This window comes from Perognathus longimembris, chromosome 13 (assembly GCF_023159225.1).
Source record: "Perognathus longimembris pacificus isolate PPM17 chromosome 13, ASM2315922v1, whole genome shotgun sequence".
NCBI classification, from domain to species: Eukaryota; Metazoa; Chordata; class Mammalia; order Rodentia; family Heteromyidae; genus Perognathus; species Perognathus longimembris.
In genome coordinates this window covers 43,531,944-43,604,032 of record NC_063173.1, presented here as the reverse complement: position 1 = coordinate 43,604,032, position 72,089 = coordinate 43,531,944, and the positions used below count along the sequence as shown (strand labels likewise).

At 37.5% G+C, this 72,089-nt stretch overlaps 1 protein-coding gene across 1 annotated transcript; it reads right to left on the bottom strand.

Annotated features, from left to right (window-relative positions):
* Positions 1-39,637: 39,637 nt before the first annotated feature.
* Positions 39,638-40,276, bottom strand: LOC125362472 (zinc finger protein 490-like). The gene has a single exon (XM_048361312.1). It carries the CDS (start codon positions 40,274-40,276, stop codon positions 39,638-39,640), a length of 639 nt encoding a protein of 212 aa, XP_048217269.1.
* Positions 40,277-72,089: the final 31,813 nt, after the last annotated feature.

Genomic DNA, 72,089 nt, shown 5'->3' with positions numbered 1-72,089 from the left:
AGGAGAATTGTCCCATTAATGATAAAACTATTGATACAAATATTGAAAGAATAGAATTATTATAACCCCAATTTACAAAGGAAAAAAGAAAGTTCATAGAAATATAAAGAAATATTTTCATAAGTGAAAACTAACAAATGAAATGGATAAATGACTTCTCTTTCTCCTTCTATTTAGATTTTGTTTGTTTCACAAAAATATCTCATAGATTCATAGAATTATAAAGTGGAGAGAAGTGTCATTAATAGTCTTTTGTTATAAGCAGCCCATTTTAACCTGAGCATGTTCAGAGAATTGGAACTAAAAATGTATGGTAAAATCAGCTCTAAAAATACCAACAGGACAATCTGCACCTTACTATGGTGCTCTTTCAAATGCATAAATAATCAAACCTTTCAGATGAAAAGGTTATTTCTTTTTGCTTTTTTTTTTTTTTTTTTTTTTTTTTTGGCCAGTCCTACCGTGAACTCAGGGCCTGAGCACTGTCCCTGGCTTCTTTTTTGCTCAAGGCTAGCACTCTGCCACTTGAGCCACAGGGCCACTTCTGGCCATTTTCTGTATATGTGGTGCTGAGGAATCAAACCCAGGGCCTCATGTATACGAGGCAAACACTCTTGCCACTAGGCCATATTACCAGCCCTCTTTTTGCTTTTTAATTTTTTTACTTTTAGCTTTCTTATTTTAAACTACAGGTGATCTGCAATTGATCCATGACTCTAGCCTTATTGTGCATTGGTTATTTCTGAGATCATCACTTCTTTCCCAGCCACCCACAAAGCTAGGATGAGGGACACATACCACTTTGTCTAATTATTGATGTAGAAGGATCTAATATACATATTTCTTCCCAAGGCTAGCCTTGAATTGTTATCTTCTTTATCTCAGACTCCAAATACCTGTGATTTAAAAGGCATATGCCACTAGCACCTTGCTAGAATCAAGGTCTGTGAGGAAACAGATCATGATAGAGGGGAAGAAGGATCTTGAACTAGATAGGGTAGAAAGTTAATATAGTACATATATTCTGACTATAGACCACCCCATGCATCTCTTCGTCTGATTGCCTGTCTCTCAGACTCTTTTTAAAAACTGTGTTTCCAAGTTCAACTTCATGCATAGCACATGGCAGGCAGAGTCCCCTATGTCAAGCGGTTAGTACAGATACTAATAAGCAATGGTTGATCTCCTTTGTCTAGTGTTTGCTATGTTTCCAGCATCCTTCCAAGAGACCCTCAGGAACCAACAGGGTAAATAGGAGGTGACGAAAATGTCATGGTAAAGTCACATGTTATGTGTAAGATCGAATGTATCATGTGGTTCTCTCTGGAATATATAATCCTCACTGGGATCCTGTCTTCTCTCCTTTTGTAAGATAGGACAGTTCCAAAATTTGTTCTCAATGAATGTAGAAGTCACTGAGAAAATTCTATGATTCAGAATTTATTCTTATAACTATCTTTATCAGTAAACTGCTTTGGTGGGATGATGTCTACTCTAAAGCATCATATTTTTATACTGTCTAATTTGAGAGCTGTGGGAATATAAGCGGGATTTTTTTTAATCTTCAGGTGTGACCTTTTATCATGCAATGTCTAGGTTTGAAATCTGATATTTCAGAACACATTCCAAGTGATGACCTCCATAAACCTAAGCAACATTCTAGTGGTAAGTTTTCATTTAGATCCAGTGTGTTAAATATCAGAAGTCACTGCTTTTGCAATATTGTTTCAGGTGCCTTTTTGAAGTATAAAGAAATTTTATGTTCCATGAAATGGGTCTGGATTTTGCAAATGAGCTTGAAAGAAAATAACCAAAAGGTTAGGGCATGGACAGGTATCACTGCTGGCCAAATTTTTGGTTGATGGTACACCCTTTGGCACAACTAAACTTTGTCTTGATGAGTTGGTGTCTTTATTTCTACACCATGCCCTCATGTCCTGAGCTACTTCTAACACTGAGAGTGAGTAAATAAACAAGACTAATGCATGAAAAGAAGCAATGCAGTAACACACAGAAATACAACTTTTTTCTGAGAAAAATTATTACCAAGCATGAGTGGCCAGAGGCCTAAGGCCATTCACTTTTTAGGTATGATTCAAATATTGTCCTCAAAGTTAAAAAAATGACTATTTTAATGCCTATTAAAAAGCCTAAAGTTTGATATAAGAATACATTGCTTTGGCCTCAAGGGCTTTTCTGCCTTCAAATGTTTTCTGTTAAATTACAAATATCTCTGGGATTTCTCTGAGATATATTAAACTTGAAGCTATAATCACCTTGATCCTCAGTAGGCGCAAGGAGAGTTGGTGGCTGGTTGTTGAGAAAATATATGCCAAGAAAGAGAAAGAAATAAAGGAACAGCAATGGATCTACATTTATTGAAAAGTTTAATACATTAAGAGTTTTACCTAAGATATCCTCTTTAATCCTGAAACAAGTAAACCATTGCCCTGGTAGCTGTACTATATCCATCTTTACAGAGTTGAATGGACTTTATATTGGTTAAATTACTAGCCTCAGATAATTCCAGCAGTGTAAACCAGAGCTGAAATTTGAATCAAGATTTGTCAGACTACTTCCTCCCATTACCAGAACAGAGGAAGAGACCAAGGATAGCCCCTCACTTTTCCATTTTTCCAAAGAAGTTAAGATCCATAATGAAGAGGAAGGGTATGCAAATGTAGTCATTATATTCAATTTAAAAGAAAAGAAAACCATTAAAACTAATGTGCACAAAAGTGTGTCTTCCATGGGAAGCCTCTAACAAGAAATTATACTAGCAAAACAAGATTAAAGGAGGAGAATCAGAAAGATATAAAGAGAGAGGGATAAACAAATCCTTCTTGAAATGCAGAAATTGGAGTTAAACTCTAGAACAGCAGATTTTTTTTTGGGGGGGAGGGGGTTATTATATTCTCTATGCTAGGGGTTTCCATGAGGTCAGAGCCACCTGTTCATTAGAAATAATGGGTTTTAGGTTTCCTATACACCAAGTAACTAATATGTGTACTCTTTATTATTTTGAAAACATGGGGCTATACCTAGCTTTACCCAAAACACAAGAACAATAGGTGAGTTCTATAACTTCTCCATGCCAGACAAGGCAGATGTTATCTTCTGTCCCTCACCACTTAAAGTTTGGAGCTTCTATACATTTCAAAGAAGATGGATGGCAGGTACAGAGATCTTCTTTATACTTCCCTATTATTGTGATGTAACAACTAAAAGTAAATGATAGGAGGGAAGCTTGTTGTTCTGGTTGTAAAATTGTACTTCTTATTTCCTGCATTTAGTCCTTTGGATATTAATTAGCTTTAATTTCCCTGTCATCTTATCTGTCTGTCTACCTATCTATCTACCTATGCATTCATCTATCTACCATCTATCTACCTATCTATCTACCCACCTATCTATCTATCTATCTTGACTCTCTTTCACCAGGCAGTGAACACTCCCAGAGGACAGAAGGAAATTTTAGGTCTTGACAACCATCACCTATAGTCCATTCTAGAAACATTATGGCACATCCCTGCTTCTTTTCCTAAAAGGCAACTAGCCACATATGTTAGTTTACTTAGTCTGGCCTTCAAAAGTGCCACAAACTGGGTGGCTTATAAGAATATCTTATATCACAGTTTGAAAGCTAGATATTAAAATGAAGGTGTTGTCAGGTACATGTCCTTCTGCATTCTGCAAGGAGAGGACTCTAGCTGTCTCTTCCAGCTTCCCAGAGATCCAGGGAGCCTTGACCTGTAGCATCATAGGTCCAATATCTGCTACTGTTTTCACCTGGTCAATTCCTCCTGACTGCAGGATTCTGGCTCTTCACAAGGTGTTCTCTTCCCCAGGTGTTTTCTCTTTGTATAAAAACATAACCCTTTTTAGATTGAGATACATCATTAATCAAATATACCCTCATCTTAACCAGATTACATTCACAAAGAATGTGTTTCCAAATCAGGTCACATCACAAAGTATTAGGGTTAAGACTTCAACATATCTTTTTGAAGAATACTATTTATCTCACAGCATCATTTCTCTCAATTTATCCAATGAAAGGAATATGAAGAGATATGCTTTCAGCAAGGGAATCTCTTTCAATGGAAAGAGAGTTACTGAGCAGGAACTAATGCAGAAATGTGAGTAGCAATTTGTTTCTTCAGAGAAAGCTGTCTTCTTGTTGCACTGGAGAGGTCTCCTGCATTTGTATTTTAGGTATAGAGTTCCAGAGGGATTCGTGCCTCTGAAAAGCTTGGCTGTGTTTATGGTATAAATAAAATGTTGAGCAAAGCCTTGCAGGCTTTATTTCCAGGCTAAGCTACTCAGTGTAGTGCCATTCTGGAGATGAGAGTGCTCCAAATGTGATTACCTCTGTGCTGAGTCTAGCTGGTGGTTGGAAGGAGATTGTCCTTTCAAATGCCCATCACATTGGCAAGATCCTTTAAAGTGAGTAATTTTCAGGTTCACATCCATTGTTTTCTTTATGACAATGACAGAGATTGACTCTAAGGATTTCCAATTTTGTATGGCAAAGATTTTCTTAAGAAAGGGCTGAGGCTACTTAAAATATTTTTGAGAGGTGTTTGAATGTTTAGTTTTGCATTTGTGCAGATAGTTCAGTGACTGTCAATTCTAGCTTTATTATTTCAGGAACCTATAATTTATACTCAATACTTCAGAGGATAAGTCATAGAGTGGGTATTGGCTTCATGATCCTTTAGATATGTAATTAGTCTTAGTAACCAATTGTTGGCAACAGCCTCATTCAGAGAAAGACAACTTATAACAAATTTCCCTGTACTAGTCTGATTTCAAAGGCTGATATTTGAGAAGATTTTGAAGGCTCTCTCCTAAGTGAAGTGTGCTCTTCTGTTTCCATCCAAATTGCCTCACTTCACACCTTTTAACAAAGCCTTTCAGTGAAAAAGTAACATTTACTTGCAGAAAAATGTCAAAAAAGTGGACAATTAGCATAGATTGTCAGTGTAGTTTTGGAGAAGGAGAACAAGTTCTTCAAGTAATGATAGATTCCAGTCTCCATGATTTAGAAAGCAAGTAAGCTCTTCAGAAAGGGAAGTAGGGGTGCTGGCAATATGGCCTAGTGGCAAGACTTCTTTCCTCCCATACATGAAGCCCTGGGTTTGATTCCCCAGCACTACATATATAGAAAACAACCAGAAGTGGTACTGTGGCTCAAGAGGTAGAGTGCTATCCTTGAGCAAAACGAAGCCAGGGACAGGCCCTGAGTCCAAGGCCCATTACTGGCCAAAAAATAAATTACAGTAGGTGGATTTATTCAGACATAATCCTCTTTCTTACACACTCCCAGTTAGCAGCACTTAGACTTAGGTTCCATTTGTACTCTCTTTTAATTGTATTGCTCCCTTCAAGACATATGAAACAATAGGAAGGTACATTTCAGACACACATTCATGAAACCACCAATGCACTAAAGTAATAATGATAGATATATGAATGTCACAAGAGTAGACAATGCATTAACAGAGATGGCTTCAGCATGTGTAAATGGTATTCAGGATTATTCCCACTTCTAGAACACTGCCGTAGGTTTCACATCACCTTCTATAGAATTCAGATGATCTAACATTTACTTGACAAACTCATAGTGAATTCTTCTAGTTCTATGAGATGTAAATCTTTTAAAAGACGTCCATTTTTACAGCATTGTATTATTTTTCTGAGGCACTGGAGTCATCCATTAGAAATGTAATCATTAAGATTTTGACTTTTACAGGCTCATGGCTGAATGAGTTTGCCCCAAGTTTCCTAGGAAAGGTTGGATTTGGACTTTTGATTGGTGTTAGAGGAAGTTCAGACTTTGGGAAACAATAATGGTTTTATTTTTCATCACAAAAGAGATATGAACTTTGAGAACTTGCAATGGAATTCTATGGTTTAAATGTGGTTAGAATATGTCCTTCAAGCATTTCTGTGTTGGAGCTTGGTCTATAAGGTTGAGATGTTGGACTTTTAGGAGCAAATCCTGGTGAGAAGTATAGGCAGGCCCCTCTTCTTACTGTTGTCCTAGTCACCATGTGATTTCTCCTCTTCACATGGCCTCCTGCCACTGTGATGCCATCCACCAGAAAGTGTTGGAGACAAGGGGATATTTGACAGAGATGGCACCATGATTTTTTTGGTTTCAGCTCCTAAAATTATGAACTAAGTAAATATATTTTCTTTACAAGTGCTTAAGCTCAATATTTATTTATATTAAAAACAGTAGACTAATACAGATGACTTTTTTTAGTATTGCTTTCTTTCTTTCATCATTACTGTTACCTGCCAGTTTCGGACCTTACTTTACATGCATTTTCTAGTCTTTGTGGTAAAAACTTTAAAATGTATTTTAAACCAGTGTAGTTTTTTGGGTTTTTTTTGTGTTTATGCCTTTAGCTTATAAGTGGGGGTGGGGAAGGGGGTAGCAAAGAACTTGGCAAGGTGGATACCATTTTAATCATTCAGTGGTTATTCTTTGGTGGAAGAAGCCTTCCTTAAATAGAGAGCCTTCCTAGACGTTGTAATATGAAAAGAACTGGTGTACATCTATAAATTCTAGAAATTATCGTAGCTTTATGAGTGTGTGCATACATGTGGGTGCATGCAAACTGAGATATGGCATGATAAAAGGGCGTTTTCATATGAATCAATGAGACCGAATTTACGAAGAGCTTATAAAATGTGACCTTATTAATGATAGTAGCCTTTAACCACAGCAGTGATCTGATGAGATATTTGAATAAATATACATATGCATATGTTTTAAACTGTGAAATCTAGACAGTGTCTGTTACCACTGTTATAAATTGATAGATGCCAAGGAAAAATCAGTGTACTTATCATTGCTGAGACAGGTTCTTTTGAAGGATCCCAGGATTTCAGTATCATGACCAAAATAAGGCAAATAAATGGGTCATTATAGACAGCTCTAGACATAGCAGGTGAGCTTTGAAACATGCAAGATGATTAATGGCACAGTTCCTGGGATTAGTGGAAAATGTCACGATTAAGGGACTGTCCAGAGACAGAGATCAGACCATATGCATATTTTCACGTTCTTTGACAATGCCATCTAGAAACACACCTTGCAGAATAAAAGCAATTTTGTTAGAAGCAAATGAGCAAGAAAAGTACAGAATAATTGTGGTGAGATTTCTCATCAGAGACAAAGGTCTTAACATCATTGCTATCTTTTCTAATGCTAAGGCACCAAGCGAGTACGTTTATTCCAGTAATTATGAAGAACCTATTTATTTCACAGACTTTTTGTACTAAGAATTGGAAACGTGAAATAAAACAGATTAACACACGGGAACATGTGTTCTCATGAAACATAAAAATATGGAAAAAAGATTAAAATATCAAAAAATGACAAATCTGCATTGTGGTAAGTATTACTTAAGATTGCATTAATTCATCAGACTTTATCTATAAAATAGGGACAATGTTGATAAACATCATTTAGAACTTCTGCTTTATCAATTGTTTTGCAAGCAACTCAATACAAAGTATGAATTTGCAGATAAGTTTCCTCTATATCACAACATTCTGAACAATTGTTAATGGTTTTAATGTGAAGAAATGCTAATAGCCATATTTGACATATATATGCATATATTTGTATATATTCTTCACATTTTCCAAGGTTGATATATGCATATTCCTCCCTTTCACTCTCAAAAGCTATTATTTTAAAAGTAATTAGTCAAGATGGGCATCATTTTGTAAACTGACTTTCCCATTCTCTGCTTTCGCAGAATTTAAATCTTGCCATCTGTAACAAAAGAATAAAAGTAATCTTGAACAAAAATGCTCACAAGTGAATTTTTGTAACACAATACCCAAGGAACCAACAAACATTATAATCACTTCATGTGTAAAAAGGAGGTAAATTGTAACCATGTGGAAAATTAGGAATGGAATTGTGAAAAATGAAGTGAAACTCAGTGGTAAAAGAAATCTCATTTAGGGGCTGGGAATATGGCCTAGTGGCAAGAGTGTTTGCCTTGTATACATGAAGCCCTGGGTTCGATTCCCCAGCACCACATATATAGAAAACGTCCAGAAGTGGAGCTGTGGCTCAAGTGGAGGAGTCCTAGCCTTGAGCAAAAGGAAGCCAGGGACAGTGCTCAGGTCCTGAGTTCAAGGCCCAGGACTGACCACAAAAAAAAAAAAAAGAAATCTCATTTAGGTTTTCTCTACTTACCTTTAAGGGGATTGACTAATGGAACAGGACCAAATGAAAAGTTTTAATAACTCATTTTTCAAGAACTCATGTATTGGGTAGCCTACCAGAAGAAGAAAAAAAAAACCTGTCTTGTTTTTTCATTTCCAATTTTTGGAATAAGGTAGTTAGGAGTCATATACATTGATCTAATACACATCACATAAAAATATAGATGAATGCAGATGAGAATCTGCTTGATAGGGTGGTGTTGGGGAAACATAAAGCAATTATTTTCACTTGCTATAAGAAGAAGTCAACACTAAGCACCTAAACATCATAACGTGCTGCCAATTGTATGCTGTTTTCTGTGGATTTTGGAATTGAACCTGAAATGCACATGTCCTACACAGCTTGCTCAACTGAACTCAACACACTCTGAATCTTAAGGCCTAAGTCAAACAAAATGTCATAAGCTTCTGATGAACCTTAGACACTTAGAATGTCTTTTTATTTGCTAGTGGGAAGACATTTCAGCAAATACAGAAAAGCTCTAGACAAAGATTTTCATTGTCTACATCAGTGTTCCTAAAGTGTGGCATGCCTTAGGGAAGGATGTAAAACATAAAGCAGGAAAAAAATCTTTGAGGAACATATGGTTAAAACACTGAACCTCTTAAGGGAATCTAATGGTTGGCATATAGGAAAAATTCAGGCAAAAAAAAAACCCCAAAAAAAACAAAAAAAAATTTGAGAAGGTTTTGTGTCATTTGTTGTCATCCACTCATTACTCTCTGTCCTTCAGACAAGAGTGTATCCTCTAAGATGGTAGATGAAAATGAGGTTCAAAGAAAATATTAGAGGAGGGATAAAATCCTAGAGGAACTAAGTTCATTGTTTGACCAAGATTCAAGAGACGGTAATCCATTACACAGATAGATCTATAGAACTGGAAATTAGTGTCTCATGCCTTCCAATGGGTAGGAAGGGACATGGAGGAAGAGAAAGGCCAGATCTACCTTGAGCCAGAGTTGCTGAAAATATTCTTTCATCCCATGGACAGCTTCCAACAACTGATATCCAAGAGATGTCATACTGCTGAGAACTAATGTTTTTATTTATGCATTGATTTATTGTTTTTTTTTTTCCTGAATGCATTAAGAATCCTGGTCTGCCTTGAGAATACGAGAAAGGTTCAAACTAGATAGCATATTAATTTCCTTAAAACTCTCTGTTATAACTTGCTGATCCTCTCAGCATGAAATTGATTAAGAAATTCATATCACATAATTCTTTTCATAATCACCTAGTGTGAAACTTGCAAGAAAGATCTTTACCAAAAAAAATGGGTAATGACCCAACTGAGGCAGGCAGAAGAATAGATTTGAACATTCAAGTTTTTATTTTCTTATGAAATGCTCAGATAAGCAGTCTTCATTGCTGAGCTCTACAGATTGATGAGAATTCTGAGATTCGCGTAAAGACAGTGGGTTCAAAGAATACAGCAGTTCAAAGGAACTAACATGGTGGCAGAAAGAAAACTAAGCAAAACTAAAATATGTTTTTCTAGATGGCTTTTAAAGAAAACAGGGAGAGCTCCAGGAAAAGATGCAGAGCCCTAGCTGAGCTCCCTCCAACATCGCAGTTTTCTCACCCCATAGAAACTTTTACTCCTAGAAAGACAGCCAGAGTAAGTTCTAACAGTACAGGGATTCTGGCCAGAAAGGAAAAATAGACTTTGCTCATCTGAAAACACAGATTTGAGCTCCGGGCACCTCCCGCCGCCGCGCCAGTGCCGGCGCTGGCACAGCACCCAGCACAGCGACCCATACTCCACGTGGCTAAAGCACACAGCGTAAACCAGGGAGAAATCCTCCAGACGGCAGCTGAGCACGGACAACCTGAAAACGCAGAGAAAGTGTGAGTACCCCACGAAAGATATTCTCACTCACACCCACAGAGAAGCTTCTGGAAGGTAGCCCTTCCCCCACCACCAGAGCAAAGTGCCATCTTTGCCACTGGCATAGGGTCAGACCAGATTGGAACTAAAGTGTACCAGGGGAAAGCAAGGACAAAGGAGCCATCTTTGAAAAGGGCAAGAGGGCCCGACCAGTGAGAGCCAGCTCCACCCAGGAGAACGCCCCCTGCTCAGGCTGGAGGTGCATCCTGGGCTGCGGCTTAGCCAGAAGTGCCCCGCTCTGCCCACCAGAACTTCTAAATTTAAAGCGAAAGTGGCAAGCAGCTACCAGCGGCACAGAAACTCCAGATGGGGGAACAAACAGTTCCTGAGACAGTTAAACGTTCCCATCGCAGAGGAAGCCCAATTCCCAGCCCTAAACAAAGCTGCATTCCATAGCCACGTCCGCCAAGGAGGCCGCCCCGCCCAAGAGGGAGGAACCTCCCCAAGGCAAGCAACTCTCAGCCAGGTAAACCAGGCTAGAGGCTCCCCACCCTGCTGAGTCCACAACCTATTCAAAGCCAGGCGTTAAAGGCCATGGTCCCACAGCAGACAGAGGAGCCACAGTTCCCAAGACTGCTCAAGTCCCCATCTACAGAGGATGCCCAAGACCTACCTGCAAACTGTGCAAACCACAGAGATCCAGGATTGCACCAACAGAGGAGAAGGGTCAGAACAGATCCACCCCCTGCAAACTTAAAGCAAGTCAAACCAGCCAATCATGAAAATAGATTGCAGACCATCTCAAGGAAACCAGAGACTGGGGAAAGACCACCCAAACAAGGAGGACTCCATTTTTTTTCTTCTCTTTTCAAACATTTTTTAAACTTAAAAAAATATATTTTTTTAAATTTTTTCACTTCTGAAACGTCGTTAGTTTTTTTGTTTTCCATTTTTACCTGTTTGTTTCATAAAGTCGTTTTTTGTTTGTTTGTTTTGGTTGTTTGTTTTTCTGGTTTTTTCCTTTTTATTTTTTCTTTTTTAAATAATTTTTCTCTGTTTTGTGCATATGTCTTCCAGTATTTTTACTTTCTCTCTTTGCATTCTCTTTCTTTAAAAATTACTTTCCTATGAATAACACCTCCACTCTTTTCCGCTAACTCTCCATTGTCTATCATTTTAACCTTGTTGTCTCTACTGCTTCTACTCCTCTCTACATTTCCTCGTCACTGAAACTAAACCAAAACACCTCCCCCCCAATACATTTTATTCTATTCTCTTTACTACCTCTAACTTACCCTCCTGAATTACTGCCTGGACCTCCAGTTTCCATTGACACCTGGTTATTGGATAGAGAGTATTCCTGCTTAATCCAAGTGAATCAAAGGGGTTCATTGAGAAAGTCAGTCCTAAAAGAAATTAATATAAGAACAAGAACTGCTTATAAGGTTGTAATAGTAAATAAGTAACTACTGAATACAGGGCCCAGGATTGGTTGTTATATTGAAATTGTATTCTTTAGGAACACCAAATCTAATTTTATATACAGGCATACAAGGTATCTGTATATAATTGTGAACTTCTAAGATTTACACAACAGTGCTTGGTAAGGGCTGCTTTGGGTCTTAAACGGTGCTCACAGGTGCTTGTAGATTGGCATTCCCAATCCAAATGGGCAGAAGAAACACAAGAAAGATGGAAAAAAATGGAGTCTTTTCTCCCACTCAAAACAAGCAGCAAACAGAGCAGTCAATCAAAGACATAGAAGAGAACACCCAAAAAGCTCTACAAAGTCTATTGATAAACATGATAAATGAAAAGTTTGAATCTCTTCAGTCAATTATTCTAGAGTGTGAGGAGGCAAAGCCAAACTTAATGGAGAATTTCATGGCCTCAACAAATCGAAAGATAAATGAACTTCAAGAGTCAAATGAAAAGATAGCTACTCAGGTAAAAGATTTGAGAGACAGCACTCAAAAACCAATTAAAGAAGTAAAGAAGTCCATGCAAGACCTAAGAGATGACATGCAAATCATCAGGAAAGAACAGTCAGAAGGAAAAGAGATTTGAAATCAAGTAGCTAGCCTACAGTCCCAACTAACTAAAGCAGATAATTGAATCTCAGGAGCTGAAGATTCCCTAGATTCTATGGAGAAAGATCAAAAATCAATACAAATCCAGTCTAATCCACAAAACAGATCGCTACAGGAGATTCAAGACACGATCAGGAAGCCCAATTTTAGGATAATAGGTATTGAGGAAAACTTGGAGAAAGAAGTTAATGGGATAGGCAACCTATTTAACAGAATATTAGCTGAGAACTTCCCAAATATCTAGAAGGAAAGGCCTATACAGATACAAGAAGTATTTAGAACCCCAAACCGACCAGACCAGAATAGGACATCCCACCGACACATTGTGATCAAAACAGGATCAGTAGAGTACAATGAAAGAATCCTTAAAGCTGTTAGGGAGAAGAAAACAATCACATATAAAGGAAAAGCAATCCGAATTACTCCAGACTTCTCAGCAGAGACCATGAAAGCAAGGAGTGCCTAGAATGAAGTATACCAAACACTAAATAAAAATAACTACCAACCAAGAATTCTGTACCCAGCCAAACTCTCATTCATAGCCAAAGGTCAAATAAAAGTTGTCTACAGTAAGGAAAAACTGAAACAATATATCTCCACCAAACCAGCTTTACAGAAAATCTGCAAATATGTATTATACAGGGAAAATAATCAAGATCCCAATACAGACGGAGAAACGAACCCTAAATAGTTAACATCAGATCAAGAAACGGGAAGACACAGCTTTTAACAAGATAGTGATAATGAAAGGAACAAATGATCATCTACGAATCCTAACTCTCAACATTAATGGACTTAATTCTCCAATCAAACGACGTATGCTCATAAGTTGGATCAAAAATCAAGATCCATCTTTCTGCTGCCTCCAAGAGACACATCTATCCAGCAAAAGTAAATATCTTCTAAAAGTGAAAGCCTGGAATCAAATCTATCAAGCAAATGGCCCCCATAAGCAGGCTGGAGTTGCAATCCTAGTATCAGAGAAAATTGACTTCAAATTAAAAAAGATGACATGATCCTATACCTAAAGAACCCCATAGACTCTACCCCCAAGCTACTAGAGGTGATCCAAAACTTTGGCAAAGTTACAGGATATAAAGTAAACCCTCACAAATCAATGGCCTTTCTCTATGCTAACGACCCAAAGACCGAGGCTGAAATCTGGAAAGCAATTCCTTTTGCAATAGCCCCCCAAAACATAAAATACCTAGGAATAACCTTCACCAAAGAAATGAAAGAACTCTTTGATGAGAACTTTAAAAGCTTGAAAAACGAAATTAAGTCAGAACTAAGGAAATAGAAAAACCTCCCATGCTCCTGGATTGGGAGGATTAATATAATCAAAATGGCAATATTGCCAAAGGCTATCTATAAATTCAATGCAATACCCATTAATATCCCAACACCATTTTTTAATGAAATAGAGGAAGCACTCCAGAAATTCATATGGAACAATAAAAGACCTAGAATAGCAGAAACAATCATAAGCAGAAAGAACAGTGCTGGAGGAATTACAATACCCAACTTCAAGCTTTATTATAAAGCTATAGTAATGAAAACAGCTTGGTATTGGCACCGGAACAGGCCTGAAGACCAATGGAACAGAATTGAAGACCCAGAAATGAGCCCACAGAACTACGCCTACTTAATCTTTGATAAAGGGGCTAAGACAATAGTTTGGAAGAAAGATATCCTCTTTAACAAAGTGTGCTGGCAAAACTGGCTCAACACATGCAACAAACTAAAACTAGATCCTTATATATCACCCTGCACCAAAATCAATTCCAAATGGGTTAAAGACCTCGAAATCAAAACAGACACCCTGAAAACACTAAAGGAAGGAGTAGGAGAAACACTTGGGCTCCTTGGCGCAGGACGAAACTTCCTTAACAAAGACGCAGAAAGGCTACAAATCAAAGAAAGGATGGACAAATGGGACTGCATCAAACTGCAGAGCTTCTGCATGGCAAAGGACATAGCAGGCAAGATAAACAGAAAGCCTACAGACTGGGAGAAGATATTTACCGGACATTCAACGGAAAAAGGCCTCATATCTAAAATATATGCCGAACTAAAAAAAATTACCTTCCTCCAAAACAAAACCGCAAAGAACCAATAGCCCCTTCATCAAGTGGGCTAAAGACTTACAAAGAGACTTCTCTGATGAGGAAATGAGAATGGCCAAGAGACATATGAAAAAGTGCTGTACATCACTGGCCATAAAAGAAATGCAAATCAAAACAACATTGAGATTCCATCTCACCCGAGTAAGTATGTCATATATCAAGAAAACTAACAATAACAATTGTTGGAGGGGATGTGACCAAAAAGGGCACCCTACATTGTTGGTGGGAATGTAAACTGGTTCAGCCACTGTGGCAAGCAGTATGGAGATTCCTCAGAAGGCGAAACGTAGTACTCCCCTACGACCCAGCAGCCCCACTTTTGGGTATCTATCCAAAAGACCACAAACAAAATCACAATAAAGCCACCCGCACAACAATATTCATCGCAGCGCAATTTGTGATAGCTAGAATCTGGAACCAAGCCAGATGCCCCTCAGTAGATGAATGGATCAGGAAAATGTGGTACATATACACAATGGAATTTTATGCCTCTATCAGAAAGAATGACATTGCCCCATTTGTAAGGAAATGGAAGGCCTTGGAAAAAATCATACTAAGTGAAGTGAGCCAGACCCAAAGAAACATGGACTCTATGGTCTCCCTTATTGGGAATAATTAGCACAGGTTTAGGCAAGTCATAGCAGAGGATCACAAGAGCCCAACAGCTATACCCTTATGAACACATAAGATGATGCTTAGTGAAATGAATTCTATGTTATGGAAATGATTGTTATATCACAGTTGTAACTACTTTCAATGTCCCATGTGCATTTGTAGCTTCTATTATTGATGATGTTCTTGTATCACCTTCCTGTGGTTGTACCTACACTATCTCTGTAATCTTATCTGAGTATATTGGAAACCGTGTATACTGGTATTTGAACTAGGAAATTGAAAGTGAATACCAAAATCGAAAGAAACAGGGTACAAAAAGACAAACAATTAGAAAAGCAATACTTGCAAAACTGTTTGGTGTAAGTGAACTGAACACCCCATGAGGGGAAAGGGAAAGGGGGAGGAGGGAGGGGGGTATGAGGGACAAGGTAACAAACAGCACAAGAAATGTATCCAATGCCTAACATATGAAACTGTAACCTTCTGTACATAAGTTTGATAATAAAAATTTGAAAATAAGAAAACAGGGAGAAAGTACTAGAGAATTCATAGAAGAGGCTTACCTTGTAAAAGAAGCCTTTCGAGCAATTTTGTAAGAAAACAAAGAACAAAAGGATCCAAGCAAATTTCTATTATAAAAGTTAGTTTCCAGTGAGTGGAAAGAACACCAAGTTAGCAAGATGGGTGTGAACCAATCTCTTCCACTTACTAATAGTGTGCTTTCTGGCACTCACTGTCTTATCTGTTGTTAGGTATGCTATTCCTTACTTTCAGATTGTAGGGTGAAAGGACATTTCCCCTCTCCCCTTCCAAGATCAGCTGGAATAAACTGGTGAAGATTAAGTCAGAGTAAATACATACAAATTTCTATACCAGTCTAGAGGAGAAAATCACAGAGGTGTGGCTGCTTGCTTCACATTATTCACAAACTTGTATAATCTTTTCTATCACGTATTCTGACAATGAGGATTTAAAACAATCTTGAGAGATTCTAAATGATTATCAAGAAAAAGAATAATCTTAGAAACAGTCTCTTTGTAATTTGAATGTACTCAAGGGACAGACACTCTTTGGGAGTGAATACCATCAAGATATGTCACATTTCTGACTTTAGAAATAGAAAAGTATTTCAGGTAAGGGTTAGAGGATTTTAAGTTCCTTTTCACATGCTAGATTTAATGAAAATCAAAGAAATTCCAGGTGAAAGTCTTTTTCTTTATATCAAATTGCTCAGCATGCATGACACTCCAAAATTTGGGAGAGTTCTTTTCTCAGTCACATTATGATAATTTAATAATTGTCTTCCTGTACTCTCTAAGTGTTTGATTACTGTATTACATTTGTTTGGAGTACAGGCATGTGTACCTATCCATTCTACTTGACAGGGCTTATTATGTTCATGGCAACAATTTCTGTATTTCCAATGCATTAGTGCTTGCACTTGAATAGTGTTTGGTTAATATTTTTACCCCTGTATTTTTCCTAGAAACTGAACCGGGTTATACAGTAGCGCTACTGAGCTGGTATCTCCTCTTGGTACATAGAGACCAATGCTATGACACAAGAGTTTGATACAAGGAAAACGCTTTGAGGTAAAGAGGTCAAATAACAAGTAGGACAGATTTCAGAGTTGATTTCCATGACTTTGGAAGGTAAAAATCATAGGGAAAGAAATAACAGTATTCCTCTTTATAGATGACATGATCCTGTATTTAAAAACCCTATAGAAAATCAGGAGCAAGGTAAGGTTGTCCACACTCCCCTCTCCTCTTCAACATAGTACTAGAATTCCTAGCCAGACCAATAAGGGAAGAGGAAGACATAAAGGGGATCCCCATAGGCAAAGATGAAGTCAAATTCTCTCTCTTTGTTGATGACATGATCCTGTATCTAAAGAACCCTGTAGAATCTACTCCCAATTTACTTGAGCTGATCCAAAACTTTGGGAAAGTAGCAGGACATAAAATAAACCATCAAAAAATCAATGGTTTTTCTATATGCAATGACTGAGGTTGAAATCAGGAAAGCAACTCCTTTTGCAATAGCCTCAAAAAACATAAAATACCTAGGAATAACCTTAACCAAAGAAGTGAAAGACCTCTATGATGAGAACTTTAAAAACATGAAAAACAAATTAAGGCAGAACTAAAGAAATGGAAAAATCTCCCATGCTCCTAGATTAGGAGGATTAATATTGTCAAAATGGTAATATTGCCAAAGGCTATCTACAAATTCAATACAATACCCATTAATATCCCAACACCATGTTTTAATGAAATAGAGGATGCAATCCAGAAATTCATATGGAACAATAAAAGATCCTGAATAGCAAAAACAATTCTGAATAGAAAGAACAGTGCTGGAGGAAATACAATGCCAAACTTCAAGCTGTATTACAAAGCTAGAAAAATAAAAACAGCTTGGTATTAGCACAAGAACAGGCCTGAGGGCCAATGAAACAGAACTGAAGGCCCAGAAATGAACACCCAGAACTATGCCTACTTAATCTTTGATAAAGGAGCTAAAAAAAATAGTCTGGAAGAAAGATAGCCTCTTTAACAAATGGTGCTGGCAAAACTGGTTCAACATCTGCAACAAATTTAAACTAGAACCTTTTATATCACTCTGCACCAAAATCAATTCCAAATGGATCAAAGACCTCGAAATAAAAACAGATACCCTGAAAACACTATAAGAAGGAGGAAGAGAAACACTTGGGCTCCTTGGCACAGGATGAATCTTACTTAACAAAGACCCAGAATTGCTACAAATCAAAGAAAGGATGTTCAAATGGGACTGCGTCAAACTGCAGAGCTTCTGCAGGGCAAAGGCCATAGCTCTCAAGATAAACAGAAAGCCCACAGATTAGGGAAAGATCTTTACTGGCCATACAATGGACAAAGGCCTCATATCTAAAATATATGCAGAACTAAAAAAATTACATTTCTCCAAAACAAAACTGGAAAGAACAAACAGCCCCCTCAACAAGTGGGCTAAAGACTTAAAAAGAGACTTCTCTGATGAGGAAATGAGAATGGCCAAGAGACATACGAAAAAGTGCTTTACATCACGGGCCATAAAAGAAATGCAAATCAAAACAACATTGAGATTCTACCTCAAACCAGTAAGAATGTCCTTTATCAAAAAAACTGACAATAATGAATGTTGGAGGGCATGTGGCTAAAAGGGAACCGTATTATAATGTTGGTGGGGATGTAAACTGGTTCAGCCACTCTGGCAAGCGGTATGGAGATTCCTCAGAAGGCTAAACATAGAACTCCCCTAAAAGACCACAAACAAGAACACACTAAAGCCACAAGCATAACAATGTTCATTGCAGCACAATTTGTCATAGCTAAAATATGGAACCCACCCAGTTGCCCCTCAGTAGACGAATGGATCAGGAAAATGTGGTACATATACACAATGGAATTTTATGCCTCTATAAGAAAGAATGAAATTGCCCCATTCATAAGGGAATGGAAGGACTTGGATAAAATTATACTAAGTGAAGTGAGCCAGACCCAAAGAAACATGGACTCTATGGTCTCCCTCATAGGGAATAATTAGTACAGGTTTAGGGTAGTCCCAGCAGAGGATGACAAGAGCCCAATAGCTATGCCCTTATGAACACATAGGATGATACTAAGCGAAATGAACTCCATGTCTCTTGTCTGAGCTAGCACATTCTCTTGTATGGAAGCATATTTTTGTTTCTTTTAAAAAATTTTAAAATTCTTGGGGCTGGGGATATGGCCTAGTGGCAAGAGAGTTTGCCTCGTATACATGAGGCCCTGGGTTCGATTCCCCAGAACCACATATACAGAAAACGGCCAGAAGTGGCACTGTGGCTCAAGTGGCAGAGTGCTAGCCTTGAGCAAAAAGGAAGCCAGGGACAGTGCTTAGGCCCTGAGTCCAAGGCCCAGGACTGGCCAAAAAAAAAAAAATTTTAAATTCTTAATACATTTTGTTATGAATTCCCTTGTATTTCACATCTTGTTTGAAGTCTTCTATCATAAAAACACACAAGAATAAATGACTCCAACCGAAACTCTCTGTTATCATCAAACTCCCAAAGGTTTCTTGCCCTGTGGTTGGATCTCATATATCTATATCTATATCTATATCTATATCTATATCTATATCTATATCTATCTATCTATCTATCTATCTATCTATCTATCTATCTACTCTGAGTATTTCTCTTTATAGTGACTTCACATTTTTTTAACACTGAGGAAGATAGTAGTAGAAAACCCATTGTATATTCTGGCCAAAACTTTGATCTTTGATTCCAGCAGATTAGCATTGAAATGTGAAAGCATTCAGAAATTTCCATATCTCCATAAATTCCTCCATATATTCCTCCTCTGAGTACACAGATAGAATTAGACTTGAGGATTCTGAAACTCCAAATGAAACTTGGCAATTTAGGAAAACAATTAGTCGCGAGAAAAAGACATTCATTAAGAGTGCTGGAAACTTTGACTGATAATATGCTTGGTGCAATCATGAGGCTAGACGACCAAGAACACTGAAATTTATCTTCTACATTTTGGCCCATTCAAATGACCTTCCTATTTTCAATAAAGCAACTTGGATACCAATGACCTGGACAAGATGCTATGTTAAAAAGTAAAACAAGAAATCTAGGTGCCAGTGGCTTATGCCTATAATCCTAGATACTCAGGAGGTTGATATCTGAGAATCATGCTTCAAATGCATCCTGGACAGCAAGATCTCTGAAATGTTGACCTCCAATTAATCACTAAAAAAGCAGGACTTATGTGCTACTGGAATACATCTAAAAATGTTATTATTTTTGAAGATCTCTTTTTTAGATTTATTTATTTAAAATTTTTATCTTTAAGCACTTGTATAAAGAAATTACCATTTAACAAAGTATTTTCGGATTACAATGTATCTTAATCTAGATTTCTTTCTTCTTAAAAACAATTTCCTTATTTTTATTCCATTGCACGAAGAGGCACTTACACTTTTTTTCCTGAGGATATGCTTCATGGTTTTATTTGTGTTATTTCTACTTTTGCAGGTGGATAGCCTCAAACTCTTGGATTCCTATACCCCTCCCAAAAGGCAAAGCTTGCAAGTCCCCTCTTTCAAGAACCTTACTACAATGCTACTGACAGCAACAATGAAATTTACTTATTCTATGCAATTTACCAATTCTTCCACAGTTCTTACTTAAAACAAATTCATATTTTAATATAGACTGGGCCTTATTTTAATTGTTGTTTCATTTCACAATAAAAACAGAATCAATTACATGAAAGGTTTTCATCATTTGGTGAAAGTCAACTTGCCTTGCCCTTCAGATACTAAGAAGAGGACTGAAGGTTTGTGTGTTTACTCCTCAAATTCTTCCAACCTTGTCAGTTTTGTATGGCATTTGCATGATTACACAGAAAAAAAATATGTCAGGAAAATCTTTTCGATTCTCATTGCCACATTGGCCAAGGAAAAGTGAAGAAGATGATAAAAATGCAGAGTTTTACTCATATTTTCACTTACAGTCATTAACTTCCAAGTCTGACATCCTTACTACATGTTGAGGAAGTATTTTGAAAAATACATGCTAACATCAAAGTTCCCTGCGGAATATCACATTCCTTGTTCATTTTCTGCTACCTGAAATTGGAGAACTTATGTAAAAATGAAGGACTTTTGACACATTACTTGGAATAGCTTTTGAATGTCGTTCTACATTCATTTAAAGTTGAATTCACTGGAGAGGAAGAAATAAAGCATAGTATCATCTTGCTTTTATTCCTTTAAATTTAGTGTTCTATGGGAAGTGAGGTGAAGTAATAGGAGGAAAAAGGAGCAATAGGGGGAAAAGTAAAGTAGAAAGAAAAGCAAATATGAAGCAATAATTGCAAATAAATAAATAAATAAATAAATACCTAAGCAGAATAACATCAAATCAACTCAAAACAAACAACACCAAAATCTTATTTAAATATTTATTTTTAAAAATAATTTTATTGTAAAGGTGATGTACAAAGGGGTTAGTTACAGGTAATGATTACATTTGTTTTGGAACAATGTTATCACCTCCCTCATTTTCCCCCTCCAAAAACTCCTCCCCCCAGGTGGTATAGTTCATTTTCAACATAGAGTGAAGTGAGTATCACTGCTGAATTGGATCACTCTTTATCCCACAATTTCTGTGATTCCCCTACCCATCCCCAAATGAGATAAACATATATAAGACACAGGGTAAACATATCAAAAACAGTGACAAAAGGAAATAAAGCAAGGGAAAGAAAGAAAGAAAAAAGAAATAACTGCCAACAGTAGAGTTAAAACATTGTTTCTATTTCTTGGAGTTGATTTCAGTAAGTGTCATTTTATATGGTCATATACACATAGGTATTGAGCATTGTGATCTTCTTCTAAGAATATTCACCTTTGTTCTCACTGAGCGAATGCTAAAGTGCTGTTCAATTAGTCATAGCTAAGTGTCTTTTACTATCCATTGGATTAAGTTGTAGATTTATACATATATCCTAGTTATGGCAGTGAAGGAAACCATGTACCCTATGTTTCTTTGGGTCTAACTTACTTTGCTTAATATAATTTTTTCCAAGTCTTTTTATTTCCCAATGAATAGGACTATGCTCTGCTCCCTGATGGGAATATAGAATTTGTGTGTGTGTGTGTGTGTGTGTGTGTGTGTGTGTGTGTGTGTGGTGTGACACGCACATATATTTTATTTTCTTGACCCATTAATCCATTGAAGGGCATGTAGGTTGCTAGTGGCTCTATTGTGGGCTTGTTCATGGTCATTAAAGTGCCTCAAGATAGTTATTCTTCTGTCTTTCTTGAGGATAGAACTTTTATTTCTCCATAAAGCATATATTATCCACATAATGTAAAATTAATTTTTGTCAGAGAGTCTGATGTATTTCCAAGTGAGTAGATATCCCTAGGAAAAAATGTGTTGGGAAATTTTACCAGTGTTCCAGGAGGCAAAGAAAAATCCACTGACGAGCAAACTCTCCTTGGTTTGGGGAAAACATTAATAAAAACAAGCCAAAGCTTGTAATAAATATAAATGGCTATTTTTAAAATCAAGTCCTCTTATTTGAAATACAGGGCTTGTTAATCATTATTTGTAATTTTTAGTCTTTGCTAATATCATCCTGCCTAAAGAAGTTGGTCTATATGTCCAGTTAGATTTCCTTCCCCTTCCTGACAGAAATGAGACTATGGAAGTTACTGTACTCATATTTTTACAATCAATGTATTTGACAGGTTGGCTGACAGGTCATTTATCACTATCACTTTCAGATAGGGAGTGCCTACTTTCATAATCACTGTAACTCAGGATAGCTGAGAGAGACAAATATTTGCAAACTGAATTCCTCAAAGTGGCAGATGGCAACTGTGGGCTACTTTATAGCTGGGGGTTTTCCCCTTTAAAAGGCCAGAGATGGAATAAAATGAGTTTGCAGTTAACTTTGATTGAAAATTGTTCAGTCTTCAGGACACTGTTCTGAGCAGCTGAATAAGTTGAATGAGGATACTTAATCATGCATGCCTTCTTATTTAAAAATTAAGAAGAAGTAAAAAAGTCCCTTGTCTTGCTTTATAAAAGGATCAAATCATTTATATCACAGTATCAATGTGATTGGGAAGGAATAGAAATCAATTGTAGAGTGTAGTCTAAGGACTCAAATCAATCTGAAAATTGTTGGCTTGTGGTCCTAGATAATTTAGGCATAGAAACTCAGAACATTTATATGCTTTATAGAAATTTGATTATCTTTATTTTTTATTTCAAGAAGATAGATATGAACTATTTATCTTTCACCACTGAGAAACTGAGATCACATTAGACTTCAGAAGTTTGAATCATTCGTTTGTCAAGTTACCAACGACTGATTGTATCTATTATGGGCCAATTCTTGTATTAGTGACTGGAGAGAGACAGTAATCATTTGCCTTCATTAAATTTCATTAAACTTTAGAATTCACTTGATGGTGTATCTATTAATCAAATGTGTACATAGATACAAGGGTGATTCTGGAAAGGAGATATATAGACTCATATAAAACTGATTAAGGGTTTACACACACACACACACACACACACACACACACACAAATCTGAGGTTGTGTACAACAGACAAGATGAAAAAGCATGTCCCAAATAGGACAGCCAATATATAAAGCACCTTTGTGTTAAGAGAGAATATAAGAGGAAATAAAAAAAAATTGATTTTGGGATTAAACAGAGAACTGTGAAAGAGCATACCATAATACAGGAAATAATGCTGAACACGACTAAGAAGACTCGGATAGTTCATATGCAAGCACTGTTGCTTTTATTCTTAAACTATTAGAATATTGTGAAAAGTTTTTAACTACAAAATAAAGAACTACACTTTTAAAAAAGATTACTCTGGTTGCTTCATAGAAATGGAGTCTTACACAAGTAGAAAGAGGTTTATATTCTGTCTTAGACTGAATTATGTATCTTCGAAAATGATATGCTTAAAATCTAACCTTCAGAATGTTTCCTGAATGTGATCTTACATGAAAATATGGGATATATGGTCTTTACAAAAGTAATCAAGTAAAAATGAGGGCATAACCATAGTCCCTAATCCACTTGGGTCTACTATGTTTGTAAAAGAGGGAAATTTGGGCACAGAGATACATACATATAAGAGGTAGATAATTTAAAGGCAGACCAGAAAGTCAGTCACATGACTGAAGTGGTGATGCATATATAAGTTAAGAAATTCCAACCATTGCCAGGCTAGAAATAGGAGACAGATCTCTGCTCCTGCCATCAGAGAAAACAATACCTTGTCCAAGACCAGATTTTCCCATTTTCAAACTCCAGAACTGTATGATAAGTTTATATGGTTTTTCAGTACCCAGTCTTTTGAATTTGTTGTTTTTAATTTTTTTGTTTTCTTTTTTTAACTTAGGAAATTTACTCCAATGCTAATGCCAAAGATCAGGTAGATACATTTGAAAATGGTTCCAAATAGTGTGGAGGAATCAAGGAAACAGATACGGCTCCTCATTCCCAGGACATTGATACACGTACAGATGAATTGGCAGGGCTATAAAGCGATGTTATGAGGAAATGAGGAGAAAGAGATTATGGAAAACACCAAAAAGTAGAACTTGCTCAGTAGGTTTAATAGTGTTGACATTTATGGCCATTGGAAACATTAGAAAATTACTGGACTGGTGGAGAAAGATTGTAATTTATATTCAATTAATGTGAACTCTTTTCTAATAGATTGCAATGTCTTTGTCTGCTATTGAAACTGCCTTTAGGAGGCATAACCCCTATGCTTTATGTGATAGAGAAGACACTTTAAACACATACTTTTTTCTCCATTTGATTCTAATACTCTTCCCTTTGGGCCTGATGTTTGAGTACTTAAAGTGTTGTATTCCTAGGAACTACATTTGATAAGAAAAGTGACCTTTATAATATGGATTTACTTTTGACCTGTCATAGTTGTTGACTTCTGAAATTGTTCAGGTTAGAGATGACAGGTAGCAAAAGATTTATTGTGAGTTTGTATTTGTACATCCTTCATAGTATTTGTATAGCATATACTAATTAAAGAAAGTATTAATTGACTAGAATAGATTGTGGAATATTTCCAGAATCTGCTAGTTGTATGCTTTAGAAAACTAAGGGGGGGGGGAACCTTTCAACACATCATCTTTTACTTCAAAAACTGTAACAGATATGTTAATAAAGCAATGTGTATAATACAAGAGAAGCAATTGTAATGTAGAGATAAACAAAATATGTTAGTATATTTATACAACTAGTGTCCTTTGTAGTCAATGAAGTGAGAAACCAGAGTTGAATACAATGATTAAGAAAGGGTTATAAAGAACTTGTCAGTAATTCATCCACACACTTGACCACTTGTTCTTACTTAGGAAAAAAGACAAAATAGAACATGGATGTTTCAAAGCATTTCTTATTTTTCTACTTTATTTCATGTAAAAACCATATATAAAAACGTGAGGGCTGGGAATATGGCCTAGTCGCAAGAGTGCTTGCCTCGTATACGTGAAGCCCTAGGTTCGATTCCCCAGCACCACATGTGTAGAAAAGACCATAAGTGGCACTGTGGCTCAAGTGGCAGAGTGCTAGCCATGAGCAAAAAGAATCCAGGGACAGAGCTCAGGCCCTGAGTCCAAGCCCAGGACTGGCAAAAACAAACAAACAAAACAAAAAAAAACCTGAATATTTTTCTATGTTACTCTAAATTCCAGAGCAATGCAGCAGTGTGATTATATGCCACATTTAGTATTTCTTTTTCACATTATTAATAGTAGTAGCTAACATAATGAAATATTATTTTGTGTTACATACTACATAGACATGTATATTTCTCCATCCTAGCAAAGTCATTCAAAGTAAGTTATTATTACCTCCATGTTAGAATGAATGTTACCTGAAATTCAAAGAAATAAAATAACTTATGACAATCAAATAAGAAATAAGGTCCAAATTTGTTTATGAATAGAAAAAATGGCACGTGAACTCTTTCCTAATAGATTGTAATGTCTTTCTCTGCTTTTGAAACTGCCATTAGGAGGCATAACCCCTATGCTTTATGTGATAGAGAAGACACCTTAAACACTTACTTTTGTCTCCATTTGAGTCCCAAAACTAATTGGCTCATGTTCCTCTCACAGAAAAGCTGTTTATGTGGCTTGTATCTGACACTTGCCTGTCCTTCCTTCCTTCCTTCCTTCCTTCTTTCCTTTCTTCCTTCCTTCCTTCCTTCCTTCCTTCCTTCCTTCCTTCCTTCCTTCCTCCCTCCCTCCCTCCCTCCCTCTCTCCCTCCCTGTCTCCCTCTCCCTCCCTCCACCTCTCTCTCTGTTAGTTATGGAGCTTCAATTCAGGGCCTGGTTGCTGTCCTTGAGCCTCTTGGTGCTAAAGGCTCTAGCTCTCACTTGGGCCATAGCACTGCTCCTGATTTTTAGTGGTTAATTGGAAATAAGAGTCTCATAGGACCTTTCTGGCTGGGCTGAGCTGATTTAGAACCTCCATCCTCACACCTTAGCCTCTGGAGTATCTAAGATTACATGCCTGACCCACTGCTACCCACCCCAGTTATTTTTGTTTTGTTTTTCACTAGGATGGCAACCAATATATAGGAAGACATGATGAGGAAAGTGACCAAATGTTTCAATCACAAAAGAGCCAGCAAAGAAAAACCTTTGAAATAACAATGCATTAATGAGAGAGAGAGAGAGAGAGAGAGAGAGAAAGGGTGTGTGTGTGCACGTGTGTGTGTGTGTGTGTGTGCCTATGTGCGTGCATGTGTGTGTGTGAGGGAGAAAGACTGAAAGACAGATAAAGAGACAAAGATAAGAAGAGCCTTGTAACTATGCTTTCATTAAAGTCTATAGACCTTATACTTTCAGCTGTTAGCCAAGAGGTTGTAGAGTGGCTAGTACAAAGAAAACATGCATGAAGAACTTATTCATACAATGTTGGGTTTAAGCAGTATGTTTTATTGCAAACAACTGCTCAAGCAAACGAATTTACAACAAATCCATAAGTTACTGATTAAAACACTTTACATCTGAACTAAAATTGAATGCCAAGGCAGAAACTACATAAACAAATTTATCACAACTGGATTTCTGTGTCAGATAGATTCTAGTACTCTTCCCTTTGGGCCTTATGTTTGCATACTTGAAGTGTTGTATTCCTAGGAACTACATTTGATAAGAAAATTGACCTTTATTATATGGCTTTACTTTTGACCTGTCATAGTTGATGGCTTTTGAAATTGTTCATGTTAGAGATGATAGGTAGCAAAAAACTTATGGTGAGTTTGCATTTGTATAGCATGCATATTGTTTCAGAACTAAAGTAATTTTAGGCTTTCTAAATTCACACTTTTCAGAAGATTCCATAAATATGAATGGTCTACGTTAAAGATTATTATTATCCTTGTATATGAGGTCTCAGTAGTTAAGACTAACTGATACAAGTACAATTATATTGGCCTTGCCAGTGACTCCATATTTTTTGAATCTCAACATTTTCCAATTCCTGGGACTTAGAGTTTAAGTCCTAACAATCAGGCAAGGTCTCTTATCATTAATGAGACGCTACATTAATCAACATTAAACATACTAAATCCCTCCAAGTAAAAAAAAAAAAAAAAAAAAAAAAAAAAAAAACAGGAGAAGATGGTGCCATCACAATAGGGAGCCACCCCAACTTGCTTCAACCAAATAGTGATCTGGGAACTCCAACACCCAATGCCCCATCAAGAGACCAGCAAATCCAACAACCAGAACAAATAGAGAAACACAGGAAATGAAAAAGAAGAAAGAAAGAAAAGCCTATAACCTCATGGAGCCGGAAAATCTCCAGAGTAAGCTCCCCACCCTGGCCCAAAAAGGGCCAGGCTGGGAAAGCAGCCCTAGCGCCAGCACCAGCAAACAGAACCACAGATTGTCAGCCACCACAGAAGCACCAGTGGAAAAATCCCACAGCGAGTGCAGAGACCAGACAGCAGGAGCTCCACAGGCCCCAGACTGCACACAGATGGGACCAAGAACAATGGCGGCACGGGACACGTGGCGCAGGACTGAACGGCTGGGACCCTACAACAGCAGGGGAACTGGGTGCCGTGGACAGGAAGAGCCAGGACCACTGCAGCCAAACAATCAATCACCATACCCCAGCCTGGAAAAGCCCACAGCAGCATGGGACACACACACAATCCAGGACCAGTAACTTACCGATTCCCCCAAATGGGAGATCAGCTCTGGCAGAGACCCAAAACCTGATGTAGCGCTCATCACAAGGGGACAAAGAAGCTAGAGCCTCCCTCCCTTTCCCTCCCTGCCAAGAGGGAGCAAAAGAGCCCCATATCTGGTGGCTCTAGGACCCCACAACTCCTGGGAGGACACAGGAGCTAGCAGAGGCAGAGCATTACCAAACAAAGTGGCTGGGAGACACCTTAGGACAGCATCCCCCAAAGCCCCAGCTTGGGAGCCTGAATCTGTCAACACCACCCCCCCCCCCAGCAGGGACCTGGGGACTGGTAGGTATTTAAATGCCACCTGAGGCACCCTGGTCTGCACAGACTCATTTTTTTTTTTTTTGCCAGTCCTGGGCCTTGGACTCAGGGCCTGAGCACTGTCCCTGGCTTCTTTTTGCTCAAGGCTAGCACTCTACCACTTGAGTCACAGCACCACTTCTGGCCATTTTTTGTATGTGTGGTGCTGGGGAGTCAAACCCAGGGCTTCATGTATATGAGGCAAGCGCTCTTGCCACTAGGCTATATCCCCAGCTCCCTCTGCACGGACTCTTTGAACAACAGTCACAGGCTTGCTGGTGTGCAATATGAGACTAGCAGGTTCACCTGGGCCTGAGCACATGCCCCCCCCCCAACGGAGGCACAGAGAGTCCGTGGGCACCAACCCACACGGAGACACTTGAACCTGCTAGGGACCATGCATACCGCCCCCACAGTAGATTCACGAGAGGGCACAGCACCCTCCAACAATCTGGGGCAGCGCACCCCCAAAAGAAGCACAAGAGCTCACATGCATGTGCCCCTCAGAGGGCCAACGTGGGTCAGAATACTAGCCCTCCAGCAGGAGGGTCTCACATCCATCCCCCATGGTAGCACACAAGTGGGCAAGCTGCCCCTCAGTAGCAATGCTCGCTCTGATAAGTGCACTCCACACAGGTGGGTGGGCCACCCCTCAACAGCAACACCTGCTCTGACAGGAATGCTCTGCACAGGTGGGCAAGCCACCCCTCGGCAGAAATATTCAATCTGATAGGTGAGCTTTCTTGACCCACAGCAACTAGAGGGAAAAGAATCAAAAAAGAGAAAAGTCTCTACACCACACTGAATCTGTGACCTGTGAACCCCAACAGGGGCCCACATGGGTCAGCACAACACAGAGGCAGAGCAAAGTCCTGCAGAGAAAGACAAAGACCCTACTCACCCTTAACTGAGGTGAGGGTAAATGCCTCGGCAACGACCAAGGCAGTCACGCTCACCCATAGGGCAGTAAGGTTCAACAGCCAAACTCAAACCCAGAGCCAGGATACAAACAAGTCTCTGCTGACCAACCAGTGGGAACCATCACAAAGCCAAGCCAAGTCCACCACCTACAGGCCCCTGAAAGTGCAAAAACTCCAGATGCATAAATCACAAAGAAAGATTACAAATTGTATGAAAGGTCAAGCCAACTCACCAGCTCCAAAATGTAGTATGACCAAATTGGAGATGGAGAATAAAAAAAAAAAAAAAAAAAAAAAAAAAAAAAAAAAAAAAAAAAAAAAAACTGAGACTAAGATAGACGAAATGATTGAAAGTCTCAGGAACAAATTCAGAAAACAATTCCAGGAGTTTAGAATGGAAGTCTCAAAGGACCTTCAGGAAGTCAAGAAAGAAATAGAAGCAAAAATAGATACAGTCTACTCCTACTTTAAAGAAGATCTTAACATCCTGAGAAATGAAATGCATGAAAAAATAGATTCAAAACACAACTCATTAAAAGAAGAAATTACCACAATGAGAGCTGATCTCGCAACCAGCTCACTCACCTTGATGAAAACCACACTCAAAACCACATCACAAAGAATTGATCATCTTGAATCTCAAGTCTCTCTTTTGGATGATCATTCAGCTGATAAAGACCAGAAGGTTACCGCACTCCAAGAAACTGTCAAATTCCAGGACAGACTAATCCAGTAGAAAGAAGAGATCTAATCTGCGTATAATCGGAATAGATGAAGGAGAGCAGTACCAGAGCAAGGTATACAATACATACTCAATACAATTATTACAGAGAACTTCCCCAATCTCAAAGGGGAAAACCTCATCCAAATAACAAAAGCATATAGGTCACGTGGCAGACCAGACCCTAGAAAATCCTCCCCTAGACACATAATTATCAAGGCCTCAGATCTCAAGAACAAGGAGCAAATTTGAACGCAGCCAAAATGAAGAAAGAACTATATTATAATGGAAAAAGATCAGAATGACGGCAGACATCTCCATACAAACTTACAACCCATGAAGAACCTGGAAGAACACAATCCATGTCATCCAGGCCAACAACTGCCAACCCAGAATTAGATACCCAGCAAAATTAGAATTTACCTTCGAGGGAAAACCAGATCTTTCCATAGCAAAGAGGAACTAAAGGATTATGTGAGTAAAAAAGCAGCCTTACAGTGAATTCTAAGAGGGGAACCCCACCCAACAGAAAACATACGGGACCCCCAGACAGAAACAGAAAGAAACTACAACAGCCAGAGCCCAACAGGAAGAGCAGCTCAGTAAAGACAAGAAAGAAGGGAGAGGAAACACAGCCTAACAAGAAAATGGAAGGGGAAAAAAAACCACACTTATCCATGATCTCTTTGTATATAAATGGTATAAATTCTCTGGTAAAGAGGAGCAGACTGACAGAGTGGATCCGTAAACAAAAAATTGCTATCTTCAAGAGACCCAAGAGACCCATCCTACAGCAAGGGACAAAAACAGGCTCTGAATGAAAGGATGGAGCAAGATCTTCCAAGCAAACACACCTACCAAAACGGCAGGGGTAGTCATCCTGATTTCAGACAAGCTAGACTTCTCATTATAATCAGCTAAAAAGATAAAGAAGGGCACTACATTTTAATACAAACAAAATCCAGAATCAAGATATCACAGTGATAAATTTATACTCACTGAACAAAAGAGGCCCTAAATATGTCAAACAAATTCTTTCAGAACTACAGAACAAAATAGAACCAAATACAATCTAACTGGGAGACTTTAATACTTCACTCACTCCAGGAGACAGATCCAACACACAGAGGGTAAGCAAGGGAGCCGAAGACCTAAGAAACACCATATCCCACATGGATCTGACAGATCCGTACAGTCTTTCACTCCATAGAGACCCAATACACATTCTTCTCAGCAGCCCATGGAACATACTCCAAAATAGATCATGTCATAGCCCACACAAAGAACCTCAGCAAATACAAGAGTATTGATGTCATCCCATGTATTATACCTGATCATAGTGGAATCAAGGTAACCCTCAATAGCAAAGGATACCACAGAGACTACACAAATAATTGGAGGCTAAACCCCTCACTGTTATCTAATCCTTGGGTCACAGAGCAAATTAAGAATGAAATTAACGAATTCATAAGCCACAACGACAATGAACATACATCACAAAGAAACCTACGGGATACTGCTAAGGCAGTGCTGAGGGGCAAGACCATTGCCCTCAGCGAACACATTAAAAGAATGGAATCAGAACAGGTAAATAACCTCATGATGCAGCTAAAACGTCTGGAGAAACAAGAAAAAAAATGAATCTAAAACGACTAGGAGGACAGAGATCACAATGATTAAAGAAGAGCTAAATCTGATTGAAAATAGAAAGACCATTCAACAAATAAATAAAATTAAAAGCTGGTTCTTTGAGAAAATCAATAAAATTGACAGACCCCTCTCAAGAATACAACAAATACACAAAATATTCAAACAATCATAAGGAACTATTTCCAGAACCTCTACTCACTAAAAAACAATAATTTTACAGAAATGGATCAATTCTTAGAGAAGTATAAACTGCCCAAACTGAATCAAGAAGAAATAAATCAACTAAATAAACCAATAATTTAAAGCGAGCCTCCCAACAAAGAAAAGCCCAGGCCCAGATGGATTCACCAATGAATTCTATCAAACCTTTAGTGAGGAGCTAATACCAATACTTCTCAAATGCTTCCGTGAAATAGAAACAGAGGGAGAAATCCCAAACTCATTCAATCAACCTAATATTATACTCATCCCCAAACCAGGCAAAGACCCAACAAAAAAAGAGAATTGCATACCAATATTACTAATGAACACAGATGGAAAGCTCCTCAACAAAATATTATCTAACAGGATCCAGAAACTGATCAAGAAAATTATACATCATGATCAAGTAGGCTTCATCCCACAGATGCAAGGATGGTTCAACATCAGCAAATCAATAAACCTAATTGACCACATCAACAGAGCTAAGACCAAGAACCACATCATCATCTCAACTGATGCCCAAAATGCCTTTGACAAAATACAACACCCATACATGTTAAAAGCCCTGGAGAGAACAGGAATAAATGGAACATTCTTTAAAACAATAAAAGCCATATACAACAGACCAATTGCTAACATCATATTAAATGGGGAGAAACTAAAACCATTTCCCCTAAACTCAGGAACAAGACAAGGATGGCCCACTCTCCCCACTTCTGTTCAACATAATTCCTAGCCATAGCAATAAGGCAAGAGGAGGGCATCAAAGGGATCCACATTGGCAAAGAAGAAACCAAACTATCCCTATTCGAAGATGACATGATCTTTTATCTGAAGGACCCCAAAAAGTCAGTCCCCAAACTCCTAGACCTAATAAACCATTTTGGCAAAGTAGCAGGATACAAAATAAACACACAAAAACAAGCAGCTTTTCTGTACACGGGCAATGTACAAGCAGAAAAGGAAATTATGGAAATAATCCAGTTTACCATAGCTAAAAACAAATACGTTACCTAGGGATTAACCTAACTAAAGACGTGAATGACCTATTTAATGAGAACTATAAAAATCTAAAAAGGGAAATCAAAGATGACACAAGGAGATCGAAAGACCTCCCATGCTAATGGGTAGGCAGAATCAATATAGTGAAAATGGCCATGTTGCCCAAAATGTTATACAAATTCAATGCAATCCCCATCAAAGTCGCAGCTACATTCTTCACTGAAATAGAGAAAGCAACCCATAAATTCATATGGAACAGCAAAAGACCTAGAATAGCCAAAGCAATTCTACGCAAAAGAAGCAGTGCAGGAAGCATCACAATACCAGATTTCAAGCTCTATTATAGAGACATCATAACAAAAACAACCTGTTATTGGTAAAAAAAAAAAAAAAAAAAAAAAAAAAAAAAAAAAAAAAAAAAAAAAACAGACCTGAACACCAATGTAATAGAATAGAAGACCCAGAAGTAAAGCAATATTCTTACAATCAGCTGATATTCGACAAAGGAGCTAAAGACATACAATGGAAAAAACATAGCCTGTTAAACTACTGGTGCGGGGAAAACTGGGCACCCACATGTAGAAAACTCAAAGTGGACCCTAGCCTATCACCATGCAACAAGATCAACTCAAAATGGATTAAGGACCTCAACATGAGACCTGAAACCTTGAAACTACTGAAGGACAGAGTAGGAGAGACACTAGAACTTATAGGAACAGGTAGAAACTTCCTGAACATAGTCCCAGGGGCACAACAGGAGAGAGACTTGACAAATGGGACTACTACAAAATCAACTTTCTGCACAGCTAAAGACATAGCCACCAAACTAGAAAGACAGCCAACCATATGGGAAAGGATCTTCACCTGCACAGCAACAGACAGAGGCCTAATATCCATCATGAACAGAGAACTCAAAAAACTACCCCCCTCCAACCCCTGTAAACCAATTATTAAATGGGCAAAGGAGCTAAAGGGAGACTTCACAGGAGAAGAGATCAAAATGGCAAAGAAACATATGAGGAAATGTTCAACATCCATGGGAGTAAAGGAAATGCAAATAAAAGCAACCCTGAGATACCACCTCACTCCAGTTAGAATGGCCTATACTCTGCACTCAGGCAACAAGAAATGCTGGAGGGGATTGGGTAAAGAGGAACCCTTCTCCACTGTTGGTGGGAGTGCAAATTAGTACAACAACTTTGGAGAACAGTATGGGGTTTCCTCAAAAAGCTCAGCATAGACCTACCCTATGACCCAGCCATACCTCTCCTAGGCATCTATCCTGAACAATAGGTCTCAGGATATAAAAAGACATCTGCACATCCATGTTATCGCTGCACAATTCACAATAGCCAAAATATGGAAACAACCCAGTTGCCCCTCTACAGATGAATGGATCCAAAAAAATGTGGTACCTATTCACAATGGAATACTACACAGCGATTAGAAATGATAAAATATTGTTATTCACAGGGAAATGGTCAGAACTTGGACAAATAATGCTGAGCGAGACAAGCCTAGAACACAGAGAACAAAGGTGCATGGTCTCCTTGATATATGAATGTTGGGGGGGGCAGGGGGACAGTAGACACTAGGTCTGGGAAACAAAAAACTTCTTGTCAAATGGTATTTCCACAAGTTTGGGTCAGTGACCTTACATCATGTATCTAAAACCAACCAACTACTAAACATAAAAAAGGTCTAAAATAGATCTCTCAGTGGATCACAATATCTCAACAGCTATGTATATATGATCATATAAGACAAAGATAAGCAAACTCTACTGTTGTTATATTTAAAGTTCTAGTTGAATTTCCTTTGGCATATGCCACGTGCCTACTGTATATGATTTTGGTACACTGGGTATTGTATATATGCCTCCCTGATCTAGGGAAGGGAAAGAAAAATGAAGGTGTAACATATCACAAGAAATGTACTCATTGCCCTATTATGTATCTGTACCCCTTTTGCACAACACCTTGTCAACAAAATTTAATTAATAATAATAGAAAAAGAAAAAACATACTTTTGACCCCATAAAAACTTACTGAGGAGATTCATGGTTCATTAAGAAAAATATTTTAATGAATTCTTGAATTCTAAACTATGATTCAAGTTTCAGGAATTTTAGAGAGTTTTTTTTAATCTCTGAAACAAAGAAAATAAAAGATTTCTGAGCCAGGCGCTTTGGAGTGGTATAAAAAATATCTGGAGTAATGAAAATATGTTGTCATTTTCCCAGTTCAACAAAATGCCAAATTATAGAATTATAAGGTGCTCGATTTTGAAAGAATGCTTTCTTTTACCATTAAGCCCAACTTATTATTTTTCCTAACAAATGAATGCTAGGAATACTTTGAAATTATATATATATATATATATATATATATATATATATATATATATATATGTGTGTGTGTGTGTATACATATATACACATATATATACACACATATATACACATATATATACACACATATATGTATATATATGCATATATACACACACATATATATACACATATACACATACATACATATTGTATATATGCATACATGTATTTGTTTATACATATATACTATTTTTACATTATATATGTATAATACACTACATATGTATATATACATACAGATATACACACATACATACATACCTACATACATACAAATATATACATATATAGCTTAAATGTACTTTTCTTTTTTCTACATAAACATGTATGTTTTATTGTTTAAGCTCTTGCAATGTGTCTTCACATTGAGAACAGAATAAAATAAATAAGTCAAATACATGGATGATTGATCTACGAAGAGTATAATGTTAGATTCCTAGATAGGTAGGAAGAAAAATGAATACGTGATAAATAGATAATAGTCAAATATAGGTAAGCTTAATTTTGTGATAATGCTTTTTTTTTTGCAATCTGAAGAGTACTGTTCACATAAATTAACCATATTATTCACCCTCACCAGAAGTGGAACCCATTTCTTCTGTCTCCTCTATTTCTCATTGCATAAAATTCTGCATTAAAATAGGAGCCAGGTGCCAGTGGACCACATCTGTAATCCTAGGTATTAAGGAAGCTGCCATGTTAGAACTGTGGTTTGAAGCCAGCCTGAGAAGGAAGGTCTATGAGACTCCTATCTCCAATTAATCACTGAAAAGGCAAATGTGGAGCTGTTGCTCACATGGTAGACTGCCAGTCTTAACTAAAAAAAGTTAAGACACGACACCCAGGCCCTAGATTCAAGCCCCGTACCAGCACGCGCGCACACACACACACACACACACACACACACACACACACACACACACACACACACAAATTGGAAAACACATAGGACACACAAGACACAGAAGTAAATTCATGGAATTCCCTAAGGAAAGATAAAATTACAAAGATCATGGCTTCAAAATTCTACAAACGAATATAATGAAAAAATGAAGTTTATTAATGAGAATATATCTAAAGAGCATCAAAATGATAAAAAAAAATCCAGAAGAATTATTATCTTTGGCAGTAATAAAATGAGCTATATATTACCATGTAACATCAAAATACAAAACTTTCAGTGAATACTGTTATTGAATGTCACTGCAATATTGTATGGTGTTACAATTCAGTTTCATATATATTTGTTTACACCCTTCCTCTTTTCTCTCCATTTTCAGATTCAAAACTTCACTGCCTGAGAACCAGTTTTCCTTCAGTGACCATTTATAATCATTGTTCTAAAGTATTCCATAGTGGAGCTTAGGAATCTCATTTTCCCCAACACATCTCATACATGCATGCTATAAATCCAGCTACCTAGTGAGTTAAAACCTGTAATTGCAATAGGAAAAGGGAAATTACTCAAGCACATTTGGTTAGCCACAGTAACAGGACTTACAAACTTTATGAAGGACTTGGGCCCTAATTATTCAGCAGCTGCTGCCAATGCTAAAACATACTCATGTTTCTGGCTGTTAATTAGTATTTCCTTTTTCTTTAAGAAAGCTGTCTTGTTCTGTTGAGTTATCTGGCCTATATTTGAGGCTCCCTACCCTATCAGTAACAAAATCATCTCCTTTTTTTCTACAAATGAAGAAATACAATGTTTTCTTTTGTCTTTCTTTTTTTAAAATGGGTCTCATATTGGCCAAGCTGGCCACAAGACCCTTTGATCAAGATATCCTCTTCTGTTGCAGCGTCTTGAGTAGCTAGGATTATGGCTAGGCCTCACTCCAAATGACTTAACTATTTAAAACATCCAGAAACATCTCCAAAAATAAGGTTGAAGAATTATGCCAAAGAATAAGCTCTGGCAAATTTCAAAACGCATGGTTAGATGCATTATGTGATCTTCCCATCCTTTAATATGTCCAGTGTTTAGGGGACACCAAAGAAAGCATTGAAGATTCTTGGCTGTAAGTATATTTTAGTTGAAATCTTGGATGTTTGTTGCTAGTTATTGTGGGAATGCCAAATATGACAACAAGAAGTATTGTCTTCTGTTCCAATCTTCATTAAACATCAGAAAAGAAAGACTGGGTGAGGAATTTTGTACTTAGTTATATTTGCTAGTATATTTTGTAGGAATTTTTAGGGGAGTGGAGAGTAGATAATTACACAAATCTCTAAGCAGATGTTTTCTTGGATGATTCAAATTCTTGCCAAGGTGAAAAATATTGCTCATTCCCACCGATTCTCAAACAGTGGCCATCATATTTGGGGCCATAGTAAAATACACATTGTCAGGAGACAATTGGAGTACAGGTATAATTTCTGTCTTCTCAGATGCTTCTCAAAAAATAATGGTTGTTTACACTTTTCTTTTTCAAATTGACTAGAGAAAAGTTAAAATTAAAGAAACACCAAAAAAAAGGTTAAAAGAAAGGTTATTTTGATATTCATTTCTTTTGCTTTTGTGGAGATGAAGCACCATGTATTTATGTGAATGTACTCAGTTACATGTATCAGACAACTCTTGATACAAATATATGCATAAGTGAAAAATGTGACAGGAAGAGAAGGAACATCAGAGACATAATAAAATATTACTACTTTAACGTTCAGTGGTAGGAATGGTTGTGTGGTTTTTAATTCTCTGTGTAAACTAAAAATGTGAAATTTCCCATTTAAAACAGAATTAAAGAGCTAGGAAGAATGTACAATTGTGACTACAGCACAGTAAACCAAGTTTCAGGCACTGTGTGACTGTAGGTTGTGTAAGCACAGTCAGCCCTCTCTACTGAGGACTCAGTCAGTACTAGGTAAAGAGACTGATCAACTTTGCTATTTTCTTTGGCTTGCTCAGATAAAAGAGTTTAGTAGGAGTGACATCTGTAGCCACCCAGTGCCGACACTAAACTAGGTCATTTAAAGATGGGTGAGAAAAAGCCTTTCTCCTATTTTTTGTAGTAAGAATCTGTTGTTGTTTTTTTTTTTGGGGGGGGGGTGGGAGGTGTGGGTGGCTGTGCCGCCTTGTCGGTGATTTAATTATTTTCCCATCTACATTGGTTTTTGAAACTTATCAGAGCAAAGTACTGTGGACAGCGCAGCTGTCACTGTGTTCACTGTGGCAGTGTTGTATGTAGTCCTGCTTCCCATCGTAAAGCAATTAATCTTTTGCTTTGCACTAATGGATGAACAAGTATATTTACTGCAGCATAAAATCCTCATTATTTTTTGAACAAATGTATAAAGGGAATATAAATTAATTGCAATTGACAATTGTGATGAATGCCTACTGTATCTTTAAATGTCATGATTGTTAGGGTTTAAACTGAGCTGATGCATGGATAGGAAAGCTACACTTCTTTCATTTACCAGTGTGAGCACATCTAGGCATTAGGCTCAAAAGTCTAGTCTCAGTGGGTGGTTCATAGTTTTCTAAAACACAAGTTAGAAATTTTGTGTCCACCAGGCTATCCTACTGCTTAAAATTTTAAAATACTTCTTTGTTATAATTACTGTAACAACAGCAAACTCAACTAATTTCTCTATCGTTCTAGCAATTTTCACAAAAGTTCTTCTATGAAAAACCCTTCACAGCTGTATCAGTAATGGAGATATTCAGTAAATCTAATTTGATCAAAAGAATCAAAATATACATGATTCCATTTGTATGAAGTTCAATTGAAGCATAAATTGAAGCATATCCTTTGAGAAGTTAGGAAAACCTTTTCCTTGGAGTGTGAGAAGGACATAGAAGGGTTGCTCCTAGATCCTGGCTATCATGTCTTCCTTTACATGGATATCTATGACACAGCTGTTTTGGGTTTGCAAACTTTTTTCACAATTGAACATGTACACTTTTACTAGTGGATATTGTATTTCAATGAGAACTTTCAAAGAAACGCTCCACTCTCATTACATTTTATCTATTCATTTACCATTAGTTTTTTTTTTTAATGATAGTATTTATTCATTTTTCATGATTTGTTTTTGGACGAGGCCTCCTATGTACCCCAGAAGGTCTCCAAACTAAGATTAGCTCAGGCTAATCTTGAAATTCTAAATCCCACTGCCTAGCGCAGAGAGAAATTACTTGTTTTGGAATGCAGGTCGAGATTTCCACTACCGTCTGGCATTATTGAAAGGTACAAAATGTCATGGAGCTAGAGATTAAGGCTGATACAACTCACAGAGGAAAGGAAAGGAAAATGAGAGACTAGAGTTGAGGTGAGGCAAGGCAAGGCAAGGCAAACCATTCAACAGTCAATCTTTACCACTCTGACCTGTCAGGCTGCAGAAACTTTCTACAACTACCTAACATACTGTCACCAGCTGAGATGAAATAAGTGGGAAACATTTCATATTATATCAAACCATAGCATTTCTGCCCAATGGGTTTGTTCATATATTAAGTTACTTGAGAAATGAAGACATTCACACTGCTCATACTTGTGTTTTCTCCATGTTGTATGTCTTCAAGCACTGCCACATTACTTGAATAGTCTCTGCCTATTGTACCTCTTTATATATTTTAATATATATAACAAGTAGAATAACTAGTAGCTTTTCTATACTGCTTACATATAAGGGATTTCTCTACTCTGTGAATTCATAAATATCTGAGCCAACTTAAAGGCTCTTGAAGAACATTGTTTGCAATCATAATTTCCTCCCAATGTGCATTATTTTAATATTTATGCAAAGAATCAGAATTAACAAAGGCTTCCCCAAATTCTTTACAGAGACTTTTATCCCATTTGCTCAAATTGTCTGTCTTCCCACATTCATTACAGAGGGAGGGTTTCTGTTCATTATGAGTTTGTTCATGTTTCCGATAACCACTCAGAGTTAAGAAGGCTTTCCCGCACTGCTTACACACATAGGGCTTCTCTCCAGTGTGAGTTCTCTCATGGATGATACAGTAACTGGATTGCCCAAATGCTTTCCCACACTGATTACAGACATAAGGTTTCTCTCCAGTGTGAGTCCTCTCATGTATGGTCATGTAACCACAAGACCTAAAGGCATTTCCACACTGTCTGCATATGTAGGGCTTCTCTTCAGTGTGAGTTATTTTATGTTTGTACAAGGAACTTGAGTCAATGAAGGCTTTCCCGCTCTCCTTACACAGAAATGGTTTCTGACCACTGTGAGTTCTTTCATGCTTTAGAGCATCACTCAAAGAAGGCTTTCCCACACTGCTGGCAGACATGGAGTTTCTCTCTTGTGTGAGTCCTTTCATGTATCTTAACATAACCTGGGTGGCTGAAGGCCTTCTCACACTGCGGGCACACATAAGGCTTCTCCCCACTGTGCGTCCCTTCATGTATCTTAATGAAACTGGAAGAATTAAAGCTTTTCTACATTGCTGACACACATATGGTTTCTCTCCTGTGTGAGTCCATCTGTGTATCCCACGAGAGGTGGGATGACTGAAGACATTCCCACACTGCTTACACAAGTGGGTTCTGGCTCCAGTGTTGGTGCTCTTGGCATTTTGATGTGATGGTGGATACTTTCAGGAACCTGGCCTCCATTCAAAAAGAATGGGAAGACCAGACTGTTGAAGAAGTTTGTAAAAGTACCAAGAAATATCTAAGGTTGAATAACCCTAATCAGCATGTCAAAAATCCAAAATGTTTTAACATAGGAAACATCTGGGCCTCTAGTCTCTTGCCACAAACAACAATTTCTGATACTTTAAGGGTTCAAGATTTATGGAGACTCAATGGACATAAAGAAGGTCTTCAAGGTGGAGAAATCTTCCATGGTACTCTAGATTCTGTTATGAACATTAAAACTCCTGCTGCAGTGGAAGCCAGTGTCTTTGACATCCTCCTCATGCATTCATCCCTGAATATGGCCTTCAGAACTTACACTGACTCCAAACTCTATGGGTATTGGGCATTTGAAGAGAAGCTGTGTAAATGCACTGCATGTGGGAGAGCCTGCAGTGATCTCCAGTGCTTCCAGAATGCCAAGAGTACTATTAGGTTTTATAGTTCTGGCAATCCAAATATTGGATCCAATTCTACTAGGCAATCTCCTTCCTTCTGAGCTATGTATCTCTATTTTTAATAGGACTTTTTATTTTTAAAATATACTCTTTTTGTGAGAAGTTAAACTAATATATATGTGGTAATGTTAAAAAGAAATGAGCAGACAGGTGTTGATGGCTCATGCCTGTGTTCCTAGCTACTCAGGAGGCAATACTAGATCATTTTGCCAATATACATTTTTATTCCTTCAAAAAGGATGATTTTTGCTTTCTTACAGAAGGCACTATTCCCCAGTCTGCACATCCTGTCCTTCTCCACCTCCTGTCTCTCTCATTTCCTTTCCCTCTCAATTTCTAGTCTCCATTTACTTTTTCTCTCTGCTTCCTGTCTCTCTCCACTTCCTGTCTTCCATGAAGTAAGTGGCTTCTTTCCACATCATCACGGTGCCAGCTGTGATATTCTGAGTTGCTATGGGACTGAAATCAAGAGTCCTGGTCTATGCACTGAAACCTTGAGAACTGTGAGTTAAAATAAGTAATTCCTTTCTTCAAGTTATTGTTACAGTTATTTTGAAAACAGCTGTGGAAAATTAACAGTCAGAAAATTCTGTTTACACCCCAAAATAACAAAACTCACAGAATTTTAGGAAAACCTGGGCCTATACATGCCTTAGTTAAAGCACAAATCATTGAGAAGTAACTTTTGCTTCTTTAAGAGTATACCATCCCTTTGGAGAAATGAGCCAGACAGAGTCAAGTGGGTTACTGAATACTTAATAATGCCTTAATAAAATGTGTACAATAAAGGATTACATTGGAATGGAAGTCACTTCACAAGTAATGTAGCTCTGCTACTTTTCGGAGAGTTCTTGACTCTCCAGCCTTTCTGCTCAGAACTCATCAGTGTAAAAGTAAACTATTTTATCTGATACCTTTTAGAAATAGTTCAAATGAATTTGGGACTGCTAAAGAACATTGAAAGCTCCTTTTAGCCTGAAAAAAAATCCCTTCATGACATCTATTTTCTGATTCTGATCTCCCATATTAATAGAAAACAGAGCTATTTTATGTGCTGTTTAATATAACCAGATATACTATGTTTACATGTTAAATACTTTACATATTACATAACATATAATATTTACAGGCTTTATGTATTTTGATTGTGTGTTGTATAGTATAATTCATGTAAAATAGTATTTATCCAAAATATTAGGACATTAATTTAGTTCAGTTAGAAAAGTAACGTATAGAAATGATGCTTACAGTTTTCCATAACATGGGAAACATTAAACATACGTTAAAATTTACAAAATAGTGGTGTGTTTGTAGAATTTTCACAGTATGAAAACCATATGTACAACAAATAAACTAAAAGTAGACATACCAATGTATTTTTGTGTGGTATAATTATGGATTTTTGAATCATATGTATTTTTCATAATCACAAATGTTCTGGTATTCTATTTGCCTTTCTAAGGTTTCTCAAGTAATAAAATAAACATGTTATTGTTTGGAGGTTTTTATGTATGTATGATACTAGTGTTTCAACCCAGGGTCTCATACTTGCTTAACTGGTATTGTATTACTTAAGCCATGCCTCCAGCTCTGACTTTTGCTGGTAAATTTTTGATGGGTTCTCTCTTCTTGCCTGGGTATGCCTTGTGTTCTTCCTAGGTTAAGCTTCTCATTGTCATTGCTGAGATCACAGTTGATACCATGTGTCTAGCTTCCTTCATGGAGAGAGAAGCTTAAGGAATTTCCTGAGGAGCCCAGCCTAGAACTGCAATTGTCCTAATTTCAACTTTTCTGAAGATTAATAAGGAGGACTTTGGCAAATTTTCTATCCAGGCTGGACTTGAACAACAATCACTTGATTTCCAGTATTACAGGTCTGGGCCATCAGCACCTGACAAGGTTGTTACTTTAAAACAAAAGAAAATTAAGATAAAACTAAAATCCATTATTTTATTTGCTAGAATAAAAATATTTGCTATCAATTCCAAGTTACACTTGTTACCATGCAAAAAAGGTCAAACTATTTTTAGTAAATATATTTTAATAATATTTTATTATATATTATTCTAGTTTACAACAACAATAATATTTGTGTTAGAATGCTTTAGAGCATGCAAGTAATTTGGGTTATCTATGTCAGAGATTGTTCACCTATTCTCTTTTAGGACACAGGCTAAATAAATGCATTATTCTATTTGTTACCCATATCTGCACAATGAACTCTATAAATACCCAAACAGAGAGCCAGGACTAATTGGATAAAGTATTTTGTGTCTCTCATGTAAATTCACATAGATAAATACTCTCTGTAGTTTAGAATTCCAAATCCAGTACTTCTGTGAGAATGCAGGCCTTTTCCAGCCTCATTTGGCTGCTGCTTAACCTCACTTCCATTAAGGAGAAGCACCTGAGAAATGAATGTTAACACTAGACAGGGAGAAAGCTGAATTTCCCACACTTCTTAAGAACTTGGGAAAAAAACTTGACAGAGTGGACCTACTTGGTGGTTATATTTGAGGAAGTTTCTTTGAAAGAGTGAGCTTCAGAATCTTTTCGTCTGCTGCATATCTTGTCTTATGTTGGCTGTGACATATTCAGGATGGTATTTAGTTCAGTACCTGAGTGCAATTGGATCACTAAAATGGAACTTATTCTTTCCTGTGAAAGTGAGGCTCTCATTCTTTTCTTTTCTGGTAGATTAGCCTGCTCAGTTTACAGAAAAAATTTGAAGGTTCAACAGTATCACATTTCAAAATATTGTTCCAACAATTTATTCACTTCTTTTGCAAATTGGAGTTCTTTTGCTATGGGAAGGATTCATTAGTATACAGAAATTATGTTCTTGACTCCCTTATTTGTTTATTGCCATCTTCTATGCTTCCTGTGGGGTCATAGGTAAACTATGACCAAGGCAGTATAAGATATTCTATTTTTAAGAACTAAATTTAAAATAATAGCTTTGAAGATGCAATGTGATGTTTTTTTAATGACATTTTATGATTACTTGGGTAGGAGCTATAACTTAGAGGTTTATTTTTCATAATTAGACTTGGTAGTCTATAATCTTTGAAAGTTGTATTAGTCAGCTTTTCATCACTGTAATTATATGAATGAAATACCTGAGGCAATTAACTTAGAAAGAGAAAGGGTTTCTTTTCTTTTCTTTTTTGACTCGTTGTTGAGGTTCAAGACTGTCACTCTGAGTTGATAATAGTCACGTATCATGTTGGGACTGTGTAGTAAAACCCAACCTCTCACCTCATAACCTGGAAGGGAAGAAAGAGGACAAGATCCCATAATCAACTTCAAACTATTCCATACTCTCTGCAGACTGAACAATTTCCACTAAGTTCAACTTCCCAGATGGGCTGTGACCTCAAAATAATGCCCTCCTGGGGACCATTTCCTTTTAACACCTGAGCGTCCAAAAAACATTCACCATCTAGGACACAGCAGATGTCAAGAGGAAAATAATCCTCAGTAATTAAAAGACCACACAATTCATAAAGTACAATTTGTCATAAAATATGAAGGTATTTATGGCTTAGTCTAGAAAAGTGAATACTAACTGGACAAAAGAAAACAAACCAATTTATTTTTCATTTGTTTAATGGCTGATGAGAAAATTAGAAGCATTTTAACCTAGTGAATGCCCATTTCTTAACTGAAAATTATTGAAATGTGCTTAGTTGTGATTAAATACAAGGCTTCTTTAATGGCTGTCATGCATGCTCCTAATCATTTTGTAATTGATCTGAGCCACAAGACCAAATGAAAAATGTACTCTCTCTCTCTCTCTCTAGATATATAAATGTGTGTTTGTGTGTGTATATATATACATATTTACATATAAATATACATATTTAACCTACCATGTATATTAAGCATCCTACTTAAGGAAGACAAAGATATTTTTGAAAGGGCTAGGTTCAGTACAGAAGGAAACATTATAATGTGATTACATGAATAATATTTCTATGATCCTAAGGACATGTTAATAACTACTTGATATTCATAAAGGGAAGTAGTTATGATCCAGTGAGGAAAAATATACAACTCACATGATAATTTTGGCTGAAGAAAGACTCCTATTATTTAATTTTATTTTTGGTCATTAATTAATATAAGCTAGGTCTACAGTTTCTGACAGTGACATGTTGTATGCCAACCTCCATTAATTCTGTTGTAAATCAATTCTCATAAAGTAAAACTTTCAGGCACATTCATTCTTCTTTCTATTTTTGTTTTCTCTGATTGTTATTTTGGAATTTTAGTATAGGACTGTATTAGTATGGTCTTGTATTGGTATAGGATTTTATTGAAATTTATCATTTTGTTGGTATTGTATTGATAATTGACATTGTATAGATATAGAAATTTATTGACATTTGACATTGCATTGATTTTGATCAAGGTCATGAATGTTGGACATGTTATTTTTATTCTATTTCATAATTTTTATATCTTCCCCACTGATAGAAATCCCTAGGATGTGTACTTTACAAAGTAATATCATGATGACATTAAAATCTTTACGGTTTGCCCATCTTTTGAGTTTAAGAAAATCTTTAAAAATATTTATCATGTAGAACATAGGGCAAATCCCAGGACATCACCATAATAACATATATTAGAATGACTGTCAGTACGTTGGTTATGTTAGGGGACAGAATCTGTCTCTATTTTTGTGGCATGTGATTTCACAGGAATTGTTCTCTTCTCTTGCTGTAGTATTTTTGTCATTCACTGACTCTCCTTGGAGCTGTATGGAAATAAGAAATATCTTTGCCTTACAGCTATTTTCATTTGTCTGCTCTCATCAGACAATCCTCTCAGCAAGCTGTCATGCAAATAAGAGGTTAAGGTGCTTTAATTATAAACTAAGTAAGAAGTCATACGGGAATATTCCATTGCTTAAATACCATAGACATTTCTTTTACTGATATGGCTTTAAAACTTCAGATATGAACTTCAGATTTGTAGACAGAGTACAAAGAAAACATTTAAGAAGTGTCATTGAATTATTAAGGGAATAGCAATGAGATGGCCTTTTTTCAGATGAGAGAATAAAAGGCATAGATCTAGATTGGCTTGCAACAGAGCTCTTTAGGAACAGCTTCTTGACACTTAAAACATGGAAAAGCTGTCTCCCTTTCTATTTTTTGCTGACTGGCAAACTATTGTAAATTCACATAAAACTATTTAAAGGAATTCTTTTTTTTTCTATAGTGATATCTCTCCTTTATTTTTAGCATGTTTGTCTTAGAGATAAGAACAACATCCTAGAAAGATATAATATCATTTTCATAACTAAGAAAATAAAAAATAATTATAATTTCTATTACTCAGTTAATATTCAAGTTTCTTCAATTGTTTTACAATGTTTTTTGGGGGAGTGGAGGATATCTTTTTCTTCTTATTTATTGTTAAGGTGATGTACAGAGAGGTTACAGTTTCATACGTTAGCCCTTGGGTATATTTCTTGTACTGTTTGTTACCTCCTCCCCATTCCTCCCCTCCTCCTTTCCCTCTCCCCCCATGAGTTATTCAGTTGGTTTACACTGAATCGTTTTGCAAGTATTGCTTTTGGAGTTGTCTTTTTAATCCTTTGTCTCTTGATTTTGATATTTAAAGGAATTCTTGAAAAAGAACTATATAGCTACTCACAAAGTAGTCATTCACTTAAGTGATTTATTAAAACTAAGCTGTGCAAGTTTATTACTAAAAGTAGAAAACTGGGCATCATGCTAAATGAGAGAAGCAATGTCCAGGAAGAAAAAAAAATCACATTATTTTACTCATATGCAGTGTCTACACCTTCAAAAAAAATACTAAGACATGATTTTAAAAGAGGACTGATTTGGAACAAACCCATATTTGGAGTATGGAAGGAGAGAAGATGATTGAGGAATGAATATTAGAGAAGTATAACACACATAATATTTTCTTCATCTGTGTCATTCCCCATGTATATGTGTGTGTGTGTGTGAGAGAGAGAGAGAGAGAGAGAGAGAGGGAGAAAGAGAGAGAGTAATGAAACACCCTAAGAACAAAATAGAAGAGGAAGAAAGAGGAATAGGGGTTAAGAAACAGTAACACAGATGGGGTGAATTTAATCAAATCAAATAATGAAAGCATTGAAAGTACTACAGTGAATTCTTTGTGAACTATGCTAACAAAAGTGAAGAGAAAAATTGAGAGTTCATTAATGTCCAATCTTGAGGACTACTTTGACATTCCTTAGATGTCAAATTAGTTTGTTTTGATGTCATATATGGTTCAGATATATACAATCATTCAGTGTGTTCAATCTATGTTTTGTTTTTATTAATTTGTAAAATTCATATGTGAATATATATACACTCAACAAATGTATATAGCTTTATCATTTTAATTGATCAATAAGTATGTTTGAGCACTGCAATGTTTTGTAGTATATGTAAGTGAATCTATCTAATTCGTAGAGGCAACACCTCACAAACCTAGCCTTTATTTTGCACAATAACACATAAAACATTTGCTTAGTGTTGGCCAAGAATGGAATATACCATCAAAGGAATGTTAAATACAGTTAGCTGGGAGTGAAAATCCAAGAGCTTTGTTTTATAGCATGTTCACTGATATAAGTGGTGACATATTACCAGATACTGTTAACAAAAAATTTATTCCACAAAAAAATTATATATATTTAAAATACTTGAGTTCTAGTAAGGTCTAGAAACATTTGTAAGCCAAATTTACATATCCATAACATGAAATCTATTATAATCCATGATCAATAGCTCCACAAGAAGCTTGAGAGATTCAGATATTTGATGTTCACTGTTTAGCATGGGAAGCAAAAAATAAATAATAATAATTAATAATAATATTGTGATTCGTGTTAACAAAAGACAAATGTGACAGAGTGAAATACTTAGCAGGGCATTATGTCAGATTGGAAATTGAATAGAAATTATGGAAAAAACAAAAATGAGTGCATCCATATTGTACTTTCCTCAGATGAGCCCCTTCCAGTATTTTCTCATTTCCATTCTTCATGTCCCCTATTAGTCAACAATTTCAGTGAGTTTCATTATACTGTCTTTATATACAGATTCACTGCATTTCAGTATTGCTCACCCTGTCACATTCATTTTCCTTCTGCCCTCCTCCCTAAGCTCTTCACACAGTCCCCAAATTGAAAACATATATTCTGTATGTATTTATGCACACTGTAATTTAGGTCTAGCTTCCACATATAAGAAAAAGCATGTGACTTCTGTTTATCTGAGACTGGCTATCTTCACTGAATATGATTTCATTTAATTTTCTTAAAATGACCTAATTTAATCATTTTTATGGTATAATAGTATTTTATTGCATACATATGGCACATTTTATCAGCCCATTAATCAGTTGATGCTCATCTGGACTGTTTACATAACAACCCTGTTATGAGTTGTGTTACAGTTAATAAGTGCCCTATATTCCATTCTGACTTAGGTTCCTTCAGATTCCTTAAATTAAGTGGCTGGCATTGCTGTACCAAATGGCAATTATATATACTGCATTTTAAGGAATTGCATATTGATTTCCACAGTGATTGCATTATTTTACATTCCCAACAGTGTATAAGGTTTCGCTGTCCCAGCATCCAGGTTTGTATTTGTGGTTATTCCTGTTCTTCGTTATGACAATTCTGACAGAAGCTATGTCAAATGTTGTCATTGGTTTGATTTGCCTTTTACGACCAGGAGCATTCTTTCATGTATTTGTTTGAAATTTCTGTTTCTTTCAAGAATGGTCTTGCTCAGTTCATTTGCCCATTTTTAATAGTTTTTTTTTTTTCATTTTGAGGATTGAGTTTTTTGGAGCTTTTTATATATTCTGGTTATTAATCCTTGTTCCTATGTGTAGCTGGCAAAGATTTTATTTTTATTTTTATTCAATTCCGTCTGTCATGCTTGCTTTTATTTTCTAGCTATTGAAGTTCTCTACCTTGGTTAAGTTTATACCTAAGTAATGTTTTGGTGCTATTGTGAATAGAATAATTGTCCTGATTTCTTTCTCAGCCTTTGTGATGTGGTCTCCCAGGCATTCTAAAAGCCTTTTCTACCTCAATCGGCTTCTCTTTGTGGAGTATGTGTGTTTTCTATGACATCAGCTATCACTTTGTCCTCTTCTTTGTCTATTATTCATACATCTTATCTTTTACTAGAATCTTGCTTTTTTTGGAAATTTCTTTAATATTTCAGTCTTTTTCCTTCATCTTTTCAGATTTTTCTATTACATATGACTTATCATTAAACCCTCAAATTCTGTCTTACATTTGATGTATACTGCTTCAGAAGCTAGCAGGTTTTTAAATTCAACTTTAAAAAATTATTTTAAGTAGTTGTACAAAGGAATTGTTATTTCATAAAACAGTTTATGAATACAATGCATCTTGGTCATTGCCTCTTCTTTCAAAATTCTCCACCTTCCTTTCCAACCCATCTTTTCCTTCATTTCTCTTGATTTTGTAAGAGATATATTGAATTCTTTACTGCATTCACTCCCCATTCTCCTCTTCATTCATCAATTATTTTGTCTGATTTAACTTATAGATTTCAACTCCAGATCTCAGTTAGTTTTTTTTTTTTCAGGGTTTCTACATCTTTGTTGATGACCTATTTTATGTCTTATATTGACTTTCTAATTTCACTTAGCTATTAATTTGTATCTTCTTTGAGCTAATTTAGCTGGTTATTTGTATTCTCTTTGATTTCATTTAGCTGTGTATTTGCATTGACTTTGATTTTATTTAGTCCTTGTATTTGTGTTTTCTTTGAGTTTTTTTTAGTTGCTTGCTTGTATACTTTTTGATCTTAGGAATGTGCTTATACATATCTGCTTCCATACCTGTGGTCATTTTTCTCATTGTTACTTTGAGCTCAATATTACGGAATTTCTTTCACCATGCAATTATTCAGATTCTTGAGTATATGGTGATTTTGTTTGTATTATGTCATTTTGCCTCCCTCTGTCATATTTCATGTGGTATCACATTGATATTTACTCATCTGAATTTAGTCTATGACTTGGGGTTTTAGCCATCTAAGGTTTGCTTGGTGAGGACTGTATATTAGCTAGTTTAATGTAACCTTTCTAACCACTGGCTTGGGGGTATTGCCTAGCAGCAACAATTTCTTAAATGAAATTCCAAAGCAGTTATATACATGAAGCAGATCACCATTGAAAACATTATCTATATAACCAATCATACTATATATAAACCAAGCTAGTATTCATACATGGTATAATGGCCATGTAGAATTAAAACTTGTTTGTGTAGGAACTAAGATTAGGGTAGTAAAACTAAACAGAATAAGGGAACAAATAAAAAGATAAGGGGAGAGAGAAGGAATGAAGTGTGAGAGCTGCAGTTACATAGCATACTTGATGTAGGAATACAGATGCACTAAAGAAAAGAAAGATAACATTAGAGATTGTGTAGGGATAGAAAAAGCCGACAAAGAGGTAGAATAAAACACTATTGTTTTGGTTTATACGTGAAAATTAGGACATGTTAAAAGAAAAAGTTTAGAGACAGTAGAAAAATACATAATAGAGATTAAAAAATGAAGTTCATTTAGAAAATGCGGTTTCTGTTGCCCCTTGAAAAGAAGAATGAACCTCTCGCTTGGTTCTATCATCAAAATGGATCAGATCCCTGGGTTGATTAAGGTGGCTGGTGGAGTGAGGTGGGGGAATAGTAGCAGTTTCCTCTATTTGGGCTACTTATACACGTATGTCGGGTATCGTTGGTGTGATTGGCATGCGGGGGGTGGGTGGGGAGGGAGGGGTCATGGGCAGAGGATCAGAAACCACTCTCTACCTTCACATACTCAAAGAAAGCAATGGCTGCTTTAAAAATCTTGGCTTGTTTGTAGACAGCTTTTCTCCCAGAGCCTGCCATTTAGTATTTCATTTGGACAGTGACAAGTAAATAGCACCTGTCACCCTATGCTAAGCCTTTGCCATCCAGAGTCCTCTGCTTTTTTTTTAGCTTGGGATAGGGATTCAGATACAGCTGAGAAAGGAGCAAAACTCATCCACACAGAGATCTGGAACCATGTATCATTAGCCAAAAGTTTTTTTTTTTGAATGAGATAAATGTGCATCCTACACTAGGCTTGGATTACCAGCAGCACTCCAGAGTTAACAATGTCTTTATAGATTTATACCAAGTCTGGGGAGAACAGCCTGGGGGCAGGGTGGATATTTGTGTCCTAAGCAATGATCTGACTTGTGTGACAAGCAACTATGCTAGTTCACTCTCCCATTATACTTTTTGTACTGTGCACTGGAACAAAGACAAAGACAGCCTGTTTTTAGTTGGGCAAGGCCTGCAGGCTTGTGTGAGTTCTGTCTCTAAGCATGTTTTCCTCTTTCTTTCAGAGATTTAGTTAAGGCTTGGAGTTGAGATTCAGAGCTATGTCTGGAGTTTTTCTAGAGAGTAGTATCTTTTACTAGGTTACAAATTTTCCTAACCCACAAAATGGGGATGCTGTTTCTGGATTATAGAGACACCTGGAAGTGGTACTGGTCAGCAAATTCACCATCCTGAATAAAAGCTGAGTTGATTGATTTTTAAAGAAAATTAAGCAAAATATGTCTGACATTAGTCACTTTACATAGGTGAAACAGAAGTTAATGGTACTTTAGAAGGCCTTCCAAAGGGATAGAGGAATATTTATATGATTACATGTTATATAATTTGTGAGAGATATCCAAGATAAAAAGTAGAACCAGTTGCTGATGACTCACATAGGTAATCCTAGCTACTCAGAAGGCTGAGATCTGAGGATCATGGTTCCAAGGCAGCTTAGACAGTAAAGTCTGTGAGACTCTTATCCTTACTTAATCACCAAAATACTGGAATTGGAGCTATGGCTCAGAGTAGTAGACCACTAGTCTTGAGCAAAGGAGCTCAAGTGACCAGGCTCTGAGTTCAAGCCCCATGACCTACTTAAAAAAATAAGAGACAGACACATGTCTCTCCTTTAAAATATTTTACTGTATAAAAAATAGGCACAGAATAGCAGAACTAGAAGATACAGCTTTATTGTTTAAGTTAGTTTTATTGTAAAACATAGTCCTGGACATTAGAATAAATGTCAACTGACTGTTCTAGCATTGTCTTGATAGCCTCCCAATTGATTAATGGCAGAAAGATTGAATATTGGTAAAACAAATATTGCTGTGCTAAAATAAAATCAATATTTAAGTCTCTGTTTATTATGCTGAGTTACGCAATGTATGTAACTGTTTGCTACAATTGTATGTCATATTTTGAGCCATGAGATAAAGTATGAACCCATTATCTAATTTTCTTATAATGGTGACAGTTAAATTAATGGTGCATAACTGGATGCTTAACAGTATTTATACTAAATTGTAAAAAACAAAGTTGTGACTGATGATTTCTTAAAATCTACTTTTAAATGCATTTTCTGGTGTTAAAAATACAAATAAAACTGATGATACAGACGTTGTCTATGTTGAGTTCAGAGGCATCCATCTACTCTTAATGGGCTGAGTTTGCAATCCAAAACTTAGTCTTTCTCAGCTACATAGCTCTCTTCTTCACAGTGAAGCTGCTCAATGAGGAATCTTTAGTGTATTTGCAGAGATTCAGCCATCAAAACTGCTGACAATTCTAATGTAGATTCGAATTTGGTGTTACTAGCCCATTGCTCTTTGGAATTTGCAGTGCTGGCAGGAGCACGACGTATTTTTGTAGGTAAAGTCAGCAATTGTATCACCAAACTGCACTTTGGAACAAATGGAAAATTGACACTTTTAAGAATATAACTGCATTTTAATGGCATCTTTTTGCCCTCTAAGCAAAGGTCAAATCTGGAAATCAAAACCAGAGGGGAATTTTAGGAGAAGAGACGATGAAATACATTAGTCTCATGTTTACCCAGCAATTCAGTTAAATCTTGTTTAACAAATGAAGGAGGAACCAAAGAATTGTGTATATTCATAAATATATGAATTAATCTGTGTCTACACCAATACCATCTATATCAATATTCAAAAGTCCTGATATGTAACTGTGCTTATATTTTATATGTAATAGTTATAATAAATCTAACCTGGACTGTGAGAAGGGAATTGTATAGTCCAGATCTTGATGCTGGGAACAATACTTTCACTGCAGGATTCTTATGCGTGGCAGGATGGCAAGATGTGTCAAAAATATCTTCTTAACTGAAAATTCTGGTATCATAATTTAAAAATGGAGGCCAGCAACCCATGGCTTATACCTGAAAATCTAGCTATGTTTTAGGCTGACATATGCAGAAAAAAATTATTGATGGAACCTCTTTCTCAAAGTATAGCTGGTCACTGTGGCATGCACCTGTCATCCTAAAAATCCTGAGAGGTTGAGATTGGAGTTCTGATTCTAAGCCAGCCAGGCAGAAAAGTCTAAAAGCTTCTATCTATGGAGAAAAACTGAACATTGTAGTGTGTGCCTGTCTTCCTAACAATGATTGGAAGTCTAACACAGGTACATTGGATTTCAAGCACATATTTGAGTGGGAAGTCAAACCTTATCTCAAAAGCTAATCAACAGCAAAAGGGCTGGTAGTGTGGCTTTAGTGGTAGTAGAAGGCTTGATTAGCAAGGGCAAGGCCAAGAGTTCAAAACCTGGTACCTTACCACTAAAGGGGAAAAAAATACATTATTAGGAATAGAAAACACAATTGAAGGTTTAAGCTAAGTTATTACCTCTTGTAGAAAGAATAGATATAGATTTGGGATTGTTTCTATGTTGGACTCAAAATATGTGAGCTACTAGAGTTCTTTTTTTTTTTTCCCTAATCAGTTGTTTTATTGTAAGTTTCTCCTAAAGAGAGCATTGTCCCCGCACTGTCACTGTATCTCATCTGAGTACACTGGATACTGTATATATTGGTATTTGAACTAGGGAAATGAAAGGGAATATCAAAATCGAGAAAAAAAAAAAAGGATAAAAAGACAAATGACTCCAAAAGCAATACTTTCAAAACTATTTGGTGTAAACCAACTGGACAACTCATGGGGGCAGAGAGGGAAAAGGGGAGGAGGGAGGGGGGATGAGAGAGGAGGTAACAAATAGTACAAGAAATGTACCCATTGCCTTATGTATGAAACTGTAACCCCTCTGTACATCACTTTGACAAAAAATAAGTAATTATTCAAAAAAATAGAAGAGTTTTGGGCAGGGTAAAGAAGACTAATTTTCTGCGTGTCAACATCATGTTCACATTGGTATATAATCTTCACTTCAGTAGCAGCTGCTGGTTCCATATTCTATTTTTATTTTCCCTGCAAGTTTTTGTTGTTGTCCTTGTTGTTGTTGTTGGTGGTGGTATTCCTGTGGCTTGAACTCTGCACTTGGGCTTTATCCCTGAGTTTCTTTTTCTCAAGGCTAGAGCCCTGCCATTTGAGACACAGTGCCACTTTCACTTTCTTCTGAGTAGTTTATTGGAAATAAGAGACCTACCTGGGCAGACTTCGATCCATGATCCTCAGAATTCAGCCTCCTGAGTAGGTAGGATTATATACATGAGCCACCAGTACCTGGCGGCCCTCTGAATTGTTATAACAGCAAACGTTGTTCTTCATTCTTTTCCCCTTAGGGATGCTGGCTATTTCTTTTAGTTATTTTGGATTATTTTTCTAATTTTTATGCAATTACTTTATCAGCAAATATACTTAGTACAGTATCTATTTCCTTGACTGGATTCTAATCTATCCAGAGTTCAACAAGCTGGGGGAGTGATGATAGCAAATGTTTAACATACTTTTGCAGAATGCCTTCCATTTTATTGGGATTTTGTACTTTTGCACGATTTGTGGCTTTACACAGTACTGTGATTTTTCTGTTATATCACATATTTTGAGTCATTATGATAGACCTTTACAGACTCTTTGCTATTTATTTATTATTACAGAAATGATAAAAAAGAATAAAAGAGAATAAGAGCTTGCATTTATTAAGCATTAACCTTAATTCAGACCCTCTAAATGGCTTTCCACATTCAATCCTCACTATAATCCTGCAAAATTAACTCTGTTATAATCCCTGCTTGATGGACAAGGAAATTTTAGCCTTTTACATAGTAAGTAACTTGTTCAAAATCACCTAACAAGAAAATAATGTCATTGTAATTCATCTCATTGTCTGAGTGAAAACCATAGAAGCACAGAACCTTCCTTTTTTCAATTTTTTAAGTCTCGCCATGCAAAGATGTGTCAGATACATCTTTTCTTGCATATGGTGAGTGAGTTTGAGGAAATGTACAGAAGAAACAATACAAGGAAGACAAGTTTCTGAATGGTTCCCAATGTCTAGCAACAGCTTTACAAATAATACATGCTCAATAAATACCAGTAAACTTGAAGTATACCATCCATTCTTGTGATTTACTATCTCATTCACTTTTTTTCTATTGTATTGTCAAGGTCAAACATTGAACTTAGTGGACCACATCTCTATTATTCCTTATTACTGATACTTGCTTGTCGGGATCTGATCTATCCCTTTCTCCCCGATCTCCTGGGGCAAATGCCTGAACCCTAAAATCTATGAAAGAGCACTCGGCCTTGCCTTCTGCCAGCAGAAGGCCAAGGCGTACTCTCGTGGACTTGCGCTAAGTTGAGGAAAGGTTGCTGAAACCTCCCTTTCCCCCCAGTCCCCTCACATGTTACCAGGAGCGGGGGCGGAAAGAAGGCATCAGGGACACACTGCGATGGTGGGATGCGTCTCAGCCCCCCGAGGGCGGGCCAGAGAAATTTATTACAATGACAAAGGTGGAAGGGGAAGGACTTGGGGTGACTGACTGATTGGCTGACTGTGCTGCCACTCAAGTGATCTTGGAACTTCCTTTGTGGGCTGGGCAACTCTGTCATGGTGGCATGCACGTGTTCGCCTCCCAGGGGGCAGGAGGCTTCTTTTCTAGTTGAGGCCGAAAGGTGGGAGGGGGTCCCTCCCACATTGTCCCAGGAATGGGGGAAGGGCAGTGTCTTGCTCTTGGCGCCCTTCCTCCACCAAGGCCAAAACAGTCCCCAACATCTCCCCCTCTTTGTTTCTTCAGTGAGCAGGGGATGCTGTAAATACATGGCATGTGTGGGCATAGGGCAAATGCTGACATAAGATCTGTGGGGCCCCTTCCACAATATTGGGGTGAGGGGTAGGTAAGGGTCCATCCATCTGGCTTTGTCCAGAAGTCGGAATCCTCAGCTGGTTTCTGCCAAGCGCAGGAAGGTGCAGACATCAGCCCTCTTTTGATGGTGAAGTAGAAGTAGGCTGAAACTCTGGCATTCCTGGCAGTTCACAGTAGCTGATAACTCAAACATAAGTGATTAGTAAAACATTCTTTTATATAAACATTGAAGCCAAGGTGCTAAACCTTTGCATCTACTTTTTTAAACATTTCTATCGTAAAACATTGGGGTTGAGTGTCAGTACCCTCAGCTCCTATTTTCTTTCCAATGGGACTCCCCAAGTGTAGCAGCAGGGGGAGAGGAAAGGAAGAAGCACGGTGCAAAATTCCTTTAATTTCTTTGTGTGACGCTGTAGGCAGTATTGCCACTGCAAAACATTGAGCCATGAGACGCTCAAGAAAAAATCTAGAAAGCAAACAAGGAAAGGAAGCTCAATTGCCTCCTACCGTATGCAGTCTTACTTTCCATATTTCCATGGAAGAGCAGAAGTCCAACATGGTCCTCCTTTTCCTGGAGAGAACAAGAAAACATTTCTCCAGAGCGGGTGCTCTGGGTTTAATTTTCCAGTCTGGAAAAACACATATACAGTACTCCATCCCACACTGATTCGGGATGTTTTAAAATTTCTTGATAATTAACATAAGCATAACTGTCCTTAATTAATCCTGGGGAATACCCCCCCCCCCTTTTTTTTTTTTTTTTAAATTATGACACCGGTGTCCACCAGGCAGGGAGTATGGGTGGAGGTCTCTTTTCTGTAACTACTTCCTGCTGTCATGGGGGCAACGTAATCAAGGGCCCCTGGTCAGCCTGGCACCGTCCAGTGTGGCTGGCAAAGGTTCCCATCATTACCATGAGAATGGTCACTGGGGCCAGAGAGTGCTATGGTTTCCTCTAGCCCCTCCTGCATCTTGGGCATACCCAGAAGTTTCCAAGGCTGGTGCCTCCAGGGTTCAGGTCTGTGTTAGGGTGATGGCTATGAACGGCAAATTCCCAATTGGTGATCTCAGCAAGAGATGTTATTCTGTCAAAAGACACTTTTGAAAAGGTCAGGCAAAGTATTGGCAAGTTCTCAGAGCTGGTTGGCATGAATGACGTAGAACACACCCTGGGCATAAGCCAGGAAAAGTTCCTTTTGGAGCATAAACCCAATTGTAAAGTGAACAGGTAAGGAGAAATGACTGAAAGAAGTGTTTAATGATAGAAAACCGGTTTGGCATAGCCAGTCAGAGGCAAAAAATAAATAAATATATATATATATATATATATATATATATATATATATATATATATATACACACACACACACATATATACAACTGGCAGAAAATAAGAAAATGGACAGGAATTATCTCTCGATTTCCCGGCTCTGATCCGTTTTGAAAGGGTGAAACAAGGCAGCTCCCTTTAGGATAATATGACACCATTCTCCTCTAGCTCCACTCCACCTTCCCGTCTCCTGGACTGGCTAAGTCCCAGGAATTTCAACGTTTGTTGCTGGAATTGCATTTTCCCATCCGTATTTGAACTTTGGGCCTGAGCACTGTCCCTGAGCACTTTTGTTCAAGGATAGTGCTCTACCACTTGAGTCACAGTGCTGCTTTCAGCCTTTTGCTGGTTCTCTGTAGTTGAGCTCTCAATCTGGCTCTTTGCTGTTTAACTGGGAGGTGGGATTTTAGAGAGATTTTTCTTTTGCCTGGGCTGGCTTTGAACTGTATCCAGGCAGTCTTAGTCATACAAGCCCTTTTTTATCTCCAATTGAGCAACAAGGAAAAACAACAGAGATAATCCATTTGTAACTTGTTGAGAACTGACCAAAAACTGCTTGTTAAGGTTTTGCTATAACACTTAGAGAACATGAGATTTATATGCCATCAACTTGAATCACGCCATTTAATCCCACTGGCAAGTGAAACAGAACACAGATAAAAGCAGTGTGGAATCCTCAGTCCCAGCAGTGGCTGTGTCCCTCATCCCAATTTGTCAAGTTCCATGCCATGCGATGGAGAAATCTAGGCAAGGCTGCAGTGGCATCTCTGGATAGACTGTCACATCTCGCTCTGGGTTGACTGCAAAATTTCTATATAGATTGGTTAGGGTATTTAAAATTTCCCAGCATTTCTGGCTCTGGTATACTGATGCCCTTCTGGTTTAAGCAGGGTGAAAAGACTTTCTTAATCACAAAATTTACCTGGCTAGCTCTGTGGCCACTAACATAATTATGCTGATTTAACCTGGAGTAACTGTTAGGAGAGGACTATTTATGAACCCAACTCTAATCTTGGGAGAAGATCGTTAGTAATGAAACCAGGCAGTTTGGGAACAGACTGTGGTGGCAGCTTCCTGTATCCAGGGGCTGCCACCATCTATGTGGCTAGCACATACATCGACCTGTATCCTATAAAGCAATATATTAATCCTGGGTCAGGAAAGTTGAGGTTAATAGTCACATTTGTATGAAGCAATCCCAATTCCTTGATCTTGAGAGTTTATGAGAACACAGGAGAGAAAAATGGGGAGGTAAAATCTTAATTTTTGCCAAAGAGTTGTTAAGACTCCATGCACACTTAACTTTTAACACACTGAATATAAAATAACACACTGGTTTTATACCATTGTACTTTTACCACATGTTGCATATTTCAACCTTATGGAATTTTTCATAGACACCTTTGTTTGCATTGAACATTGGGCTGAAAACCTATTTGTCTTGCTTTTAAATCTTACCAACAACCACACACACACACACACACACACACACACACACACACACACACACACAATACCTGAGCGCTCTTAAAATTGCTTTGATTGGCTATTTAAGTTTTCTGGAATTCCAGCGGCAAATGGTATTAATTTGCCCATAATAGAACCACGTGGTTGAATAAAAAACAAAAAGGAAACCTCTGTTAATCACACACTCCTAACATGACAATTTTTTTAAATCACAGTGGACAAGCAAACCCTTTTATCCATTCAGAAAAATTCCAGTTGTTTTTGTATCTTTGAACTGGTAAACATGGAAGTACGATTGCTGTATCAAAACTTTGTTTTTCCCTTTAACATTTTGTTTTAGTTCACAATTTGAAGCTTTCCCATGGCTTTAACCCTGCCAGCAGCCATAAGTCTGACTTGGAAAGACAAAGTGCAGGCAAGCACAGCGGGGCACTAGCCCCTCCCATCGGTAGCGCAATCGCTGGAGGCTTCTTAAGTCTGAGTCCCCGCCCAGCCCAGGGGAGTCTGGCATGCCCCTCAACTGGGGGAATGGGTGGGAATCTGCCTTCAAGATGGAGGACTGCATTGCCCACCACAAGCATTGACCAGCTAGAGAAAACTTAAGATTAACCCGTTGTTTTTTTTTTTTTTTTTTTTGATTTGTTTTATTTTGTTTTAACTCCATTGGCAGCCGCAAGCCTGCAAATGACAGGCAGATGCAGCAGGGGTCCTTTCACAGACCACTCTGGGGCCACAGGCGGGCCACTGGCCCCGCCCAGCTGCTGTGAGAGCCTCAGCCCGGCCCAAGAGCAGCCCTCTCCCAAAAGCTCTGCCGCCGCCATGCTGCGGCTTCCCAAGCGGCAGAACCATGCTACCGCCGTGCCGTGCTCAGCCTGCCATGCTCGGCTGCACAAATACTTCTGCACTAGAAGCCCGGCACTGCCCGAGGCCACGCGGGCCCCAGCGCATGCCGCCACCTGTGAACCCCAACGGGGGTGCCGGCCCAGGTGGCCATATGCACCTGGAGTGCCACCGCTACCTGGGGCCATGTGGTCCCCAGCGCACACGCAGCTCGCAAACCCGGGGCCGCGCGGAGCCCAGACTGTACTCCGTGCCCGGCCAGCGACCTGACTCCCTCAAGCGCTGCCTCCCGGGACTCGCGAAGCCCAGCTCAGTGCTGCTCACAGCTGATGTGGGCGCCAAACCACTCCGGCACTTGCGCCACTGCCACTCTCGGGCACTAGGCCACCTGCTGTTTCTCAAGCACCACTGCGGGGCCGAGCCATCTGGCCTGGGGCGCACAGAGCAGGACCGACCCCAGTCCGAGGCTGCCGTCCTTGTGCTCCCACCCCGCTGCTCCACTGACACATTTCCACGGGAGGCGCGCCCCGCTCCCTCCCCCACCTGGTGCCAAATCGCCACGGCGGGGCAACTCTGTCTGGCGCCATGTCCCGCGAGTCCATGCCATGCCTGCCTTCTCTCCATGCTTCTGCCCCATCTGGATGGGCAGGACCCTCCTCTAAAAACCTACTTAGCACAATCTGTGGGGATATTGTACCCCGAAATTCCCGGCCGTGCTATCCACCCCACGTGGGCGCCAGGTGTTGGGATCTGATCTATCCCTTTCTCCCCGATCTCCCGGGGCAAATGCCTGAACCCTAAAATCTATGAAAGAGCACTCGGCCTTGCCTTCTGCCAGCAGAAGGCCAAGGCGTACTCTCGTGGACTTGTGCTAAGTTGAGGAAAGGTTGCTGACGCCTCCCTTCCCCCAAGTCCCCTCACATGTTACCAGGAGCAGGGACGGAAAGAAGGCATCAGGGACACACTGTGATGGTGGGATGCGTCTCAGCCACCCGAGTGCGGGCCAGAGAAATTTATTACGATGACAAAGGCAAAAGGGGAAGGACTTGGGGTGACTGACTGATTGGCTGACTGTGCTGCCACTCAAGTGATCCTGGAACTTCCTTTGTGGGCTGGGCAACTCTGTCATTGTGGCATGCACATGTTTGCCTCCCAAGGGGAGGGGGGTTCTTTTCCGGTTGAGGCCGAAAGGTGGGAGGGGCTCTCTCCCACATTGTCCCAGGGCTGGGGGAAGAGCAGCGTCTTGCTCTTGGTGCCCTTCCTCCACCAAGGCCAAAACAGTCTCCAACACTTACTGCTTTTAGGTAGATTATTCATTAGACATGTACAATGTCGTTTCCTCCTGCACAGTTCTTTTAGTTTTACTCAGGACCTGTGAGAGGCATATTTGTTTCCTATCCCTCAAAAAAATTCCTTTCTGTCTTTTCTTCTAAAATATTAACTGTTTTTCATAGAAGAGATAGGCTATGTTGCTGCTCTTATGGTAGACATATTTCCAAGCTCTGACCAGTGAGATATAATAGCTCATTGATGGACAGAGGTACTGCTGAGGAAGAAGATTAATCAGTGCCTACTTTCTGTCTGAAATGCAACATGAATGTTAGATCTACAGAGATGCTGCAAATCCTGTGATATTAAAGAGAGAAGGTCATGCAAATTATAGCTGAGTCACTCGCATTGCCAGATTTATGACCCAAGGAACTTCCATCAGCTACATGAGCCTCCATACTTCTTGTTATTTTAGTAACATTTTATGCTACCAACCCATATGATGATTAATTGATGATGTGGGATTATGCAGTCACTAGATCATTTCTTTGTAATTTGCAACCAGTTCTGTGTTATTCTTCATGTTAGAATTCCTTGATTGTCTGATGGGCAATAAATATAACATTTCCAATTCAACTCAACAAATGTTTACTATCTCATGCTTCCATCAGACAGTGAGTTAATCAAGGACAATGTTTTATTCATCTTTGTGTGCCTAGTATTTTTATGAGGTATATGATGCGTAGTTAATATCTTCTTCTAGAATGAATTACATTTTCTTACTAGGCCAGAACTTTTCTTAGAAACTGTAGACACAAATAGGAATATGAAACGCTGATTTCATTTGATGAAAAATTTTGTAATGTGGATGACATTTATGTACTTTTTCTTTCCAAAAATCTATAAAATTTTGAAGGAAGTGTGTGTGTGTGTGTGTGTGTGTGTGTGTGTGTTACAATGTTGTATGTAGGTCATGAAGTTCTTATTATGCACACATTAAATAAGCTGTGGTATCCAGGGGAGAATGCCAATGGTGTAACTCCTTTGAAGAACAAACCTACAGTCTACCAAAATGAATACCAAGAAGTTGGACTTTGTGGGCTCAGTTGAATGAGGTCAAGGAAAGGGAGAGAAATGAATACAGTCATAGAATTCAATGTGCATATGAGAAAAATGCAAGTAGGAAAATTGAGGGGATTGGTAGGTTTGGGAGAGATGAGAATGATGAAAGGGGTGACAGTGATCAGGATGCATGAAACCCCTTTGTACAACTATTTAAAGATAATAATTAGGAAAGTTATATAGCCACATGCTAATTAATGAGAAATTAAAATAAAAGGAAGGACTCTCACATTTCTGAAAGCTGGGAAGTCCTAGCTCAAGTGCTGGCAAGCTTTGTTTGTGGTGTGAGCTACTTGTAAAATGTTGCCTGCTTGCTGTATCTTCTGGAGAGAATGAACACTTTATCCTCACAGGAGAGGGTAGACAGGAATCAAGGATCCTAAGCCATTTGCATGCAGTCCATTTACAATCCAGTCCTAAAGGATTTAATCATTGTCCTAAAAGGTTGTGCCTCTTAATGAAAACAGAGTTTCAATATGAATTTTGGAGGGGATTCACATTCAAACCATAATATTTGGCTTACTTCTATTCTATTTCTTCTAGTTTTGTCATCTATTCCTGTTCCCTTAATATCCTCTTCCTTTCTGTGTGTGTGTGTGTGTCACCAAATTCTACATGTTCTTCCTTCTCTCTCTTTTAGGAAAACTGTTCTATGCATAAAGTCTGTTCTTTTTATTCTTGATAGTTCAATGTATAAGCCTCATAGTACTTCACAATATTTTCTTAAATGTATACTTTCTAATCATCACAAAGAAATTTAAACTTGTAATTTCCCCCACTCTTCTTGCTTTGATGTTTTAAATAAACTAAACCTTTCTTTTATATTTGTTATTCTTTACCAGGGTTTTTACCCTCTACAGCAGATAACAGCTGAGGGTAGAAGTTGTTAAGGAATTGGAGAATGTCCAGAAATTGTTTGAAATGACATTTGATTGCACTTGTCTATTGTAATAAAAAGGAAAATAAGTTGTTCCCACCAAAAGATGATTGTACCTGACAAGCTAAGCTTGTGGTTTATTAATAATTAAAATATTTCTGTGTTCTGCTACTGATGGAATATTTAATCACTTGTTCAGTCAATACCAATGTACCATTTATTATTCATTAAAGATAAATGTAGTGTAATGGCCTTGCATTGCAATGTGTTACATTGAGATTACAAAGGGCACAAAAATTGATTTATTATTTAGGAATTGATTAAATTTCTCTACTGAACTCAATGACTAGGAAAAACACTCAAATCGATGCAATGACATAGAAGTTAGTTTTTAGCCTTAATAATAATACATAAGTTGTTGGTGGCAGTATTGAACTGGCTGGTTTTAGTATGCTCAAGACAGAATTAAAATCCAAACTCTGCCTCAAGGGTTAACAAAAAGTTTCTTAGAAAATAAACAGTGAAACACCCAAAAATGATTCCTGTATTTGCCACTAGCTTTTTTCTACTGTGAGGCAGTTGTAGGCTCTTGCTTTCAGCACATACAGTGCCCGGTCACTGAAACTCAGTTAAGTTTCATTCAGGAGTTTTAAGTTCAGATGCCAATTTTTCTTCTCTCAGATAGATTCACTGGAATTTTTGATAACATTATGAATGATTTATTTGAGTCTTTCTGGGTCTTTTGAATTCTATACTGAGATTAAAACCAAATATCAGGAAAAAATAGGTTCTTTTTTCCCCTCCAATTCCCATAATTTTTCCCCCAGTTCCAGTGCTACTAGAAGTAAAAACTTAAAGCTCAGAAATTACTTCTGTCTTTGCAACCTAAACAGCCTTTTTGTTACAGAGTATGGATGATAACTGTGTATTCCAAAGGGCTTTTATTTCTTTTTTATTTAAGAAATGTCAGAAAAATGATGAGAGAGAAAGAGAGAAAAATTGAAAATATCTATTGTAATTATGAATAGAGACCAGTTCAATGGGTTCAACTCCTGTGCATAGCTTAATTACAAAGACTGAGTTTAATGAGATTTCTCTTCCTTACAGTATGAAACAACAGTATGAAAAAGAATCTTAGTATGCTGGGCATTTAAAACTCACAGTAAAAGCCTGGCACCAGTGACTCACAGGCATGATCCTAGGTAGCATAATCCTAGCTAGTCAGGAGGCTAAGATCTGAGGATCGCAGTTCAAAACCAGCCAGGAAGAAAGCCCATGAGATTATCTCCAGTTAACCACCAGAAAACCAGAAGTGGTTATGTGGCTCAAGTGGTAGAGCACTAGCCTTGAACTGAAGAGCTCAAGGACAATGCCCAGGCCCAGAGTTCTAACACCACGACCAACAACAACAAAAACTTCACAGTAAGAGTTACAACAAAGCATACATTTTGGTGCACAGATTTCCTGACTATGGATAAGTATTTGTGCATATCCTTGTATATAAAGATGTTACTTTGAAAGGAATTTATTATGTCAGTCCATCAGTTGTCCCTTATTAGCTATGAAGGTTTGAATGATTGTGTCCCTCTAAAATTTACACATCTAAACCTCTCATGATGGTATTATGAGAAGGTGGCAATTTGGGAGGAGAAAGTTCACAAAGACTCTATGCTCATGGATGGGTTTAGTGTTTTAACAAAAGAGCTTTAGGAAGTTTTCTTGTTTCTTTCATTGTTTCAAGGGCAGAATTACTTCATAAAAAGTACTTTCATTATAGCAGCAGGCATGTCCAACAGCCAGTAACACTGATACTCAAATACAAAGTTGTATAAGATTGTTGGTCTTAGATTCCATTACTGAGCGACTTCTTTGTACTAAACAATGATAGGCCCGAAATTTACCATGTGAAAAGGAAGAACTATGACAAAAGGTTATATATACATGTTCCTTAAAGTATAATACACATGATATAATAATGTGGCATATTATGTGACCATGGTTGATGTTATTAATGATACCAGACTCAGGTTCACTGAGTGTGTGTGTGTGTGTGAATTATCTGGTATAGTCTAGTGTATGCACTGGCCCAAGACAGCAGATATCAGAATATGCAAGCACTCCTCTTGGGTCTTCCATTGTGTATGACTTTGGCTATGTCAGTCTCTCTGAGTTCCAGTTACTTTGCAGTGAGATGCATGAGGGAAGCTGGGGAAGAAGGCTAAAGAGATATTTTTTTTCGAAATCAGTAGTTTAGTAAATATTCAACCAATTCCTGCCTATGTAATCAAGGGTGAAGTATAGAGCAGTGAACAAAGTAGGTGGAATATTTTTTGTTTTTTTTTTTCTCACAGAGAACTTATGGTCTAGTGAAGAGGTGGACAGTGGATAAGCACATTAGTGTCATTGTATTATTACAAATGTGGTAAGTGGCACAAAGAAGAAAAAAGCCAGGTGCTATGATGGAAACAAACAATGATATACTAATTTTTTAAATAACTGAAATGTTCTAGCCCAAAGAAGTTGTTAAGTAGTAGCTGTTTTATTATTATAAATCAAGGTCAAAGCATCATAGCACAGAGAGAGAAGTTTGAAGTTTTCCTCTGAGGATCTGAGGCCTGTTATTTGCAGGGCAAATTGTAATGTTCCTTTAAGATTCCCCTCTTACTCTAAGAATCTAGACACCATATGTAATTTGCTGATGCTATTCATTTAATTTATTTGGGTAAAGATGCAGGTAAATTCAACAAACACTGGAGTAATCATTGGGTCCGATGCTGGGGATATTTTTAATAACATTTCTTCCATATTGCCCAAGTTATGATACAAGAATTAGGAAACTAGAATCCTGGATGCGAGGACTATGAAGGCTAGAATGTTTACCAATTTTATTTTCAACTATTGATACACTTCAAGTTTAGTTCGGAAGAAACCTATTGTTAATCAATATATTTTTGTAATGAAGTTCATAAATCTACATCAAATAAACTTCCAAAGATATTGAAAAACAAGGAAGAACTACAAGGAGGGGAGCCAAATCAAGGCATAATCACATTAAAAATAATGCAGATATTGGCAATTTCTCCGGGACAGAATGTCTTCCTTTCTAAAATAAGTCAGTAAATCTAAAGACATACAAAAATGATGATGTGCAATGGATCTTTGTGTAGTTAGATTTGAAAAACTGTAGTCAGTATGGGCTTTATTACCCAAGCTCTGGTGAAAAGCACTGGGGACCTTTACCAAACTAGAGCTAAGTTCTTTATACCATTTTTTTCAGTTGTAATTAACCACATTTGAATTTGTAGAACTGCATTTCCCAAAGCCAGGACAGATAGTTTTGTAACTCTCTCCTATCAGTCTGAGAGGGATGAGCTCTTTGTAGCACATTGAATTATTTTAGGGCTTCTCAGAAAGTGGTCCAACTCACAGGTTTGTTTCACAACTTTTTATCTTACATGCCCAGATATGAATTGAAATGCACTGGAGCAATTCAGAAGCTTAAATGCTCCACACTTGTAAGCTGCCTATCATATCCCCTGTTTTCATTTACTCAGAAATGTGATAGCACAGTTGGCTACTTTCTTATTGGGAAGATTACCAGTTAGATACTCCAAATGATTATTTATGTACTTTACAGGAATTAAAATAACACTATTTTCATGTTCAGGATTCCAAATTTTCCCTGACTTGTACGGTATAGATCTAGCTGTATTTATTTCCCACTAAGAAACACTTTGAATACTTTTCCAAGACCAACTTCATTTTCTTCACTTTTTATGTGTATGAGTAGGTTCTGGGACTTGAACTCAGTGCTTAACCACTGCATAAGCTTCTTGTGTGCAAGGATAGCGCTCTACCACTTGAGCCATGCATAATCATGAAAAAGCAACAGGGACTTTCAAACTTGCAAAACCTAAAATAACTATCAGGAAAGAGTTTACTGAGAACTGCAATGTAACATTCTTTCTACAAAATAATCAATGACATTATCCCACCACGGTTATCTTCTTTCTCCATGATATAATGTTACAACAATATTAATAAATATACAAGAAAAAACTTTGCTCGTAATTCAGGTTGTTCTTTTAAAATATATAATTTTCTGCCATTTAAAAAATGGTATCCAGAGATGAGCAATACAGTAAGAACTGTAGACAGTGCTTGCTTCATCTGTTAAGTATACTAGCTTTGTTAAGAGTTTAAAAACACACAGAAAATTGTGGAAATCCACAAGCTTTCTCTAAGCTTTTATTTAAATTATGAATATATTACTCTGCTTCTATTCTGTTGGCCAGTGCATGCCATTTGGTGCTACTCAATACAAATGGAGACCTTTCTGTGAGATATTGTGTAGTGGTGTGAGCTAGGAAAATCTCCTAGTAACAGTAAATTAAGTTATATTCATCTAGCAAGAAGGATTGAGAAAAGGTGATAATTGATGTGTCTATTATCCATGCATTGACATAGGTCAAAGTCTATTTTGTGTTGCCTGGCTTCATGATATTGGAGCTGGACCTTGTTTATCTATTCAGGAGGCTCGATCAGGCTTGATCAATACAGGGCATGGGGGAGGGGACTACAAAGCAAGAGCCAGAGCACAAGTGGGTTCCTTCCTGAAAACATTGTCTGACTTAGCAAATGAAATAAAATATAGCGATTGAATTTTGAATCCCAGATATAAAACACACAGTTTCTTTGTAGTAAAACTCTGCCTCAAATATTCCATGAGGTAGATTTACACAAAATGCACAATTCAAAGACCACTGGCTGGGTTATAATCTTTTTCCGGTGTCTTGATCAGAGTTTACAGCACCATCACAGTAACATCTGAGGCCTGCTCTTCATCACCAAAAGGCCTCTCTCCAAGGCAGTTCTGCATCAGCGAATTTTGACAAGCTTTGTAGTCCTCAGGATGCTTAAAATTCCCATTCCTGTAGGGTAGGGGGCAGAACCCTTCTCTTGCTTTAGGGACAGAGACTCATCTACATCGTTCATTTCTTCCTAGCTTGCTTTACTTTAGCATTCAAGGTAGTAGCTCTTCTCTGCATTGGCTACTTCTGTGCCCTCTAGTGTCCTCTTCCTCCTTTCCTTAGGTAAACCTCTTTTATTGGTTAACAGCTAATTTATGCTAAAATGTGCATGTTGCAATCACTGGAATGAATCCTTTTACTGTAAAACAGGCCTTGACACATACAACTAGGATGATAATGGAATTTATCATACTATATAATTTAATTGCCAAGCTATCATATGAGAAAATATTTTACACTATTTTGCAGGTATGTATCTGGCTTAGAAAATTCAAGTAATGAGTGAGAAATCACATATCAAATAAATAATGGAGGCAAAGCATGTCTCATGTCCTTTCATCTGTGCACTTAAAATTTCCATGACTACCTTTCCAAGTGTTGCTATAATGATTTTCACTAAAGCACTGAATATTTTAACGTATACTCTTAAAATTATCAGTGACTGTACGCTGCCAGATTCTGCCATCTAAGCCTAGTGATTGGAATTTAGTGCTGGTTCAGGTGAGCATTTGTTCCATTTTACAGATAGAAGACTTAAGTGGAATGAAATTCTTAGAGGTTGAGTTGTGTAAATACAAAATTTCATATATTGAATGAACATCTAACTTCTAGTACTTCCAAATGCTACCTTATTTGCAAATAGGGACTTGTAAAAGTTAATTCACATAATGTGAATTGGATAGATCCTTATCCAATATGGCTGGGGTACTGATAAAAAGAAGACTGTAACCTATTAAGAAAGGCCTGGAAATATTTCTTCCTTCAGGACTCAAATCTGACAAAGCTTGATTTGGTATTTTTGGTTCTCAAACAATTATGTAAAACATTTCAATGGTTCAAATTTATCCCTCCTACATAGTCTCTTTCTATGGAAGCCCAAATAAATAGACATAATTACCATGTGTTAATCTCTTTATGAAAATTTTAATGACTTTTTAAAATCATGGGAAAATAGTTAAAATGGCTTTATATTTCTGTTCTCCATGAAATTGTACATTGTAATAGAGTTTTCTGAGGGTATGCATGCTGTAAGAACTACCATCTAGAGTGCTCACAGCACCAAGTAGGTCAGGAAAAGTCTGATATAAGAACTTAAAATGTTTCCACATTTGGTTCAAAGTTTGGTTCTCCATACTTTTGCTGTTGTAGCCGAGAATATTTAAGAAGAAGATTGGGCATCACACAGCAGTTGGTTAGCCAAACAGAATTCTAGGTCTCCTCTAGTATGAATGGATTGGAATCTCCTGTTTAGTAAAATACTTAAATAAACAATATGTAAGTTAATCACCAGAAAACACCAATCCCCCCACCCCCAAAGAAAAAAAGAAAGGACAAGTTTCTCAGATCTCACCTCTCGCCTTTTTCAAAACTCTTAAAGAAATCCTGTGGCCTACTGGAACTAGACTGTTCAAAGCATTCAGAATATTTAGCAGGTCAGGAGAAACATCTTTTTGATTCACAGCTGATTTGAAATCAATTACCTGTAACTGAAATGTCTCTAAAAACTCAATAATGTGATAACTGCTCTTAATTGTTTCACTGTGTCTTTTTTTCTACCCACTTTGTTACTTGGATCTTAATAAATGGGCTCTCAAATCTAGGAAGAACCTTTTGCTTTAGCATTGCCAGATGCAAGAAGACATGAGAAATACATTCAGTTATACTGTAGAGGTTTGCACACACAGAATGGAGACAGGAAATACCTAAAATGATGCACACAGATACAGACACACAGACACTTAAGTCAATTCTTCCAGATTCACCTTCAGTAAAGTAAATCAGCAGAGTTCTCACAAAACAACACATTTTTTTTCCTAGTAGGATTAGTATTGGAAACCAATTCTAGTGGATTCCATTTCATTTAGATTTCCTTTTATTCCTAATGTAAGAAAAAATCACTTTGTGTCATTAGTGTTTCATGGTTTTATTTTTATTGGGAGCACAGGAGTATTGTTCCTTATCTTCTGGTTTAGAAAACATGTAGAAAGATAATTAAATCTCATGACATTTAACTTTTGGATTTGGAGAAATAAAGTGTTAAGATGACATTCACTGCAAGTGGAAGTGTAATTTAGGAAATAAAAAAATTGAAAGTAATTTGGCAATATTTTTAAACCTATAATTGTATGTATAATCCTTCAATTAGACATCTCCAATTTGTCCTAGAAAGTTACTTACATAAGTTCAAATTTACATGTAAATAAAATTATTTACTGCAGAAATTATTTATTGCAGAATTATATATAAGACAAATAATTGGAAACACTATAAATTACTATCAGTAATAACTGGTTAAATGTGTAAATTTTAGTTTTAGAAAGTGACTTTTGTATAGAGTGATTGGGTGCTTTTACCTTCTTGTATTTTCATAAACATTATTTGGAAAGAGACAAGAGAAGCAAAAGTGTTTAAATGAGGCTGGTGGTTCTTACCTTGTACAGAAAAGACTGCTTTTGATTTTGAAAGCATTCAAAGAAAAACAATTTTAGGCTTGGGTTGTAGCTCAGTGGTAGAGCACTTGCCTAGTAGGTGCTAAGTCTTAGGTATTGATTCAAGCACTAAGTAAATGAATAGGCAAACAGACACACAAATAAAGAAGGTATCTAAAAATAGAACAATGCCAAAGATTCTGTTAAACTGTGACAGCAAAAAAGTCACTTTCGGGGCTGGGGATATGGCCTAGTGGCAAGAGAGCTTGCCTCGTATACATGAGGCCCTGGGTTCGATTCCCCAGCACCACATATACAGAAAATGGCCAGAAGTGGCGCTGTGGTTCAAGTGGCAGAGTGCTAGCCTTGAGCAAAAAGAAGCCTGGGACAGTGCTCAGGCCCTGAGTCCAAGCCCCAGGACTGGCCAAAAAAAAAAAAAAAAAAGTCACTTTCAACATTCCGTACCACTAAATCAGTACTGGAAAGTGGCTACTGTAGAATCTGCTAATGACAGTTCCACAATTCCTTTGTCTCAAGTATAATATGGAGACTAAGCAATGCATTTGTGTAATCTTTTTTTTTAATTCTTATTATCAAACTGAATTACAGAGAGTTTACAGTTTCATACATTAGGCATTGGATACATTTCTTGTACTGTTACCTCGTCCCTCATTCCCCCCTCCCCCCTCCCCTTTCCATTTCCCTCTCCCCATGAGTTGTTCATTTCATTTACATCAAACAGATTTGCAAGTATTGCCTTTGTAGTTGTCTTTTTTTACACTGTATCTTAACTTCCTAGTTCTAATATCAGTATACACGGTTTCCAATATACTAAGATACAGACATAGTGTAGGTACAATCACAGGAATTTCATGCAAGAAGATCATCAATAATATAAGCTACAGTTACATATGGCATGTTGAAAGTAGTTCCAACTGTAATAAAACAATTGTTTCCATAACATGGAGTTCATTTTACTTAGCATCACCTTATGTGTTCATAAGGGAAGAGATATTGGGCTCTTGTGATCCTCTGCTGTGACTTACCTAAACCTTTGCTAATTATTCCCTATAAGGGAGACCATAGAGTCCATGTTTCTTTGGGTCTGGCTCACTTCACTTAGTATAATTTTTTCCAAGTCCTTCCATTTCCTTACAAATGGGATAATGTCATTCTTTCTCATAGAGGCATAAAATTCCATTGTGTATATGTACCACATTTTCCTGATCCATTCGTCTACTGAGGGGCATCTGGCTTGGTTCCAGATTCAAGCTATGACATTGTTGTGCTGGTGGCTTTAGTGTGATTATGTTTGTGGTCTTTTAGATAGATGCCCAAAAGTGGGGCTGCTGGGTCATAGGGGAGTACTACGTTTCGGATTCTGAGGAATCTCTATACTGCTTGCCAGAAAAAGTTTACATTCCCACCAACAATGAAGTAGGGTTCCCTTTTGGCCACATCCCCTCCAACAATTGTTATTGTTAGTTTTCTTTATATAGGACATTCCTACTGGGTGAGATGGAATCTCAATGTTGTTTTGATTTGCATTTCTTTTATGGCCAGTGATGTACAGCACT

Coding starts and splice junctions, on each gene's coding strand:
- LOC125362472 (XM_048361312.1), bottom strand. CDS start 40,276: ATGAAGGGACGCACAGTGGGGAGAAGCCTTATGTGTGCCCGCAGTGTG.